Consider the following 72,089-nt stretch of genomic DNA (forward strand, 5'->3'; position numbering starts at 1 on the left):
CCAATAGTTAATTATTGTAATTAAGTTTTTTATCTTTATAGGGCTCTAGGAATCACGTTTAATAATTTTTTTTTTGAAATTTTGCTTCTCTATTTGTCCAGTATTCTTTCATTTTCTGGGACATACTTTGGTTCTTATTATGGATAATTTTCTTTGTTCTTGGAATTCCTTGAAATGTTCTATTAAACTTCTTACTTGATTTTTATATTAAAAGTTTAAAATATCAGTTTTATTTGTAGTATTTTAGATATCCCTAATCTACCGGTTTCCGGTTTTTCTTGTTTAGTTATCTATCGGAATTTATTCTAATAAATTATGTGTTTTTAAGAATATATGATTCTTTTATTTTTAATTTTACCTAAAATTTTCCAGAAGTTTTGATAAATATCTTCGGCTGAATTCATGTTAAATTCTCCGTTTAATATATTTCATAAAAAAATGTTTTTGAATTTTTACTTTCTTCTGTTGATTAATTTTCAATTTCAATTTTTCTTATGAGTTAAATACTTTGATACGTAAAAACATTCTCATAAAATTACCTTAAAACTTTCTTAATTTTTGAATTTTTTTTTTTTTTTTGAGTTATAGATCCTTTTATAATTTTCCAAGAGCTCCTTTTTCATTCATTTTTTATTCTATTTTCTAAAAATGATTTTTCCATTGTTATTATTATTCATTGCCTTTCATCCGGAAGGGTATGGGTTCAAATCTATACACATGGTACATTCATACGATACGAAATGCATTTAATCATAAAATAAATATGAATTGAGAATCCGTAAGCTTGTTGTTGTTTTGAGAATAAATGTTTTATATTCAATTTTTTCACCCAAATATTAAAACTTTCTAATTCGATTAATCTTTTCCTATCTTGTTTATATTTGAAAGATATTTTATTTAAATACTGTAATAAATTCTGTTTTAATAAAAGATATTCTTAATTCCGCTTTCTTGGGGATTTCTTTCAATTTTATTCATTGCCATTGCCCGATAATTTCAGAAAATTATCGTCAACAAATGCTAATTCAATTTCTATTTTATAATTTTTTGTTCCAAATTTAATTTATAGTTTTGTTATTTTTCTCCTATCCTAATTTTATTAATCAATTATTAATTAAATTTAATATATTAATTAATCTTTTTTTTATCAGTTAAAAGTTCAGAACACATGCTAACAATACTATTAAGACATGTTTGAACCATATAAATACACTACGAAAAGCCTATTTGTTATTCAAATCAATTCTAATAAAATACAGATTAGTAGATCTAACTAAAATATAATCATCTAGCTAAAATGATTAAAAGTAGCAAAGATGATAATAAATTATGTAGTCAATTTATATATTAAAAAAAGATCTAATAAAGGGCTATAATTGGAATCAAACTGTAACAATAAATTCCTCAAAATCTAACCAGACATCTATGCAAACTCCCTAGTTAAATTTATTTAAGAAAAAATGGAAACCTTAGCGTACGATATAATGAAAATCGTTGATGAAAAGATTGCATTTAAAAAGAACTTCTTTGGCAATAACTCAAAAATAATGTAATGTTAAAATTATAAGAGAATTTAATCAATAAAAACCTTACTCTGTTCTTAAATTAGAAAATCAAATTCGTTTAAAAAAGGCAAACAACAAAGTTGATACAATTTTCTGGCATTGGTTATTTTTTCTTATATAGCGGAAAAATAATAATATATAAGTAAAGTAGAAACAATTTTAAAAAATATATATTTTAACTTCGATCCGCACCCAACCTTAATACCTACCCTCGATTTTTTTTTGGACATTTGTACTACTACTATGCATAGCAAAATAAAAAATAAAATAACTGTTAAAAAATATGCAGTAAATAAAAAGAAAACTTATTTCAATTTTTGGGGAAAGGGAAGAAATTTAAATTTGGGAACAATTTTTTTTATGCTAAGCATCTAAACATATACTGAGCTTAATATAAAGTGGAGTTATGTTTGCAAAATTTAAAGAAAATTTACCCCAATAAATAAACTATCTAGCCCACCTCCTCAAAACAATGACCCTCAAAGTTTTACCAAAAAATTGCCCCATATACACGAGTCTGTGCCAAATTTTATCAAAATCGGTTTACCCAGTCAAACGTCATTAAGTTTCAAACGGCAATACACTCATACGTACATACGAACATTACCCCTCCACCATTTTTTTTTTGTTTTGCATAGCTCTAGAACTATGATGCCAGGAAAGTAAAACAAAAAAAAGCCCAATTATTTATATCATTAAGAAGAATTTCACATATCAAGAGGTGAATTATAGAAATAAGATGATTTTCATAAATTCTTTCATTGAAATAATAATTACAGTAAACTATGAAAAATAGCCTAACGCGTTTAGAATTTAAAATAATGATAAGAACAAAATGATGCATTAATAAATAATAAAATCTACGAACAGGACGTATAATAAATATATTTTAAAGGAAATTTATCGAAATTTATAATATTTTACTACAATAAATTTTTAAAATAAGTGTCAGAGCGTCTTTCGATCAGATGGTGTTATCGTTAAATTCTTTTCAGTTCTTTATTAATCCAAATATTTGAGGGAAGTCTTTTGTTAATTATAATACAATGTTTAATACATTTTTTTAATGACTTATGCTTACCATTTACGTTTATTTTTTTTAGATTTACGATAAAACTCTGTTAATATGTATTACTATGACAAAAGTTTAGTCGCATTTTTATATTAATTTCTATAAACTTGATTGGCAGTAAATATATTTTAAAAAGTTAGTAAACAATCGTAAAAAAATTATATACTCTTATATTAAACAAAAAAAAAAAAAATTGTATACTCTTTAGCGCAACCATAAACCAAACTTTTAATTATTACTAGGTAGTTTACACTCTTAATTTAAAAAGTTTGTTTATTAAAATGAATATGTTATTTAACTTTTTTCTTTTTCTTTTTTAATAAGATACGACATAAAGAAAAATAATATAAAAAAATAAAGATGAAGTTATAGAAGCGTGCGCAAAGGCCAAGATCGTGTCATAGAAATATGACCTTTCTATTTGCCAAGGGCAATAGTGAAGATATCTACAATGCGGCGTACAGTCAGAGATACGACTTAAAGAAAATTATATATATATCATCCAATCTTTATCAGTAAAATGTGATGGCTTATTATACATTTTATTAAACTTAAATTAAAAGAGAATAAAAATTAACATATTTTTAATATTAATAAATAATATTATTCTGAAATAACATGACTGTAAGTATAACTGGCTGCAGATTTAAGATGAATAAATAATATTGCGTAATATTCAAGTTATATTATTTATCATTCATTACAAATGAATGAATTTATATCGTGTATGACAACATTTATCCTTGAAAAATTATCAATTCAAGAAAAATAGTTTTCATAAATAAATAAATAATAAATTTTATTCATTATGCTATTAAAAAATTACCACTTTATCTTATATATTATATATTAAAAAAAAAAATAGTTATCTTAAGCTGAAATGACCATAAATTTATTTTAATATTATTGGTCATAACACTTTCTTTTCATTTATACATATACAAAAAATTAGTGATGAATAAAACTATAAGAAAAAATTTTAATATCCATAAAAACTTTATTGGAAATAAATTATGTCGTTTTGTAAAGAAAATACCTTGTTATATAATCGTCACATTTAATTTTTTTTTTGTTGGCCAGTACAAAAACTATTTTTACATTCTTTCTAATAGAATATATCTTCTTCAACTTTCAATAGAATAAATAAATATAGGTATATATAAATACATATGTATATGAAAGGTGATGCGGTGACATAGTTATACTGCATAAAACAGGAGTTGCCAATTTTTAATCTTCGCGGGCCACAATTAACATTAGAAGTACATTGGTGACTACATAACAATTAGTTATAATTTTCATGTTTTTCAAGGACTACAAAAGCATTCAGTTGAAAAAAAAAGAAATAATCACGGTTTTAAAAGTTTTAATTGGGTAAAAAAGCAAACTATTGAATAAAATTCTTCTGTAGTAATAACTCTTAAAGAAGTAAAATAAATACAAATTTAAATATACACAAAAAGAAAATATATTTAAAGTTTAATGCGAATAAGCTGATCGAACTGCTACATTCACCAAAATACTATGTCAACTTCCATCTCAGTTGCTAGTCGCAAGAGATGAAGTAGATAAGACTCTATGAGGCGACTTCTGTGACTGCTTCTGATGAATATCATTGTGGAAAATACACTTTCACAGGTGTATATGCTACCAAACATTGAAGTTATGAAAAACATCGACGTTCGAAATGTAGACATTACAATGGTTATCATCACATAATCTATGTCTTCCGACATATCGGTGGCACCGCGCATTCATTTATCATTTTGTCTAATTAACAATATTTTTTTTTTTCTGGTTAAATGAAATTCATAAGTTTTTGCAATTTATTAGTAAGTTATTATTACAATAATATAATTACAAACTTGTAATAAATGTATTTTAACGAAAATTAAAATACATACTACAGGTTCAATTTTCAAATATACAACTTACAACTCTTATGACTTATCTGGACCTGTAGGATTGAACTATGGGGCACCGCGAGCACAAGCAATGTCGACATCTTACTCAAGATAACGTTTGTCTGAGTCGACATTGCTTGTCGACTCAGACAATAAGGTAGCGTAGGTAGGTAGAATAAGGTAGCGAGGTGTATAACAGAGGCACATTGGTTTACAAAGGTGGATCAATAATGAGATCCAGGATTATTTAGGATTACGATCCATGAGGAGATACAACTTTCACTTCAATGTATGAATAATGCCTTAACTACCACACAAATCACTTGGCAGAAAACGTGCTAGACAATGGAGATGGCATTAGAAGGTTGAACCGACCGCACGTTGGAGACTTAAGTGTCCTTATAGTGTCTTAATATGTCTATAGTTAACTCGGATGTGAGTATTGTGCATTATCCATTCGACTTTTAATCTCAAACTGTTTCTTATACTTGTATTTTTTTTCATTCGTTCATAATTTTTTTTAACCTGTACTTATATCTTATTTTGCTTTCTGTTGTTCTAATGGTGTTAACTGTCATTTATAATTGCTAACTGTATGTACTTGACGTAAAACATTTTATTATACTAGTGTATAATTTTTAAAGTTTCGCTGAGAACTCCTTATCATGCGATTTGTAGTGATCCAATTAACTAAAGGTTTATGTAAATGTAACCAATTGCAAATAAGCTTTAAAACAATAAAGAAAAAAAATTATAAATTTTAAAACTTTCATTAGATTTTTGTTACTGCAGTTAGTTAAAAATCCTATAAAGAATATTTACAATATAAATACGTTTATGAAACTTATCCTTTAATATTTCTAATTGAAAATTAAAAAAAAAAATTAATACTCATGGTTTTATCCCAGTATATGTGAAATGACATGGGATGTCACTAGTGTCTTGAAAGGACAATTCACTAATGTAGTAGCTACCGCGCCAAGTTGCTTAAAGTTAGTTTTCTCTCTCTTTTAGGAGCAGGCCTGCTCTTAGAAAATATATTCAATATAAATAGAATATTATATTATAATCGAATAAAATATATATTCAATATATATTATATAGAGATCTTCTATCCCTAATAACAGATAATAGCATATAATAGAACAAAGATAAAAGGGGGATTGAAAACAATCGCTTGTATAGTCATGTGAGAGATGACAATTGCCTAGAGTACTTGATTAGCACAGCTGAAAAAAAATTAGGTTGTCGGTAATACATATTTTAATAATTTACAGTAAATTCATGAAAATTCATTTCAAAATTATTTTTTTATTTTATATGAATTAAAAAAAACTAAAAAAAAAAACAAATATTTAATTCTGCTTACTACTTCTCATACTGCTTTGCAGGCAGCATGTGGCCCGCGAACCGCGAATTGTCAAGCTTGGTTTAAAATAATTTACCCTTAAGAAAAGTAATAGCCTTTACGCTTTGCAAAGTTTAATTCCATTGATTTTTACCCGACTATCGGTATTATCCAGTTAAATATTATGCGCGATCGAATTTTGAGGTAAATTAACAGATTATCAAACTATTTTACACGAAATCTAGATTGTTTAATTTTTTTATCTTTGTTGATTGCCGTTTATAACCCCCGTTATTTCAGACGCTTTGTTGGTGAATCCCTGAAAAAAAGATTTTTTTCTGGAATTCCAAGTCTTACATTGCCTGAATATATAATTCGTGAAATCCATAATCAGATATCGTCATTTTTTTTCAAAGATACGTTTGAAAATATATGTGAAACATATTTATTTTTTGTTAATAATTCAATAAAATAAATTATATTAAAACTAAATGGAAGTTATGATAGTGAGTAATGGGAGGGTGGCGAGTGACTAGAGCTAATTTTCCAGTACTCCTTTCGGCGATGATGTGTGTTTCTTGTAATAAATTCGTTCCCTAGCTAGATGTGGTAACTTTTAAAAACAATATTTGAATCTAAAAGGCATTTAATATTTGTATGATATGTTGGAAGGCAGTTGAAAGGTTAAGGATTTGGATGACCACACAGAAAAACAGACGCAGACTAACTCTCTTTCACTCTTGCTCTCTCTCTCTCTCACTCTGTCTCTCTTTCTTTCTGTCGCACTGTCTCACCTCTCGTCATACTAACATTTATTTTTTTCAAGTAATAATAGCCGGAATTGAAAAAAAAACAAAAAAAAACACCAAAATTATTTAGTTGATAAATAAACTTCCTTTAGAAATCATAAACAGAAATTAAAAGATAAATATATAAAACCCACTGGGTCGGTCTAGTGATAAACTCCTCATCATAAATCAGCTGATTTCGAAGACAAAGTTCTCAGATTTAAATCCTAATAATGGTAGTTTTATTCGAATTTGAACAGTATCGTGGATACAGGTTTTTTTCTGTTTTTTTAAGCTCCGAGACCACCGTTTGGTATTGCTTCACAGGATGAGATGAATGACAAGACAAGTAGCGTGTAAAAATGTCATTTCTGACCGGGATTCGAACCCGGGACCTCCGGATGAAAGGCCGAGACATTACCACTCGCGCCACGGAGGCCGGCTGTTCTTTGGTGGTTGGGTTCCAATTAACCATACGTCTCAGGAGTAGTCGATCTGAAGTTATTCAAGACTACAAATTTACAGATACAGTTACATTACACTGATAAGTCGCTAATGAATTTAATTGTTAATGCGACTATTAAAAAAAAAAAAATCATTTTGATAATTTTTTAGCATTGATCTATCTCTACAACAAGGTAAAGAAATAAAAATGATTAACTTTAAAAAATATTCTTTAAACAAAGAAACTTTTAAATAAACATATTATTTATGTACAAATTAGTTTATTAACAATTAACTGACCTTCACAACAAAAAGTTAAAGTAAATTCTAACATAATAATTATAGTTAATTAAAACATATAGTAATAATTATTATCATTCCCTGTTATTTCTATTTCTTTTCTTTAAAAAAAAAATAAATAAAATAAAAGAGACTAATTGCAAAATTTTACATGATATATCAATTATGATAATATTTATTATTTTGTTTTTGCCATTGTTAAGAGCATGACTTAAATTTGAATGTGTCACAATATATCTACTACTAATAACTATATATCTTAATTTATTAGTAGATGTAGTTATTAATTTAAACGTCTGGTGGCTTGTTTGTCGTACACAATTAAAAAAAAAAAATCGGGAAGAAAATAAACTACTTTAATTATTCCTCAGTAATTAAAAATAATATATGAACATGAATACAAAAATTATTTAAGTAACAAATATTTTTCAATGATTGAAATAATGTAAAATGCGTAAAAAAAAGAGAAGAAAATGATGACGATGATGATGATAATAATAATATAATAGAAGTAGCGGGGAAAGAAAACTATTGAAGAGGTAATGACCTGGAGTACAGAGGAGTGTCATGGTCATAGCGTAATCAATATACTATATTGTAACTGCAAGTATTACAACACGGTTAACCTACAACAGGAGTCGTCCACTTTTTGTTTGGTATGGAATTATGGTTTTTTTTTCTTTTTTAAATAAGTTTTATTACATCAATAATATGCAATTAACGTACATACAAGTTTAGAAAAAATTACTGAACTGTATTTTTTTTTATGTAATAGAATTTATACGAAAGAAAAAAACAATAAATGTTGCTGGGAAGCAAGCAACAAAGAAAGCGTGAAGTGACTAGAGTTTTTTGTTAAGTAAAAAACATTGACTTGTTCACATTACAAGTTTCAAACAGACCTTCATTTTAAAATTTCAACAGAAATTTTATTTTCTTAAAAATCAAGTAGTAGCAACCCCAAAACACTATGAAGAATGAAATGTTTAGGATGTGCTTCAAGGATTAATGATAGTTGGTTAAAACAATATGGAAAGTATTTATCTCTCTAACTTATCAATCATTAATTAATGATTGCTAATGAAGAAAAAAATAATGATTATACGTAATTTTATCAACGAATTTTACTGCGAATTCCAGACAGTACACTATGAATTAATGTTGGTGAGAAAATAGTGACGAATGTACTGGCCATTGATGATAATATTTGCACTACAGAAAAAAATAAATCGGATATTTAAAAAAATAAAGGATAACGACTGAGACCCGGCTTTGGGGCAGGACCCGTGAACAGCATAGCTAGGTATCCATAGCCAGTATCCCTGGCTTTAGCGGTTAGGGCAGAGGCAAGATAAAAATAAGGAAAAGATCCGGAACCGGTGAGCCGACCGGCTATGCCGGTAGGCGGGGAGGCTTATTAGAGCCGCAAAGAAACTCCCCTAGGCTGAGTAATACTTGATTGTTGAGGCCGTCCCAGGGGAGCAGGAGAAAAAAAACCCGGATATTTAAGCAAATTCTGGATTAAAGACAGTTGATTCTAGCATTGTATAGTTCCTACAACTCTCGGTTTTTTTATCACTAAAAAGAACTCATAAAAATGTCTCATGGTAACTCAGAAGAACTAAACATTATTAATTTTTTTTTAAATATTTTTCAGGAAACTCTAAAAAATTCTATGATGAGTATATAATGCAGTGACTCATGACAAAAAAAGAATTAATTAATTTAAAAAAAATTGTATTTTTAAAGAACTCCCTTTATATAAAGCACGAAACATATAAGGAAACATAACAGTAGTTTTACTTGAAAGTGAAAGCACAAAACATATAAGGAAACATAACAGTAGTTTTACTTGAAAGTGATAATATCCAATTTACAGCTAATTTGTGAACGAATTAAAGTATCTTTAGGATTGAAAATGACATTCATTTCGTAGAATTTGACAAGTTGATACGTCCCAGCATATTTTCAACAAAGAACAGGAGAGAACCGCTCACTTGTTACTTGCTTTAAAATGGTCGTTTTTTATTTTTTTTTTTGTGAAAATCGCTCTGTATTTCAGGAGTAAATTATTTTGTCAATAGGTCAGGTTACTTACGGTGTTCACCTGATTATCATAGTATTAAGAATAATTAGGGTATCAAAATAAAATCTTTGAAATGCAATAGAGAATGCATGAAAAATGTTGTGTGAAAAATCCGATGCTGACCACAACAGTGGGATTAGGATAAAGTAAAAAATATAAACATAACCTCCTTTAACCAACTAACCACAAAAACTGTAATCCACCGCAACATATTTTTTTACTTAATGTTATGTAAATATATGTTTTTAAGATTTCCCCGTCTAATCTAAAATGTTTGTGATATTTCAATAATTTAGTTTTGATTCGTTCAACATTTGTTGATTATGCAACATAATATGATATATAAAAGATGTTTTAATATATTGCCTACAAATCGTACATTTCTAACCCGAAACTTTAATTATTTTTTTAATTAAATGTTCAAAATAGAACAATTATTTGGTAAGGAGATTTTTTCCCTGTTTAGCCTCCGGGAATCACCGTCAGGTATTACTTCAGAGGTTGAATGAGGATGATATGTATTAGTGTAAGTGAAGTGTAGTCTTGAACAGTCTCAGGTCGACCATTTCTGAGATTTGTGAATAATTGAAACCCAACCACCAAAGAACACGGGTATCCACAATCTAGTATTCAAATCCGTATAAAAGTAACTCCCTTTACTAGGATTTGAACGTTAGAACTCTCGACTTCGAAATCAGCTGATTTGCGAAGACGCGTTCACCACTATAAATGCAAATTTGCATTAATTACTGCAAATGTAAATGCAGTAATTAGATGATAATGTCAATATAAATATGATTTCTAATATTATTTTTGTAATAACGATATTTGTGGAACGCACACATAATAACTCTTCAACTCCCCATGCAGCCCACTCACATCACAGCGCCGTCAACTTAAAGGGCGATCCAATAGGGATATACTGCTATACCTAAACATGATCATACACGAACTGTGTATAACAATATCGTTCCTGCTGATATTCTTAACAATCCGTGCATTAGAGTAACAGTATAGTATAGTAGGTTTGTTAGCCAAACCCACCGGGTTGGTCTAGTGGTGAACGCGTCTTCCCAAATCAGCTGATTTGGAAGCCGAGAGTTCCAGCGTTCAAGTCCTAGTAAAGCCAGTTATTTTTACATGGATTTGAATGCTAGATCGTGGATACCGGTGTTCTTTGGTGGTTGGGTTTCAATTAACCACACATCTCAGGATTGGTCGAACTGAGAATGTACAAGACCACACTTCATTTACACTCATACATATCATCCTCATTCATCCTCTGAAGTATTATCTAAAAACGGTAGTTACCGGAGGCTAAACAGGAAAAACAAAGAGGTTTGTTAGCCAGTGCAATTATAACGTTACTTTTATTATTATATTTATTAAACCTAATTTAGTAAGAGTATAGAGTTCAAGTATTCAGACCGCGCGTACAAGTGTTCTGAAGGCCGATTCACAAGCATCTCCTCTAAACCCTGATGCATATTAAAAAAACTACGCAACGTTAATATTCGCTAACCGCGCGTTATTACATTTTACAAAAATTATACATATTTTAAATAAATTAAGACAAGTTAAATGATCAATAAATATTTCTTACCTTGTTCAGTAAATTTGATATCCCATGAGTATTTTACTGATTAAAATTGTTTATATTACGTAGTTTCCTTGAGGGATGGGTGTTCGTACATATGTTTGTTGTACGTTTGTTGGCGTGTTTGAACTTTATTAACTATTAACTGAATAAATCAATTTTGATAAAATTTTGTACAGAGATTCCGGTATATGAGGCAATTTGTCGGTACAATTTTAAGGTCAATATCTCCAGAGAGTAGATAGATTTTTGGGGGTCAATTTTCTGAAAATTTTGCAAATATAGCTCCACTTTATATTAAGCTCAGTACAAATGTGCATGGTTATCTCACCATTTTAAAAATATCTTGCCTCAAGATACCCCTTGCAAAAATTCATAAGCTATGTTTTATTCAATGCATATTTAATTTTTCTGCCTTCCTAAGCACAGTAGTAGTGCAAATGAAAGAAAAAAATACTTTTTTTGGTTTAAAACTCTTTTTGGTTTAACTAAACTTTTAATACTAATAAAAGTTAAAATAATAAACTTTTAAATAATTTAAATAATTTTATTTAATAAATAAATAATTTTTATTTAATTAAGTTTTTAAATAATTTAATAATTTTAGTTTAAATAATAGACTTTAGATTATCACTTATACAGTTTAATGAACTCTGGTTAAAATAATGAACTGTTACGCATCAAAATAATCCTATTTTTGTGAAAGATAAGTATTCAAGAATATTGCTTGGTCTAAATAATGCATAGAACCTAACTGAAAAATTAAAGAGCGATTCGTGTTGTTTAATACGAAAACAGCCGGCGACAAATAAACAACGCGTCAGAAAAAATTGGACGATAAGGATTCCCAGTATTTAGGAAAGCTATCTTTGCGGTTCTGTGTTATCTAGAAGACAATATTTTTTTTCCAGAATACGACCGCAACTCTGTGGTTTGTAAAACGCGACATGCATAAATGGATTCATTCACTTTCACAAAACGGATGGCAATTTCTGTCTGTGAAACGCCCGACACAAACGCTTGCATAAATGTAGCCTTAATAAAGTTTCATTTTAGAATTGAATGTCCCGTGCGTATAATTAATAACGTTAGCCTATCGATAACTAATACATTTGTTTATCTGTAATATCAACTAGATTTAGTGTAATTAAAATCAATTCCTAAATAAAAAAGTTCACTGGAGAATGATTACTGAAAAAGTTTTTAATAAAGGGAAAAATGCACTGGGAAAGCATAATTTTTATGTAACAAATGTTACCGGATGTTGGTGTATAATTTGTATATTTTATTTTTACGTCACAGAGATTTCTTGGAAGAGAAGAAGGATAGCAACAACATATAGAAGCAAAATTCTTTCTTTTTTTGTGTGAGAATATTACGTTTTATCATAATTTTTTTTTTATATAACATATTTAATTAAGTAAAATATTCATGGCAATATAAGCAGCTTTGCAAGTAAAACTATTCTCAAAAGTAAAATATTCTTTGTGTAAAATGTGAGAATATGAACGCAATCTTACACATTCTGCGCATGCGCGCGCACGAACTATTCTATTTTGTAACTATGAACGTATGTGTTATGAAGGCCTATATGTTTGTCACCTGCCACTTTAGAGAGGTGATTTATACACAATGTTGAATAACCTTGACCCACATGATACGGTTATATTAACACAGTATTTTTTATCTTTTAAAATGTTACCTAACATTATTGTTATTATTAATAACTTACAACGTAATGTTTTAACAATAAAAAACATTAATGATTATAAATTATTGTTTGTAATACCAATAGTTATAATAAAAAACATAAAATGGGAAACACAATACAAGTATACATTTTCTTTTGTCTCTGGTTGATTGCACATTTATCGATTTAGCACATTTATTGATTTTAGAATATGTATTCATACAATAAATCTTATATAAATTATATTGAATAAAAATAAAGATAGTTTTACTTCATCATGGTTTATATTAGATTTTGTAATCTAGTATAAAATTACAGAATTGTAGATAAATAATTGAGGTTACACTCACGTCTCCCTCCAGTACTGAAAATATTTTCCTCCTCTGAGTAGAATCAGTGTATATAACACATTGTTTCAATGGAGATGAGGTTTCATTAATCTGCCCCATTACGCTACCTTTGTCAATCTTTCTTATGGCTTTGACGCTATAAAATACTATAATGCACTAATCAGATTTGCTTTCTCTAATATTATTCATCACAAAGCCAGTCACTTTGAAGAACACCTGAAAGTGTTGTAGGATTGAATATCACCCGAATTTCAGTGGGTTTGCGTGCTGACGTACAATAGTACATTTGATTCAGTAAAAACGGCAACGAGAATTCACTTCACTCCTCACTTTTTCTAATAAGCCTGAATAGTTGTATTTGAGTATAGCTATGTTATTTTTACTTTTTCGTGTAGTGAAAAAACAGAGCTATAACTTTAGAACGAAAAGTACTGTAATCGGGCTGATACGGACATGCGCGGTTTTCACCGGATCTTTACGTTTTGACACCTAAGTAACCCAAAAAACCGGATGGAAATTTTCCGGATGTTAATGTTCGTATGTACGCATAAGTGTTCGGTATCGCACACTAAAGCACCTTTTATCTCTAGAACTACTCGACCGATTTCGACCAAACATCTATATATGGGGCATTGATGACATTAAATTTTCAACTAAACAGGTCAAGGAGGTGAGGCTGCTGTAAAGCAAGGTTGCACTCAGTATTTCGAAAATTCACCTTATTATATTTCTTAGGCAGATTTGTTAACAATTGAAAAATAATATTTCCAAAAAAAATTGTAAAATCGCACCTCCATCCTAAAAAAAAAGCTAAATAAACTAGTGTCAAAGTAGGTATATATGTCATTAGTACCCCATCTCACCACAACGAGCGCTAGAGTTTCACTGACGTATATCTGCTGTCGTCTTCCCCTATGTTGTGACGTCACAGGTGAGCGGTAGAATTAAATAAATGAATAACATTTAAAATCTAAAAAAAGTATATACAGTACCAGTTAGTACCGCCACACCCATGCGAATGAAATACGGTTTGCGCGCACGCTTTTGTTAAAATCATTTAATCAAATAAAAAAAATATTAAATAAAATAATAAATAAATATAATAATAATAAATATAATATTTAAATAAAATTATAAATATTTTAAATTAAGTTGTGAGTTTATGTGTGCATAAGCTGTGCGTCAGAAAAAAGCGGCGTGACGGGAAAGTCCTACAACTGTGTTGTCAGCTTTTTTAAAATGACATTGACTTATTATAATATTGCCTACAACCATCACGTAGCTTTACTTATCTAAACGTTGCCAACTAGCCAGCTTAGGTGTCTGAGCAGCTCTTGAATAAAAGAGATAATGTGACAAAAGGTTTTATTTTTATTTTCTGAAAATAAGAACCTGATAATGATATTGAATATAAAAGTGATGTTTAATTTTAGCAATGCGAATAAACATACTAGTATGAGAGAGTCTATACAAACCATCAGGTTGTTATCCTACCTTATTTTAGTACTATTTTCCCTAGTTTTTTATTTTATTGCGTAACGAAAAAAGCCAAATTTTAAAGATTTCTTCAGAAGAAATCCAGACTATCAGACACTATCTCTCTTTTTCCTGTTTAGCCTCCGGTAACTACCGTTTCGATAATTCTTCAGAGGATGAATGAGGATGATATGTATGAGTGTAAATGAAGTGTAGTCTTGTACATTCTCAGTTCGACCATTCCTGAGATGTGTGGTTAATTGAAACCCAACCACCAAAGAACACCGGTATCCACGATCTAGTATTCAAATCCGTGTAAAAATAACTGGCTTTACTAGGACATGAACGCTGTAACTCTCGACTTTCCAAATCAGCTAATTTGGGAAGACGCGTTAATCACTACACCAACCCGATAGGTGTAGACTATCAGACACTGTTATTCGACTATCTAACGTAAAAAAAAATTAAGTACTGAAAAAAAAAGACTTTCCAGTCCTTTAAAAAGCTACTGAAATTTCATACTCTTTATTAAGTAAAATAAACTATTCTTGTTATTTTTATATACTGACATTATACAAGGAGGGAACTAATGTGGAGGAGTTTTCGTAAAAAAAAAAAAAAAAAAAAATCATGTAACCTATAACAATGATATTCTTCGATTGGTTGTGATATCGTGAAAAAATTACTACTCCCTTTAAATCTCAAATAAGAGTTCTAATTGTTCTGATTCTACAAACATTCACTTATAAAAAAAAAATAATAATTTAAAAACCTTTTGTGAATAAATATCTAAATAATAATAAATTATATTTTAAAAGTTTAATGGTGTTTTTCAAAATGTAGAATTTTGTGAGATGATTTAGATGACGTTTTATTAAAAAAAAAAGTTCAGTAATAGCCCCTGTTATTTTTCTGTAGTATTTCTGATAATATTTTCTTTTTATAAGCTAAAAAAAAAAGAACATTTGTTAGATTTTTTATAATTTCAAAATCCGGTTAAGCTAATAACTACATCGGTATTTTTCCGTTTTCATACGAACTTATTTTTTTAATTTAAGGAAATAATTCTCCTTATCCCTCAAGCTACCATATTAGATTTCATGTGTCTAAGTTACTGCAACATTCACTCATGCGTGCATAAAGAACCAAAATTTTAGGATTTTTAAACTGCGGAGAATAAAAGACGTCTAGAAATATAAAAATGCAACATCCATATTTTTTTTTAATAATAGCATTCCTTTTTTTCCATTGTACGCTTCAATAACTAGGAAAGCAAAACTAGTAAAAAAGAAAGTCAATCACATACCATTCAAAAATTTTTATTTCCGGTGACTTCCGATGTATTGTACACATTTCTTCAAAAATTAGCTTTGACTCAACGTCTGATCATTCGCCAGTCCTATTCACTGTAAGAAAGGTGATAAAGAAAGGTGATATTTAAGAAGAAACCTTCGATTCTACAAAATAACAAGACAGATTGGGAGTTTTACTGGAGCTGGATGGAGCGACGATGAAGTAACTGGTCGTAGCCACTGAGTTGAAATGTTCGGCTAATATAGACTATGCGACCAAACACATGACCTCGGTATTGCAGGAGGTAACCTAGCGGTCAAAACCTGAATAAAAGTATGAGAGGAAAGGTGAAGCGGACTATCCATGGGAGGTACTAGACCTCATTTTAACAAAGAAGCGTCTCAGGAGAAGAAGACAGTATTACAGGAGACCTCTTTAAACAGGGCTGCTCGGAGGTTAAGACGGGTGCTAAAGTCTTTCAAGGAGACATTTTAAATGATAATCTAACTCATGCTTCAGCTAGTATGCAGTCGAGATTAGATCTTCTAACAGAATGATTGAGGAAATGGAAAATACAGGTGAATCAAGCGGAGTCAACTCATAACTTTCTCGATGAAAACGGGTGACTGCCCAGGAACACATTTAGATGAGGGATTACATCCCGTGAGCTGAGAGTGTACGGTATTTAGGTAATCACCTAGATCGTCGTCTAATTTTGAAGGTTCATATTAAAGAAAAAAGGAAACATGTTGTTAACAAATTAAGAATTTTTCACCTTTAAAAAGGGACGACTACACTTTGTGGAAGGCCACGAAGCAATCTCAATTATGGTTGCTTCATTTCCCTCCAATTAAGAAATCAGATTGATTACAAACCAATTAACATTCACGGTCGGTGAATAGGCCGTGAATGTCTTAGAACTAAGATTAACTTAAAAGAGCTAAGCTTACGAAAGTTAAGATGAACACTTTAGAGACTACTCCCAATGTGTCTTCCAATTAAGCCCTTCTCATCTAGGGAGATGTTGAAGGTGATTGAGAAGAAGCGAAACTCACACATAAGCACTTGGCTTTAACTTCATTACCAACAAAATGTTCACTATGCTTCAATCTAAGGTCATAATCTAAGGGCATAACTCAGCTGTTTAATGGTGTCTTCAAACAACTTGCTACCCGCCAGAATGGAAGGTATCCCTAATAGTGACAGTCTCTAAGCCGCTCATGAGGTGTCCTCGTATAGGCCAATAAGCATATTGCCTATTATATGAAAGGTATTTGGATCAATATTTCTTCGGAGATTATGGTCAGTTTTAGAGCAGGGACAAGTTATGCCAGACCACCATTTCGGTTTCCAAACTGGTCATTTCACCATTGGACAGACACACAGGGTCATTGATGATGTCACCAAATGTTTATAGGAGAAAAAATGTTGTTCTGCTGCCTTTCTAAATGTCCAACAAGCGTTCGATAAGGTCTGGCTACCATTTCTGCTAAACAAAGTGAAATCGAGTCTACACAACCATTCTAACTGATATAGCGTAATTACTTAGATGGTCTCTTTTTCCAGATTAAAGATAAGGAGGTGATATCTTATTTCTGTAACACTTCCTAGAGTGTGTTCCTCAGGGCTCTTTGTTGGAATCTATCCTCTACTCCGTCATTCCATTATTGCGTAGTTTGCCGAAGACACGGAAATTCTGGCCGTCGATGATAATCTCATGCTTCAGCTAGTTTGCAGTCGAGATTAGATCTTCTAACCGAGTGATTGAGGAAATGGAAAATACAGGTGAATCAAGCGGAGTCAACTCATAACTTTCTCGATGAAAACGGGTGACTGCCCAGGAATCACATTTAGATGAGGGATTACATCCCGTGAGCTGAGAGTGTACGGTATTTAGGTAATCACCTAGATCGTCGTCTAATTTTGAAGGTTCATATTAAAGAAAAAAGGAAACATGTTGTTAACAAATTAAGGAGCTATACAGTTTAACACGTAAATTATTGGAACTGTCCAAATTTTACTACTATTGTAGCTACTACTACTTGTATAATAGCTACTATTGTACAAAGTGAACATAAAGCCTATTTGGAGGAATGGAATCCAACTTGGGGTAATGCAAGTACCAGCAAAATATTTTAGCGCTTCCAGAATAAATTTACGAGGTGCGTAATGCAGCCGTCATGGTTCGTTCAGAACGCCGAAATCCATGGATACTTAGGGTTACAGTATGTTCGGAAAGAAGTCAATCATTTGACAGCCAAGTACAAAATAAGCTTGATGACCACGTGAACCATCTTGCTGTTGACCTCTTGGACAATGGCGAAGCTGTTACACGGTTAAAGCAGTTGGGTGTATCAGAAATAGGAACCTAATAGTGACAATCATGAAGAGGCTTCTATTCATGAACTCTTCCTTTAATTGAGGGAAGAGCAATTTCCCAGCATGTTCTGGTACGTTATCTCAGTATCCTTGTGTTCCGCAAAAATTAATGGTTCGTAAATTTTTCTTTGCGATAGGGCGCAAAACACATTAACCTTGGAGCACTCTCTCTCATGTTTCAGTGCGTCATGGGGCTTTTATAGACTCCATATGCGAATATTGTCCGTTGAGACTTTTCCACTTTTCCATTGAGATGGGAAAAAGATGGGAAACATTGCTTCATCGCTTGTTCTTGCCTTTACAGAGACACTCTGTTCAAACTGGTGTAAAGAACGACATATGCTTTTCCTTGGTGGAGGGTCAATGTTAAGTCGGACAGAAAACGCACGCTGCTCTGCAGTTGCTGACTGAGATTTGCCGTACTCAAGAACACAGAAAACTTTACGTTGCACTGTAACCATCTTATTCATAACTGATACTTAATGGCAGCGCAAGCACTCTAGCGGTCGTTTACGCATCTACATGCGCTTTAGCAGTGTTATTCAAAACTTTCGGTCCTACTCTTTCAACAACTATGTAGAACCGTCAGAGACAACTTACTAAATTGAATCCATAATTTAGAATTTCCCTGTATTTTTTCACTTCTGATAAAATGTTAACTGGAATGTACTGGAATCCTGATGGTTTACCTAACACACTATCAACATCTTTATGTTTATTCCAGTTCGGCGTATAGTTCCCGTGTTCTTACATCTACTAAGTTAAGTGTTATTTTAGATGAAGTGATCTAAAAATATTTAGTGTTTTACGTAACGACACATAGTACATAATATGTAATGTAGGAAGGCCATGGTATAATCTTAGAACAATCCATCAGCAGTTTTATAATTTTACATTTATTGGTGACATTTAAAACCCAATCAAATCTTTACCTTTATCGTTCCTCAGTACGTAATTTTATTTCTTGTGTATCTATTCCAGGGTTTATCAGAACCTACTCTTTGTGCGATAACAGATGAAAGCCTCCTCATTATGTTTTAATTCGCATATTAATCATCAGTTTTAATCCTGGCAATAAATACAATAAGTATTGTTGAAATGCCAAGGTTATATTTTTCTCAAAAGTTTTAATTACTATATGTGCTTCAAATAAATTACTTCTTAAATTATTCGTTTCTGAAATTAAAAATCAAGAACCATATAAAGGAGCAAGTAATCGAAAGAAGTATTTCATATTTTATATAAAATATGCTTATACAAGTTTTATTTTCCCATTTTACGGGAAGTTCTCGTTTTTCGATTGAGAATATACACGATACTAGAGGAAATAGAAAATAGAAAAAAGGGGATGTGATATAACTGGATGTTACGAGTACCGAATGAAATCCGTGACTGCGCAATAATAAAATCTCTTACAGTGTGAAAAATTCAATTTCCGTTTACAAATCTGAATAAGTTTTGTATATAAAAATACGATGATTAAATTTTACTACAAAGTACAATTACATTAACCTCAATTATATCTGAAATTATTTTTAAGAAAAGAATTACAAGATGAAAAGTATATAAAATATAATTATTACTGTCATGTCGGGTTATAAGTAAAAACTATAAATCGAAAAATCATACAAACAAAAAAATACCAGAAAAAAAAGAATAAAAAATTGTATGTGAGATAATTGTAAATGTCATACGTGTTGGTTACCGGATGTATTTTGATAATTAGTAATTAAATAAATTAAGAATCTTTGCAATATTATTCACAAGTTATTTTTTAACTTATTATCCTACCCTGAATAAAAAAATAATTATAGAAAGGACGGATATTATTATCAATTAATGTATGAAATTAAAATCTAAAATTAATTCATGATTTCATTAAATACATTGATTACTCTAAAACATGTTAATGTTTGAACTTAGATTTGAAGCTAAAAATTTTAGATAAGAGTAAATAACCGGATGTCATTATCGCCCAAAAGTCAAAAGAACAAAAAAAAAATAGCACAGGGAAGAAGTATTCTCAAAATTTAACTATAATTTAATTATTTAAATTATCAATTTTCTTATCTTTGACCAAATTCAATTTAGAACGCTTTTTCCACGAGTTTTGGTCAGTGTTTTACCAAAATATTTAGTACATAAAGTTTTACGAAGAAGATTATTAAAAACATAACTTTGAGTTAACTTAATTATCCAGAATTCTTGTATAAAAAAACAAAACAAATATTTCCTCTTTTAAAATAAGTTTCCTTTAAATTTTAAGTAATGAATCTGTTTACTTCAGTTTTGTTTTAAATTCTTTAACATAAGAAACCCCTTATGTAATGTAAAATGCAGATCAAAATTCTACCTAATTTAATGAAAATATTGAAAATAATCTCAATTTTTTTTGTAATATGTTTATTCTGAGACTTTTAGAAATAATTAAATTAAAGAAAGCTAATTAATACACGAGTTCTAACCACAATGATATTTTATTTGCTCCAAAGGCGCATCACTTTTTATAAAAAAAAAAAAAAAAAAATGGTGTAAATACTGGAAATTTGCCGGCCTCTGTGGCGCGAATGGTAGCGTCTCTACCTTCCACCCGGAGGTCCCAGGTTCGAATCCCGGTCAGGCATGGCATTTTCATACACGCTACAAATCATTCATCGCATCCTCTGAAGCAATACATAACGTTAGTCCTGGAGGTTAAACAAAAAAAAAATAATGGAAATTAAAATTTTTATAAATTGAATTTGTGAGAGAGTGCGACAAGGGGGTTCAAGTCATAATAACGCTGTTGAAGGGGACTGTGTAATTAATTCAATAAAAATAAGAGACTGTGTCCTTAATAATTTCTGAACCACTCGTCCTACATCCCTCATCCCAAGTTATAAATCCATCCCAAAAAGTTTCCTACCCCGTGACCCCCCCTCCCCCCCAAAATTTTGGACCCTATTTTTGGGTTGATACATTTTACCAACCCCCCTCCCCAAACCAACCCCCCCCCGCAATTTCTTTTGGGGCTCCCATCCTCGATTGGGTTCTCGTTGGACTCGTGATCGTCCCCATAGTCCAACAGCGCTACTATGAGACGAAGAGGATCACTCCCCTTAGAGGAATCATCGCAGGGAGATTCTAGCTCACAAAAGTTTACCATTACTAAGAAAACGGAGGGTAAATGTAAAAAGAGACCCCGACAGGGGTCCTCAGAAGAAGAAGAAAGACCGCCGGAGAGCCTTAGCAATCTGGTTTACCAATTGGGATTAACTATGGTGGCGTTGAGGAGCTCAAAGGCATGTATGATGGGCTTAATGCCTTGACGCAAGTCTCGTCCCCTTTATCAGTTGTTACGCAGGCTACTCAGACGGACCCTATAGTTGTGGAAGATGAGATGGAGCAAATTCTTACTAAGGAGCTGACAGATGAGGAAATAATAGATCTACTGCCCAAAAGGTGGCCTAATAGTTGCGGAACAAAATTAGTTTGATTAATGAGTTGCCTTCTGAGGTGATGGAATCTTGTACTGTTAGTGATTTAAGTAAATCAAGTCAAGGGGATGAAAAAGAAGGTATTAGTACCAAATACAAAGTAGGCGACATTCGTAAAGATGTACAATCAATTCTTGGAGACTGTGACGACATTAAGAAAAGTAAATACAAAATTTACTATGATGGTAATGCTACTGAGAAGAGCACAATGGGAGCTATATTGAGGGCTTTAAGGAAGATTATTCCTCAGGCTGGTAATTTAGTTTTTGTTGGCCCCTATAATAATATTGGAAACTATATGAAGAAATTAATATCTTATTTCCGGAGAGACGAGGAAGTAGCGGTTAAAGGGCTTACAATCCCAATTGATGGTAAAGCTATACAAGGCAAGCCTGGACAAGCCCATATTAAAAGTCTACACCACCGGCAGTTGACAGTCGTACTGTGGTTATCAAAGCAGCTGGAAAATCCTATTCTGATTTACTTAAAACGATGAAGTCTGCAGTAAGTAGCGAAGATGCAAAAGAGGTCATCTCCTTACGTAAGGGCAGGAATGAAGAACTCCACGTGAGAATTCAGGGAGCGCAGAAAGCTGCAGAGTTCACAAGTAACCTACGAGATAAGGCGGCAGATCTGCATGTTGACCTGCGTACAAGACCGGGAAGGCGCACAATAGTTCACATCAGGGATGTAGAATATGACACCAATGAGACAGAAATTTTTGCCGCAATTACTGCAAGAGTAGGTACTGATGAGGACATCAAGATGTCGTCAATTAGAAAAGGGTACGCAGAGACCCAAAATGTTACAGTTATCACCTCGTATAGGGCTGCCTGTAAGCTGGTGGAACAAAGGTTGAGGATTGGCTGGGTAAATTGTCGGGCATATATTAGGGAATCAGAGGAAAAGTGCTTCAGATGCTGGAATACTGGACATCGTAAACATGAGTGCAACGGCCCTGACAGAATGGATCTCTGCTTCAATTGTGGAGGGAGAGACCACAAGATTGCTGAATGCCAGGAGAATAGTAGCTGCCTGGATTGTGGGAGCCAAGAATACCGCACCGGAGGCTGGGGGTGCTCAAAACACTTAAATGCTTAGAGTGATAATGGTTAACGCAAATAGAAGCACCATGTCTCATGATTTGGTCAGTGAACTGGTCATAGAGCAAAGGGCTGATTTACTGATAATCACGGAGCCGAACAAGTACGTTGTTACTAGATCAGGCTGGATGGTGGATACAAATGGTGACGTGGCAATTATGAATGTAAGTGGCAGGATAGCATGGAGATTGACATCCAGATCTGGAGACATGTTGGCGGTGGAGTCGGATTCAACACTAGCGATTGGTGCCTATGTGTCTCCAAACTGTGACATACATGAATTTATTAGAAGAATAGACATAATACAAGGAGTAGTAAATAACGCTACGAAGAAAGTCATTATTCTAGGTGATTTCAATAGTAAAGCGATTGCAGCAGGGAGCGCATACACCAATCGCAGAGGTGAGATCCTTACGGATATGATGGGGGCAGTTAGCTGCCATTGTGTAAATGATGGCACCCCTACATATGAGGCGAGAGGACACTCGTCAGTCTTGGACTTAACAATCATAGACGATAGATGGAGTAGGGAACACTGGGACTGGCAAGTGTTACCACATGATAAGACAAGAAATGGGCTGAGTAGCTCACAGAAGAGCTAATAGACACTCAGTGTATTGGTGGAATATGGAGATTGAAACACTGAGAGGGCTCCTACAATCAGGCAGAAGAAGGAAGCAGAGACTCAGAATGCGAGGCGGACAAGAGTACGAGGAGGCATCTCTGGCTTATAAAGAGACCAGACGGGCTTTAAACAAAGCTATTCGTATGTCTAAGAAAAAACAATGGCACAGACTCTGCGAGGAGTTAGACGGAGACCCCTGGGGACAGGCATACAAAATAATCACTAAGCGATTTGGAAGGCGTCTGCCCGTATTAAATAATGAGCAGGTAGAACAACAAATTAATGAGCTATTCCCCGGTAGAGTAGAAACTGCAGGAAATGTTATGGATTGCGAACCCAGACGCTTCACGTTCTCTGAACTGCACTTGGCTGTAGCACAACTGCGTAATAGGAAGAGCCCGGGTCCAGACGGAATTCCCTGATAAAGAGAATTCCTTCTTATGAAATGCTTGATGTTGCCAGCCAAGGATTAGAAAACAAGACATTTCCAGGAATCTGGAAGGAATCTAGGGTGGTGTTCCTCCCAAAAGGCACAAATGACAATGGAGAACCTTTATACAGACCATCGAGTCTTTTAAATACCATGGCGAAGGTAGTGGAGAAGATGCTCGCTGGCCGAATCTTTAAGGAACTTGAGGAAGGAATAGGCATTAGTGGAAATCAGTTTGGATTCATGAAGGGTCGTTCGACGATACAGGCGGCGACAAAGGTGATCGACTGGGCTAAGGATACTAGGAGCGCCCCGTGGAGAACGTGGCGTATTCCCCTATTCATAGCTTTAGATGTAAAAATGCATTCGGTTCTATCAAGTGGGAATCAATAAATAGGGCATTAGTGGAAAAAGGTGTCAGTCCATATTTAAGAAGGCAGATAGGGGAATACCTCTCAAATAGAGAATGCTTGGTGGAGACGCAGAGTGAGTGCCTACGTTTCAATATTTATGGCGGTGTGCAACAGGGGTCTGTACTGGGACCCTTACTCTGGATACTGGCCTTCGATGGGATATTAAGACTAGACTATCAGGATCGGGTACAAATAATTGCCTATGCCGATGACCTGGCGATACTCATCAAGGGTAAAACAACTGTCGATGTACAAGAGAGTGCTAACAACACGTTACGGACGATAGATAATTGGTTGAAAGAGAGGGGACTCCAGCTGGCAATAGAGAAATGTAAATATATTATGTTCACAGGGAAGAGGATTTTAGACCGTCCAGCCATCCAAATTGGAAACCAACAAATACCAGAGGTCGAAAAGATTAAATACCTGGGTGTGACTTATGAGAGGAATTGCCGGTTCACCCAGCATATAATAGACATATGTGCCACAGGTGAACAGACTAAGAATTTGAATATAATAATGTCTTCGCAGAGAGCTCCAAGACCCTCTAAGCGAACGGCGATAGCGTCCACAGTGACATCTATGATGTTATACACAGTACCAGTGTGGTGGCACTCAGTCAGGGTTAAAAGAAATTTGAACAGACTGGTTAGTACTCATAGGAGGTTGTTGCTGGGAGTTGTTTCAGCTTACAGGACGGTCTCCTATGAGGCGTTGTGCGTGTTGTCTGGGGTGCCAGCAACAGACTTAATGGCCCTAAATAGAGTCGAGAGGGCGCAAGGCCTCGAAGCAAATGAAGCAAAAGATAGACTTAGACATAGATGGCAGGAGGATGGACCAGCCAGACGCACGAAGGAGCTGATTCCAGATCTGGCACTATGGTTAGACAGGAAACATGGTGAGTTAAATTATCATATCACGCAGGTTTTTACAGGTCGTGGCAATTTCAATGAGTCCCTCCATCGTGTTGGAAGAAGGCCAGGTCCAGAATGTATGTACTGTGAGAGAATTGACAATGCAGAACACACATTTTTTTGCTGCGAGAGGTGGGCAATTAAAAGGAGGAACTGTGGCATAATAGGTATGAGCCCAGCAGAGGTCCTAGAGCAAATGTTGAGGAGCGAAATAAACTGGAAAAAGGTTACGGAATTTATAGTAGCAGTATTAAAAGAGAAGGATATAGATGAAAGGCGACTAGGTTACTAGTGTAGAATAGGGTAGGGTGGACAGCCTCAGTGGTGAGAGACGGCACGCTGAGGTGTGTCGATCTCAATGATCCACTGAGGACTCCAAGGGTTTAGATAGGTCCTGATGAAGAAGAAGAGTAAGAAAAGACCCGGTGCCACGTTACGGCTATTCGAGGTTTCCAAATGGGCAAACAGAAAATCACTCAAAAGAGCTTACACGGGACGTTCAGCCGGTAAGACGGAGAGACTCGTTAGAGTTTACCAGACACTCCCCTGGGTGGCGCAATACCGTCGGACCGGCCCAGGGGAGTAGAGTGAAAAAAAAAAAAAGAAAAAAAAAAGGTTAACAAACAATTAAAAGGGAGTTGAAAATCTAAGCACCTGTGTGTAAGTAGGGTCGAAACGCATACATATATTTTGGTTTTTATTTATACCTCAGAAATAAAATCCTTTTAAAAAATAACTATTAAAATATAGAAATATTTAAATTTTTAATTAATGTGAATATGTAGAATTTCTTGAAGGGACAAATGTTTCTAAACATCAAGAAAAGAGTTGTATTTTTAGATCACTGAGTAATTTTTCCATAAAACTACTCACTTTTAATGTATTTAAGAGTTGTCATGTGTAGAAGTTAAGGGAAGTTAGATTTTCTAAATTTCTTTTAATCTATTGAGATCTGTTTTTTATTTCTTTATATGTAGAAATTGTATTTAAGAACAAAATTACAAACATACAATACATTTTTATTCTAATTAAATAAAAAGGTTAAAAGTATAGATGCATGGAAAAACAGGGAGCTTTCTATTACAAATTTAAGTTTTCTTTTTCTTGTTTTTTCTCCATGATAAAAGTATTTATACTCCTCGAAATATCAGAATAAGTTATTAAAATAAAAATAGTGGAACTTAGATCTTGTTTGGCAATCAAAAAACTAATCTCGTTGATCTATAAATAATACATTTAAAATCTTAGTTTATCCGTTCGTTTAAATTTATTAATGTGATACCAATGCTAAGAAATTATTTATTTCTAAGCAAAATTAAAATACACATCTCCGTCAAACCAGACAACAGAACTGTTTTTGCGTAACCCAAGACAATATTTCTACGTATAAAAAATAACCTTATTTTGCTTTGGTTATCATTATTTTTTTTATAAATGACTAGTACATTAAATGAATGTATTTGAATTAGTAACCATTTTATTTTACAACACAATATTAAACAGTCAATGAGTTTTTAAATAATATTAAATAAATAAATATTAATAAAAAAAATCCCTTTCGACACGCCGGAAGGCGGAGATAGATTTCACCGGTACTAAGTTGTGGTTAAAAAAAATTTCCACCTTAAATTTAAGAAAAAATTTCAAATTTACTCAATCTGATAAAGGTTGCGCGTGAAAAAAGTTTCACATGTTTAGCATACGACAAGCCCCATCTTCTTACAATTCCAGCAACATTTTAGTCATCCCTTAGTCAGTCATTTCAAAAATTGTTTCAGAGAAAGGTTTTACGTAATGGTTAGAGAACTAACGACCACTTTAAACCGATCCGATAGTGTGCCTGTTAAGGTAGGTATGGAAAAAATTTTTTCCATCCTTTGGGTCAATGGTTGGTAATATCAAAAACCTTTACTGAAATAAGTTTTAGGTCCTTATCCAAAGAATAGTAAGAACTGTAAACGAATTCTCTATTTTACTTAATAAGAAAGTTATAGCAATATTTTGTTTTTTCGAAAAAGCCCCCCCCCCCACCATTTCTATCTTCATGATCCAATTTTGTCTGTTAATAAACGCAACCGAGATTTTTGGACGAGTTATTTTTAAGGCACAATTTTAAAGTGATTGGCGCGAAATTACGGCAGTTATTGTGTCCACAAGAAAGTGAAATATATAAACTTTTGAGCAGATGGTAGTTTTAGGGTCTCGGGAATGTGAAATGCGAAGATATGTCGAAATTTTCCGGAAGTCGAATCATGGTACCCATTATAATAGGTAGCTTTCATATGAAATCTATCTAAAATACCTGAAAAATAAATAAATAAATAATGTTTCTTTATTCCATAAAATTAAAAAAAATAAATGAATTCAAATAATTTTATTCTAAATTCTAAGTCTTCCAAATTATTTATTTTTTACTTATAATATTTATTTAATATTTTCTCATATTTACTTTTGTATTTCATACACTGGTATTCTTTTAATAGTAATATGATTTCAACTTTTATATATATATATAATTTTTTTTATATTTTTTCGCATTAGTTGTACACTTTATGATGCTAATCTGATAAAGGTGTTAACACGATTTACCTTGATCCAGCCAGGCAGTTTCTCTTTTTGCCCATAGAGTAGTATATAGTAGCACACTTAACTATTCCTGATGTGATATAAATGTTGCATTATTATATTACCAATCAGAATAAATAAAAACTGTATTCTTTTTTTTAATAAGTTTAAGTAGATTAGGGAAGAAGTAAGCATAAGTAAGTTTGTTACAGGTTAATAAAGAATAACTATATCAAAAAATGTTTTTTTGTATTGTTTCGTTTGTCATAAAAAATTAATGTATAAGAAATACGAACACACAGATATTAAACGTTATACATTATGATTTATGAGCTCATATTGAATATTACTACTTTTCCCGCTTTTTAATTATTTTATAAATACTTCTAAGAAAATTTAAAATCTTGTTTCAGTTTTCGTACATTTAGTGACAGTTTGGACGTTGTTTTTAATTGTTTAATTACAATACATCGTAAAAAAAGTTATTACATTTTGAAAGTCATGGAAAAATGAATTACAGATTTATCCTACATTGTTTGAAAGGGTTATAAATCATTTAAAAAATATTACCCTCATAAAAGAAGTTCAACCTGATGGTATTTTAAAATTAAAATATACTCATAACTGTTAGGCACATTTACAATTTTTATGAAGTTTTACAGTTTTTTATTTATTTTTTTTAAATCACACAAATATTTTGGATAATAGGTTGGGGTATAAGAACAGAAGAGAACATCACAATGAAAAAAAAAAACTCTAACAGCTGATAATCAATGTACAAGATCTTCAGATGTTAATAATTAACTGATTATATGAATTTAAGGAATAAAAACTTCGGCAAACTAACAATGAGGAATTAGTGAGATGAACTTATCGTTTTTTTATCAAGACTCGTGCAACCTTTTTTATTTTAAAATGTTATATCTATTTGTATTACCAGGCATGGTGTTAACATTAATTGCTTATATTTTTCATGTATTAATTAATATAGAAATTCCTTTATGAGTTTTATATATGGTAATTATATGTACTTATTACAAAAAGAATAAATTGAATAAAAAATAAAAGCAATGAGCAGTTCATAAAGTTATCTTTGCATAAATATACATCTGTGCAATTACTCAAAAGTGGAAGTGTAGACTATATGAAAACATATATATATATATATACACACAGCAAGACTCATGCGCAAAAATCCCCCACTACTTCCTTTTGCGACGCGTTGCCTGATATTCTTGGAACAGGTTTTACAGTTTAATAATTTAAAAAAATACAAAAGACAAATAAAAGGAAGTTTTAAAAAAAGACTTAAATAAATTTAGGCCAACGATAACATATTACGAAGAAGTTTTATTTCTTGGAAACAGGATGTGCTAGGTATTATTTTTATTATTAAAATATTTTTACAAAGTAACAAATAAAGTTAAGTCTGAAAATGTTTATTTGAAAGAATTCAAAATCCAGTTTTTAAATTTAATATAGAAATTGTCTTTATGTATTATAAAAAAGTCCTAGTAAGGCCAATTTTCAAAGCAGCTAAAAAACATTTAAATATTTTATAAGCAATAAAAATATTGTATTCAAGATTAGATATTGATTTTTCTGATAATCCAGGAATGGATCATCACTTACATTTCTATGAACAATTTTAAAATAGTGAAACATCGACCCTAAAATAAAGAATAAAAGAAATACGCTGGAGACAGGTGAAGTGTGGACTGGAGATGGAGGAACAAAAAGATGAGATGGACAACAAAGTGAAAAGTGAAGAAGAAATAGATGAATCAAAACATGAAAACTAACTGGGACATAACACATGAGAATAGAAAGATATTAAAATAATCTTAAAAGCATCAGCAGAAAGTGCAAAGAATAGAGATTGGAAAAAATTAATAATTATAGAAGGTTGATCTAAAAGGAAATGGGAAGTCATAAGATTAGCTGGAAATTGAAGATAATGAAGTTGGGCGTGGCCTACAAGGGACTTGCCTGAGTGCAGTTAACCATATGCGATGATTTAATAAATATTATACCAATGAAGATTATAATTTTATTACAAACCGAACAATGATCATTTGGTAATGAATTCCAGATGACTATTTCATATAATTATAAAGTAAAGAAATTGCAGTCTTCATATAGCTGGTAGACGTCGGTGACATCACATCAGAAATTACCTACATGCATCTCCCTGGTGAACCACATTATGTATCTAATTAGAGAAAAGCGGGTTTCTACGCGGTAGCAAAATTCTATTCAATTCCTTTCCTAGTCACCAGATCTCTTTTCTTATCGTTTGGAAACCATTTCATAGAATCTATTTTAATATCAAAGAACTTAAAGTAAGACGGGGAATATTAAACAATAAACTGTCCGCGCGCGCGCGCGTGTGTGTTCCTTCGTTACTTCTTTTATATTTTATCGTAAGTTTGACTTGATACATCTTTTTCCTTCCTTTATAAAAATCTTGTTTAACTTCTTTCAAAATCATATTATCTCAGGTTATTCGTAATAAATTTTAAGGAGTTTATTTTTTCATATCACCTTTTTTGGTTTATTAGTTATCTTTTTTTTTAATATAATTTTTTATAGTGAAGTGGAATATATGCGCAGGTATTTTCTTATAGCAGTAATTTTAATGATAATATCGAGTGAATGAACGAGTGAGGTGTGACAGATTTCTCTACACTCTGCCTAATGTTGGTCGTTTTGCTGAAACGTGTGGCAACATTGTTGTAACGGAAGTTTCTGCCGTTTGTAACGGTCACGACCGGCTACTGCCTTTTTTCTTTTTTTTCCTGTTTAGCGCCCGGGAATCACCGTCATTTCAGAGGATGAATGAAGATCATGTGTATAAATGAAAGTGAAGTGTAGTTTTGTACAGTCTCAGGTCGACCATTTTTGAAATGTGTGGTTAATTGAAACCCAGCCACCAAAGAACACCGGCATCCACGATCAACATTCATATCAGTATAAAAGTTACCTTTTACTAGGACTTGAAGACTGGGACCGGTTACTGTCTATATTATTCAACAGTACTCTATACTTTTAATTCTTTAAATAGAAAACTTAAGTGGTTATTAATTATGATTATAAATTTTCCATTCATATTTATTTGACATTTGTATAATTAATACTAACGAATTGTGTACATTTCATTTTACTTTACCACTACCGTTCTGTCAACAAGAATTGTGGCGCCAGTCACCAAGACGTTTCTAACAAAAACAATTAATATTAGAGGCAAATTTACAGAATTTCGTGCTATACATATAAACAACCTTTACCAAACTATACAAAATGTAAATGGTTTACTGCTTTCTTATTGAGACATAATATCTGAAGGCCGATCCGTAGTAAGCTACAACATCCCCTCCACTTCCCTTACCATCCTTCACTGTTGCCAAGTATGGCAGGAACTAAACAGAGATTTCAAAAACGTTACCATGGGAAGTATTTTAAAAGTTTTACCAGGATGGATAAAGAATTTTTTAGAAATTTAAATTTAGAATTTAAAATTGAAATTTTTGGAAAAAAAAATATGTTGACTTGTAAAACCTCAGAAACTAATACTTTCGTCAAAGAGGATCAGAGTGGAAATGTTAAAAATGTTTGGTGAACCTATATTTTTAGACCGGAACGCTCAAATAACTATTATTTGGGCATTAGTTGGTTTCGTTGTGATATACCGATAAATATTCGATTTTAAAATATGGTTAAAATTTTCACAGGAAAATTCATTCTAAAAAAAAAAATCACCAGATTAGGTTCAGGTATTCTTTCTTTATACACAAATAGCAAACAGACAAAAATTAATGGGGGATAAAACCCCCATTCATTGATTAATTTCATGAAATAAAAATATAAAGAAAAAGCTGTATACTAAACTGAAGTATCTATAGTACAAATTAAACGTAATTCTTTTTAGGATATGACAGTTAAATTCCAAGGGTCCGACAAGCTCTGATTAAGGTTATCTGGACATTTCCAGATATATGTTTTGGAATAGAAGGAGATGTTCTTTTAAAATATATGATCCTGTTCTCTTATGTTCATACGTTTTGGAAGATATGAAAATTTGTTAGATAAATTTAAGCAGTTTAGAGTAAAATCGTTGATCATTATTACAATGCTCTCATTCTGGGTAAAATACCCTGATCTGCCACGAAGTTTTACGTGGAAAGGAAACAATTTGTCTGGAGGGATCTAGATTTTTAACATCGTGATGGAATAATTTTTATCTTGCGTCATAAGCAATTTTGTCGTTTTCTTTGAATAGATCTGTTTTTACTACTACTTCCTTTTTTTATTTTTGATTCCTTCACCGTTCAGGTACTGCAAGAATACAGACAATTCTGCATTGAGTCCATCTTGATGAAATATAATGGATGCGTTTTTGAACTTGATCTTCGATTAAAGGTTACTGGTTCAGATTTTTGTGCCCTATCCGTTGATTTTACAATAAGTCCAGTGGCTGAAATACCTATCGGATCTGCTAATCACGCTCAGCAACAAAATTAATAACGGAATTAGGATATTTCATTATTTTAGAATATTTCTTTTTACGCGCAGCCTTTTCTTAAATTATTACATGAGCAGTCTAGATGCGATTAACTATTAAAAAAAATGCTAGAAGTCGGAACTATAAATGAATTTATAACATTCATTTAACCGGTAATAATTACAAACAAAGATTAACAATAGGATCTGATGAAAAAAATTGCTTCGTAATTATCATGGTGTCATCTACAAACCTGTTTTAATTTAAACGTAATTACAGTTCATTTGACATTACGTACTTACAGTATTACATCATTTACGGGTAAATAACGCAACTAATTTTTAATGTCACAGACACCGCACTATAATCAACTAAAGCACGAATGCAGATTCGTAATAAGCATTCATAAAATAACTTTGTTTCACCTTGATTTATTACTACTACTACTACTACTACTACTACTATTACTACTACTACTACTACTACTACTACTACTACTACTACTATTATAATTTTTTTTTTTTAATCGTTAATTTTTCCATTTATTAGATAGCATTTAATGATTTTGTTTTATTACAAATTAAAGAAATAACTTGCAACGACAATTAAATAATTGTTAACATAATTATAAAAAATGGTATACTAAATCATATTCTTGTTAAACATAGAGATCAAACCTATTTATTAAAAAAAATATATATATTTATATATCTGTAATAGTGAGTTTTATTTACTACGTTACAGAAATTTATACCTTACTAAATATAATTCAAAGTTTACAATTTTTTTTTTCTTTATCTTGAGATCATATATTTTCGAATTGGCTTACAATTCCGCATAAATGCTCTTAAATAAATCTCAAAGAAAAACGACCAATGGCTACCAATAACGCAAAAGTTTTAAATGCAGATTAAATTGTTTAGTAATTACGATTTCAATGGAGCTAAAAAATTACTAATGAAACTGCCTAACTTGTGAGAAATACAGTTTGGTTGAAGTTTTATCTAAGATTTTTATCTGGCATCGTACTTCCATTAATAAAAACAATTACTACTTTTCGTCTAGTAAAAAATAAATAGGACACCCATAATATTTGTGATGAAATAGGTAGGCAGTTTCATCAGACCATTTATGAAGACTCGGTATTTTTTTATTGTTATCATCATCATATAAACTATACATCGATCACATAAATCATAATAACATAAAAAAATTAGATATCTCTTTCGTTAAAAAAAACGCTTTCCACCAAAAGTTGTTCTTAGCGGTGTTTCTCAGAGATTTGTCCTAGCATCATTATTATTTTAATTATCTATCACTGATTGACCAAATATCGCGCAATCTATTACTAACTTTCAGAAATTAGTGAAATTTTGAGAAATTAATTTAAGGGTATTAAATTTCTCTTAATGTAAAAATTTTGAAAAATTAATTTCCCTTTAATTAAGAAAGAGGTGTTTCCCGATCAGCCTACCACAATTAAACGTATAAACAGAGAAGTTATGAAATTATATTTTAGCTACTCCATTTTTTTAGAAAAACAACACTCCATTCTGTGGCCAGTAAGTGAATTTAAAGTAGTGGGAAAGTTCCCGTGTCTATCTATTAGCACTATACGGCTTATACGTACTACTATTGAGAGGCGCTATTGTCCGCTGGATTTTGCGATTTTTTGCTGAATATCGGCAAAATCATAATCGTTGACTTTTGTAAGCGTGTGTGAGTGCGCTCGATAAACAGCCCAATTAAAAGATTAGAAGTCAGTGTTTACATAGAGAGACCAAAGAAATTTTATTTTCAGGCTGGAAATATACCAAGGGCTGACTACTTCCGCAGTAACATATATTTTTAGCTACAAATGAAATGAAATCAAAAGGTTGCAATTGAAATCCCAGAACACTTAGTATGCATACTTTTAGACGGCATCGATTATTATGACGGACTGCTAAAAAGATCAGAAAGATGAACAGTTAGATATGACAGGTTTCATGTGCCTTACCATAAACCAGAACCAATATAATTAAAAAAAACCCATTTGTTAATTAAAAATACCCAGTGCATAGAACGCATAAGTTTTCTAAAAAAATAGAACAAAAACATAGGGGAAAAAACACGATATCATTTGGAAAGTTATCTCGCCTTGTTACGATAAATATGTTCACCAAAAGTGATGTACTGGAAAAAAAATTGATGATTGTCGCCTCTAAAAATACTGTAAATCATATCATTAGCAAATAGTCAGTACTTGAATATAATATTGAACGTGTATTGGAATTATTCAGTTAAATAAATGGAAAAACCTACTCGACCGACCAATACGAGGACCCGTTATAACTCAACCTTTTTTTTTTTCTTTTGTTTGACCTCCGGGACCACCATTAGGTATTGCTTCAGAGAATGAGATGAATGATTTGTAGCGTGTGCGAAAATACCATGCCTGACCGGGATACGAACCCAGTTATAACTCGACCTAGTAGATTTAGAACTTTGTGCAACTGAGATGCAGTTACGGTCCAAAGAGTATTTCGATTTTTATGAAATGTCATTATTATTAGACAAAATGACATATATGAAACGATTTTACGTAGACTTTTTTCGTTTTAAAATAGTGGTTGCTATTTTTTAATGAAAGATATCACTTCTTTAAATGATGTGTGATGAAAGACACTGCTGTTGCCTAAACATATCCTGAAAGTGTTGAAAGCCCGATCAGTGGCCTATTAATAAGCTCACAGGCTTCGGGGAAACAGAAATTGAGAAGTTGTGCAGGTTTAAATTAAATATACACAAAATCAAAAACGACTGTACGGGTTTTTGTAGAAAACCATACAAGGATACCAAAAAAATGTATAAGAGGACACTCTAATGAACCTAATTATTACAACCACTCATAGAGACTGACAGTATCACATATGTCAAGTTTGATGTCTGTTACACTGCACTGCCCAAACTTGAAAGAGTAGAACCCAGATTACACGTAAAAACATAGTTCAGAAAACACTGAACAACACCCGATACCCGAATGAGACAAGCAAAATCAACCGCTTTGGAGGATATTGATCCATTTTATAAATTTTTGTAACTCTGTGAATATGTGGGCGTTTGAAAATTGGACTGCTTCAATGAATAAAACATTTTGTTCTTTTATGTTTCAACTTTTAAATGTAAGTTGTTCAAATGTTCATGTATTAAATGTTTTTGTGGATTAAAATCATTTGGTTTGATTTTTAACCAATTTCACTTTTTTATTGATATGTTAAATTATGAATCGATAAAAGATATAATCTAAATTATAAAAATCCTTTCCTTTGCTCTTGGATATCACCAGGCAAACGTCAAAAAAGTGATTTTTGTCTTTAAAAATCTAACTCACGAAAAAATTTATACGTTTGACATGAAAAAATATTTTTTGTTTCTTATCACTGTAAAATCAAAATGAATGAGCATTTTTCATAACGTTGTCAAGATTTCATCCGCCTTTGGCTGCGGACCGTACTCTAGCAGTCTGCTATAATACAAAATCAAACTTTCAGGTACTGAAAAACTTCTCAGTCCACCCGATTACCAAACAGTAAGATTGGTTTTAGTATCTCTAAAACCTCCCTTAATCAATTACGATCGATAAGTAATATTGTGTTCATTATTTTAATTCTCATATTATTAATTTTCTTCTCAAAATTAATTTATTATATTCATTAAAATATGAGTGAGGTCTACGTTTTTGTTGAAGAACTTTTGATATGTGCTACAAAATTTAAATAAATTCTCTTACACTCAACGCTGATTGAAAATCTTTTCTTTTCTTTTATAAAATAAAATACGTTTGTATACTTAGCCAAATAAGTGTAAGAAATAAGGAACTTCTATGTTATTTACTAAATTGGGCTTCACGATATCAGTTTCAAACTAAATCCTTCAATTGTTTAAATTGCAAAGCTTTCACCAAGGATAAAGTTTCAGTAAGACTTCATTTGTACACAAATATATTCAGTAATACTACGTGGATCAATTGTAGTCCAAATTGTCTCACATCTCACATGATGCTAAAGCCTTTCAATTTACTTAGTTGAATCTACCTCTTCCAGAATTAAATAAGTAAAACCTACAATAATATACTACACATATATATCTTTAAAACACCTTCTGGTTAAAATATTACACCGTAACTAGTGAAACAGTGTTCTAATCTAATACCATTAAATAATCCACACCATGTAAATAATTTAATTATAAATTATATTTTACTGATATCCTTTAAAAAAAAAACCTAATAATGAAAATAAAAAAATAATACTTTTTATTTTACTATCATACAACCTAATAAAATAATCTCACAAAAAAATTGTCTGATGTAACTTTTGATATCGATAACGTTAATCTGTCATTACTTGAGATTAATTTGACATGATTATGAATACTTTTATTTAGTATCTTTTTAACTTAGCTAATCTTAAGGTTGTGAAAAACTGAAATTATGAGCTATTTACTCCTAAAAATGGTGTAGATATTCTCCAGAATTAACCAGCATCGCATACCAAACTCACCAAATATACTGGGGAATAAAAAGAATTCAAATTGTATTCTCTGTTCTGGAGAACAAATTTCTTCATTGATATGCAATTGAATTTCCGCTCTATGCGTGATATCTTCGATTTGAACATTATTAATCTCAAAGAAATCAATTCGTATAATTTCCACTTGAAAATAAGCGTCACAGCCATAAGAAAAGTACTGGGAATGATAATGTGAAGCAACAATCCTTTAGTTTGTTCAGCACTTTACAGTCAAGAAATATATTATTTTAAAATGACCTTTCTAATCAGTAATAGGTGGTAATGACGAACTCGTATCTAGCTCAGAAAAACTGTAAAAAGAATATAAAAGATTGTGGTCAAATTCAATTTTATTACTTTCCCGTCTAGATAGCGCGACAGAAGAACTATGGCTCCTGGAGGGAAAGTATTGTAATCGGTACAATTTAGCCATATTGTAATCGCTCCAATTTGGGCATGTGCGGTTTTCACCGGATTTTGCCATTTTCATACCCAAAAAACCGGTTGAAAATTTTCCGAATGTCCGTATAAACGTGTTTGTATGTGTGTGTTCGTTATTACACTCTAAATCACCTTATATCTCCAGAACTACTGGACCAATTTTGACCAAACATGGTCAGATTGCTTCTATAAATGAGGTATTGATGCCATTAAATTTTCAACTTAAAAAGTCAAGGGGATGAGGTTATACAACAAAGTCACCTTCAGTAACTCGAAATTTCGTGTAATTAAAGTCATAGTTTTCTTAAGGACACTTGTTAACAATAAAAAAATAACAATATTTACGACAAAAAAATTATTTGCAAATCGCTCACACATCCGGAGATTGCTCTAAAATATATTAATTAAAACTTAATTCTCTAACTATGTTGTGACATCATAGCGGAGCGGTAGAATCAAATAAATTAATAATTTTTAAAGAGTAAGAAAGTAACTCGGTCTGGCTGGGTCTCGAACGCCATCGCCCGGTTGACTCAGTAACTGGTGCGTTTAGCCTCGCGGCTACATCAGTCTGCCGTCCGTACAAGCGAAATTTGTTCTATATAAGTTGTGAAATCACATTAGGTTAGTTAGTGCCGACAGTCGCGGCTAGTACCACCACACCCGCGCGAATTTGATACGGTATGCCTGCGCCATTTAGAATCATTGAATTAAATAAACAAAAAAAATTACATTTAAATAAAAATAAAAATATTTTAAATTAAGTTGTAGATGTATGTAATCCGTGCATCAGAAACAATCCACAGCCCTACTACTGTGTTGTCAGCTTTTTACTTCCTTGTACGAAGAAAAGGAAGTATTGTAATCGCGAAAAATTTCGTTTTTCAAATTTCAACGGACCATCCCTGAATACATTTTGATTAGTTTCGGCGTAACATCTGTACGTACGTATGTATCTCGCATAACTCAAAAACGATTAGCCGTAGAATGTTGAAATTTTAGATTTAAGACTGTTCAAACATATAGTTGTATACCTTCCCTTTTGATTGAAATCGACTGGACCAAAAGCGTCTAAAAAAGTTTAAAATCTAAATTTTTTGTATTTTGGACTTATTTTTACTGCAGTAATAAGCCCTCATTGAGAGCTTTTCAACGATATATCATAAATGTCACTTATTTTTATTGGTTCCAGTGTTATACCCAAACACACTTTTAATTAATGAAATACTCGTATTTGGATCTTACAAGGAGCAGGCACATCGGTTCGAATCCGACTTAATTTCCTTTTTTTAACTTTTTTTTAAATTTAAATATATTGATTTATTAATAATTATTAACCTCGGATTAAAAAAAAATGAAAAAAATGACAAGTTATTAGTGAAATAAAATTTTATGTACCTTTCATTTTAATTCAGACATTTTTATAATTAATTAACAAATCAATATATTTAAATTAAAAAAATATATATATGTATATGAAATCAGATTCGAACCCATGTGTGCATGGATACGGATCCGACAGGTTCTCACACCAGATAACTACTTAAGCGACATGAAAAAAAAATTAATATATAAACTAATATAAAATGCTGATACAGACACCACAAGAAGTTCTGATGCAATGTGGTGTCCAGTGCAATGCAATTGCGTAACTGTCCACTTTATTAAAAAATTGGAGGATCGTATCTCACTTTCAAATGAAATAACTTTAAATGAAGTGCAGCAAAAAATGTGTATATGTAATTTAATAGACGTACAAGGAAATGATGTGGTGTCCAAATCAATTTGTTTTTCTTGCACTGTATTTATAACTTACTGTGTTAATTTTAAGTTTATATGTTACTTTATAGATTTTTACCTGTTGGCACATAGTTAATTTCGATATCTTACAGTGTTGATTTTACTTTTTTTTTGTCTTCAGTCATTTGACTGGTTTGATGCAGCTCTCCAAGATTCCCTATCTAGTGCTAGTCGTTTCATTTCAGTATACCCTCTACATCCTACATCCCCAACAATTTGTTTTACATATTCCAAACGTGGCCTGCCTACACAATTTTTCCCTTCTACCTGTCCTTCCAATATTAAAGCTACTATTCCAGGATGCCTTAGTATGTGGCCTATAAGTCTGTCTCTTCTTTTAACTATATTTTTCCAAATGCTTCTTTTTTCATCTATTTGCCGCAATACCTCTTCGTTTGTCACTTTATCCACCCATCTGATTTTTAACATTCTCCTATAGCACCACATTTCAAAAGCTTCTAATCTTTTCTTCTCAGATACTCCGATTGTCCAAGTTTCACTTCCATATAAAGCGACACTCCAAACATACACTTTCAAAAATCTTTTCCTGACATTTAAATTAATTTTTGATGTAAACAAATTATATTTCTTACTGAAAGCTCGTTTAGCTTGTGCTATTCGGCATTTTATATCGCTCCTGCTTCGTCCATCTTTAGTAATTTTACTTCCCAAATAACAAAATTCTTCTACCTCCATAATCTTTTCTCCTCCTATTTTCACATTCAGCGGTCCATCTTTGTTATTTCTACTACATTTCATTACTTTTGTTTTGTTCTTGTTTATTTTCATGCGATAGTTCTTGCGGTGGACTTCATCTATACCGTTCATTGTTTCTTCTAAATCCTTTTTACTCTCGGCTAGAATTACTATATCATCAGCAAATCGTAGCATCTTTATCTTTTCACCTTGTACTGTTACTCCGAATCTAAATTGTTCTTTAACATCATTAACTGCTAGTTCCATGTAAAGATTAAAAAGTAACGGAGACAGGGAACATCCTTGTCGGACTCCCTTTCTTATTACGGCTTCTTTCTTATGTTCTTCAATTATAACTGTTGCTGTTTGGTTCCTGTACATGTTAGCAATTGTTCTTCTATCTCTGTATTTGAACCCTAATTTTTTTAAAATGCTGAACATTTTATTCCAGTCTACGTTATCGAATGCCTTTTCTAGGTCTATAAACGCCAAGTATGTTGGTTTGCTTTTCTTTACTAATTATATTGATTTTACTAATTATATTATTATATGAATGTCAGATGACATTGTATTTTATACTTAATTAATTTGTTTATTTTTGTAATATCGTGATTTTGCACAACTACTATTCCTCAGTATTAATATAAATGTTTACTTTTGTTCAGATTTTCCTTTAAACATCAAATTTATGTCTGCAATTAAGTATGACTACTAGAAATAAAATAAAAAAATTAATAAGTATAATGTAATATAGAACATTCAGTGTAATAGTGATGCTATGATCTTAGCCACTACTATAAACGTTTACAATCCGCAATATTATGAGTTAAACAAGCGATAAATTTGCGGGAAAAGTATACGTACGGAAACTAAATTTCTCTGTAATAATATCCCATTTTTACTACATTAACAATAAATAATAAAATATAATAAAAAAAGATTTTCACCCGTCAACATTAATTATATTGACAAAAAATATTACAGGTAGATAACGGTTATTATTTAAATTGAAATAATTATTCTCATTTCTGCGATTAATATTTTATAGTTTGTTAAAGAAACGTTACATGGCACTTAATATAAGAGTGTAGATACTCAAGTAACTATACAATATATGTATATAATACATACACTATAAATAATATAGTATACTTAGAGAAAGAAATGAAGAGAGAATGATGGAACGAAAGAGAGTGGGAGATAGAAAGAGAGAGAAGAGAGTTAGTGAGAGAGATGTATAGAACCTGATACTATATGAAGGGGATTAAATCGGCCAATCAGATCCCTCCTGTCCACCTGTTGTTATTGTTACCAACTGTTATTATTACTATTATTGTTATTATATTCCTCTTTTCCCTTCTTTTTCATATCTCTTACTCTTTCTCCCTTTCTACTTTACCATCACATCTTTCTTCTTCTTCGTCTACTATCATCATTGTCGACTAATTTTTTTATAACCTTCTTTCTATACCTCCGTTGATCAAATTCAAGGTTTTTTTTTTGTACGTATAAGACTAATATGAGTTCATTTCGATTATCACTGCAATTTCTTTTTTTTTTTTAATATCATACGTACTGTATGGGTATTCAACTTGACCAATTTGTTTGTAGTTGTTGTCAGTCAAGACTCGATCAAAAGAACTAATTTTATTTTATTTTTTCCATTTAATTTTATCATAATTATTATTATTGTTTGTATATACATTTTTCCCTTTCTGGCGGGAGGCATTATGTGTGACGGATTATTGTTTTATAACTGAGAGGGTACAATAATTACAAAATATTCAATATTTGTTCCAAATTTTCGTAAGATTACAAAAAATGAGAACATTTTAAGTACAATTATATTTGGTTGCTTTTTTAAGAACAATGGTACTCATTAAATAAGCATTTCCTGTGGTTGTCAATAATAAGAAGCGTCGCTTGTAAATCAGACTACCGCGGTATTTCAGTAGCTGATAAGCAACAGAACATTTAATAAAAAAAGTGCAATGAGAAAAATTCATTCCTTCCGTGATAAATCTGATATAATTTTTTTGTTGTCTTCAGTCATTTGACTGGTTTGATGCAGCTCTCCAAGATTCCCTCTCTAGTGCTAGTCGTTTCATTTCGGTATACTCCCTACATCCCTGATATCATATGTTGTTAATTTTAGAAAGGCTACAGCTCTGGTACATCTGAGAGCGATTGATGATATTTCTGGAAGGTATTTAATGATTTTTGTTTATCACGAAATAATTTACATCAAACTTAACACTATTTTGTAAAATTTGATGTTATACCCAAAATAACATTTTAATATTTTTTGTTGTTCACAATACTCATAAGATTAATTGACTTCTTAAAGATAAAAGATACAACATAAAGTAATGATTAGGTATTCCTGCGGGATACCTTGTAGAAAATACCAGCAGATATTTGTTACATCAAAAACGTTATTCTGTGTACACAATAATGAAGTAACAAAATTTAATGGATTGCATTGCATATCTTGTACATTATTATTCTGTAACATCAATCAAACAGCATAGAGGTTTATAATTATACATCATACTTCACTTTAAAATTAAAGTTTGCACTTATTAAGATCCAGAATATGAAAAAATGCAATTTAAAAGTGGTAAATTAGAATAAGACTTTCGCTAAATGATAGGTAAATAAATATTTGTCAATTTTAAATTGGGTTTGGATGAGACGAGACTATATGTTAGAAAAATAAATCAATATCATCACTATGCAGTAGCTATTTCTTTAATGCGTTCCTAAAAACACTTACTCGAACAAAATTAAGAGTGCACTCACCCAAATATACGGGGAGCCACATATACATAGAATCTGCGGAATATACCTTTATGGAGGCTTGGAGAAGGAAGTAAACCCATTGGCCACTTTTGGTGTAAAATATTTTAAGAACGTGACTAAAATCTAGACATCTCAACGGAAGTAATTGAAGTACATCTTAATATAAATGTAACTTAAATAAAACTTAAAATACTTCAAATATTATTTATTCTTTTAAAAAATAAACTACGATACCTTATCGGGAGTAGTAAATAAGACGTTTTACTAATTTGTATTGCAGAGCGTTAATAACAGCAAACTATAGGAAAAAAATCACCTGATTAATAAGGTCATTTAAACAGGGTAATCATATCGGATTAATAATATTAATACCAAAGTTAGATATCCTCCCTCAATAATTTGTAAAGTTACGTAGAATTGGAAATCTCTAAAAAAAATGCGAGGGATGAGTACGAGAGTTTTTAGCTTTTGTCCACATTATAAATTTCTGACCTAATATGAATCGTTTAATTTCTGTGAGAAAAACGCTTCCTCATAATACAATTCCATTTAAATTAACGCATACTATTACATATTCATTACATAAGTTGTACATAAGCTGCAGATAAAGTATAATTTACCACACATGATGAGAAGCTCTTTTCTTAAACGTATAATATGGTAACTCCAGCTCAGTCGGAAATCTGTCGTTATACCAAGATATTTGACATAGTCAGCTTCCTCAGTCACTCCACATCCACAGGCTACTGCTACTCATCCATTAGTGCACTGTTTGAAGATCAGTGCTGGTCTGCATTTGTCCTTAATTTGTGGGAGAATAGTTTGGTTTTTGCTACATTTATACAGAGTGATTCAAAGAAACGGAAAATTTTGAAAGTTGTGTTGGTAGCCGTGGGCGATTGGTACCACTTGAAAAGTGGCACCAGCCTCTCTAAACTAACCTGCCAATTAGTTGTCATGGATCCTTGGAGTGGTGCGCAACGTGCATTTGCTATCAAAGCGTTTTACAAAAGCAATGACAGTGTGGAGGGAGCGCGTAGAGAATTTCGCCGTCATCTTAATCTGGGACGGCACGACCGTGTTCCATCAGCACATGCAATTAAAACATGGATATCTCATTTTGAGGAAACTGGTTCGGCAATGAAAAAGAAACCTCCAGGCCGTGAGCTAACCGTCCGTACACCACAAGCTTTACAAGATGCTGTCACACGACGTCCACATCGGTCAATCTGTCGTCTCTCAGCATCTTTACAATTGCATAGTTCAAGTGTTCGAAGAATGTTAGTGACGGACTTGCAATACCATCCATACAAATTGCAGATCGTCCAGGAACTGAAACTGAACGATGCAGTTTTGCGAACACAATTCTGTAATGTAATGTTTCAGAAGATAAATGATAACGAAGAGTTTGTTCACGAACTGTGGATGTCAGACGAAGCGCATTTCCACCTCAGTGGATTTGTTAACAAGCAAAATTTCAGATACTGGGCACAAGAAAATCCTACGCAGCTACACCAGTGTCCGTTGCAAGCTAGAAAGTGACCGTGTGGTGTGCTATGTCATCTTACGGTGTTATAGGCCCTTATTTTTTTGAGGATGACAACGGTCTTGCGATTACAGTGACGTTGGCTCGTTACGTAGCCGTGCTTGAAACCTTTGTTGTGGAACAACAAAAGAGATTTCCACCGATTCTCAACACAGACTGGTTTCAACAAGACGGAGCAACGTCACATACTGCACGAATATCGATGGCAGCTGTATGCCGATTGTTTGGACAACGTGTCATTTCACGAAATGGTGGCATTAGATGGCCTCCCAGATCGCCTGATCTCTCAGCTTGCGATGACTTTTTGTGGGGTCACCTTAAAAGCAAAGTGTTCCACAGTAGACCTGCTACAACGGATGAACTGGAGGCAAAGATCCGAGAAGCAATTGCGGAAATTCCAGTTGAGATGTTACGTCAAACCATGAACAATTTAAGGAAGAGACTTCGTGAGTGTTTACGTAGAAGTGGAGGTCACCTGCAAGATGTCATCTTTAAAAAATAAACTAAAATGTATGTATCCTAAAATGGCAACATTTGTACAATTACATGAAATAAAATTCATTTTCTAAAAAAAATTTTTCATTAACGTTATTTAATTTTTTTAATTTCCCGTTTCTTTGAATCACCCTGTACTAATTTATGTGAAACTCTAGAATTTATGTGAATTTATGTGAAACTCTAGATTAAGATTTTGAAGGGTAACACCAAGTGCGATGACCTGATTTAGGACCGTAATTGCTGAGGAAGTATGGGGAGGTGGGATACTATATCTCCCAGCTCCTCTCTAACCAAGGGGAGTTATACCACTCCCCATGCTATACAGATTCAAAAGACGAGAGTTTCCAAACTGCGTATATTATGGAGCAGTGGATTCATCAGTACATACTTTTTATGAGTGCCCGAAATGGGTTGACATTAAGGAAAGAGCACACCTGAGTTGGATTACCCTGGAGAAAACGATTGGGCATATGCTACGCGGCGCAGAAGAATGGAGGACCATTGAGAACTTGGTGACGGATATCTTGAAACAGAAAGCGGAAGACTTCCAGGATTGGAAAAGGAATTGAGGAAAAGTGAAGACGGAGTCCCGGCCGTTGGAGCGGGAGCCGGGAACGGCTCAGCCGAGCCCGATTCTCTTGTCTTTCGGTTTGAGGCAGGCAATAAACTAAAGTGAAAAGATCGAGTCCCCACTGCCTGGGTGTGATCCCGGGAACGGTATAGCCAAGCCCGGATTTATTCCCGTCTGGCCCGTTTGAGGCAAGCAATAGGAGAAAAAAAGATCCAGAACCGGCGGGCCGATGTGCCGTGCTGGACGTACTGCCGGCGGATGGGAAGGTCTGTTAGAGTCGCAAGGACACTTCCCTCGGATGAGAAAATACTTGATTGTTGATCCAATCGAGGGGAGTAGGAAAAATACCAATTGCGAAAGAAGATTCCTATTATCTCCATTATTATTTAGCGTTATATCATCAATAAAGGGTGTGAGCTTGCCATTCAGTTTTCCTTCATACAGGGCATTAATGTCAATTAGGCACAGTCGGTCGAAAGTCCTGAGCTCTACGATACCCTTCATTTAATTATACCATCAGCGCTGAAAGTGTTCGAAATACACACTTGTTGAGCCCTATTTGACACAAACCTCGCGAACCAGTCACTGTAGACCTCTCATACACCAGGATTATTCAGTTTACTTAAAAGAATATCGTATCTTATAGTATCAAATGCTTTCTTGATCTCAAGGAAGAGGGTCGCAGCCTTCTTGTCATTATTAACCTCCTCGTAAATAAATACCAAAAGACACTGCATTTGCCGCCTTGAAAAAAAGTTTTGTAAATCCTTACAAAAAGAGATCGATATTGATAAAACAGACAGATATTGATAAGCGTTACAGTTATGACATCCAGCATAAACACAAGTATTTTTTTAACCTCCGAGACCACGCAGAGGTATTGCTTCAGAGGATGAGATAAATGATTTGTAGCGTGTGAAAATGCAATGCCTGATCGGGATTTGAACCCGGTACGTCCGGATGAAAGGCCGAGACGCTACTACTCGCGCCACGGAGGCCGGCGAAAAATATAATATTTATATGTTGTAATATAATTGACTGATACGATTGCTAAGATATACATATATATATTTAAACATCCAACATAATTTATTTTTTATTTAATTTTACGTATCCCGATCACTTTTTCTGTTGCGAGAAATTTATGCAGGTTGTCTATTCGATCCATATCATTAGGTTAAGTCAGTACGAATTACACAGTGTGATAAAACGACCCATATCTCTCTAACATGTGTAAATTGTATCATGCTTGCAATACAAAGATGACTCAGTTGCAAGTGTAGACACATCTAAATAATTATAAAATAATAACAAAAGGAAAAATAGAATATAACAATACATAACTGATAATTGAGGATTTGGGATGAGACAAGTTTAAGGTTAAATATAAGTAAAAGACAGAGTAAAATGAACAGTTATATAACAAGAACCAAATTACTATTTCTTAAAAAGGCAATAATAATAATAACACTAATAAAAACAGTTTTTACCAAATGAGAGTTTTATTTTGTTTTTAATGTAACTTTTTAAATTGAATTAAAAAATTCAATCGGAATTTTTTCATCACCCAATATACTTTAAGTATTGCGTTTACAGAATTCGACGTAATTTTTAGAATTGTAATTTAATCAATTGTACATAATAGAATATTTTAAATGATTTCTAACAAAGGGTGGATACAAATATAAGATTACAAAGGCAGTAGCTATATATGTATGATAAACGTGATGATTCATCTACCGCAGGTTCAAACATGTCTTCTGAGTCATATAAGTAACATACCGGTATTGTTTAAACGTTCGCTATGTGTGCGCTTGCGGTAGTTTCATTTTTTTGTGATTTACAAATCACTGTGTCAAGTACGTTGCTTTAGTGAATTAATATGCCAAGGAATCGCTTAAATTATCCGGATAAATTTTGTTACTAGTGTGAGGACATGTAAAGGACAACGATGAAATTTGATTCCACTAGTAAAAAATATTATGAACTAACTATATTTTGATTGTAAAATTGTGAATGAAGATGAGAACTGGACTCCTCACAACTTCTGTTCAACTGTGTGGAACATCTGACTGGGTCTAGGACTAAACGGCCCATGAGTTTTGTCATACCGATGGTGTGCGTAAATCACAAGACCACTTATCGGACTGTTATTTCTGTATTACAAAGATGAAAGGAGTAAGTAGTAAATCCAGACACTCGGTGGAGTACCTGAATTTACTATCTGTTGTAAGCCCAGTACTTCATGGTGAGGATTTACTTGTTTCGTACCCTCCAACAGTTATAAATTAAAGATGAATTGGAATATGAGACAGGCAACATGTCGAGTAAGATGATTCTACTTTTGAAACAAAATCCCATGAACCTCATGTGATAATTCATGGTTAATTACAAAACTTTGTTTAGGATTAGTACTTGTCGAAGAAACAAGCGGAGCTTTAGGGACCTAGGGTAAAAGGCTAGAATTGAAAGTACATTCTGACATTAAATTGTGTATCTTTTGTAATCGTTAGAAAGAGTTTCAAGATTTGTATTCTGAAGAAAATAGTTTGGTGTATTGTAAAAACATTTATGTTGTCATGGACGTAATTCATCATGAAAATAACTCTACAGAATGGAATCTGTTTATTAATTGATCAAAAACTAGTTTAAAGACTATACTTTTTCCATAACGGCAACACATTTCCTTCTGTGCCGTTAACTTAAGCAACTAACATGAATGAAAAATATGAAAATCCTGTTAGAAAATATACAGTACAAGTACATTTGGTTGCAAGGGGGTTATTGAGTTATTGATGAGTTTGGAGCTCGGCTATACTAAGTTTTGTTTTGCTTTTAATGCGAATAGAACCTCAGGAACAAGACAAATCATTAAATCAACAAGGAATGGTCAAAGCGTGAAGCACTTACGCCTGGACAGATAAATGTTGAACATCCCCCCACTAGTTAATTCAAAAAAGATTCTTCTACCTCCACTCGATATTAGGGCTTTCCAAAAAGGATTAAGGCGATGGATAAAAATGTAGCTGGATTTCATTATATGAAAGAAACGTTTCCTCGATATATTTTTCTGGTAAAAATGTTGCTGGATTTCATTTAAATGAAAACTTTTCTTGTGTATGTGACGCTAAGATCAAGCAAAGAATTTTTGTGGGTCCCCAGATAACAACTTTAATTAGAGATAAACAATTCGAAGAATTGTTAAATCTAGTCGAAAAGTCAGCGTGGAGGTTATTTATTAGTATTGTGCAAAACGTTTTGGAAATCATAAATTCCCCGACTACCGTAACTTTGTGGGTGAATTATTATAGTCATACAAACATATGGGGATAATACGTCCCAAAAATTCATTTCTTGGGCTCACACTTGTATTTCTTTCCGAACAATCTCGGCGCCGTCATGACAAACACGGGAACGCTTCTACCAGCAAATCTCAGACATGGAAAACAGGCACCAGTGACAGAGGAGTGTAAGAATGCTCGCAGATTGTTATTGGATGATAAAGAGAGCTGTTCCAAAATCCAAATGTAAAAGGAAAAGAACAAATACCACACTTTAGATTAGTCGAATAATGTCCCGCTTGCACTGAAATTCTTACATTTTTTCAAATTTTACCTACGTAACACAAAAAAGAGTGGGTGATGAAGAAAATCTATTTAATATTTGAATTCAGGGTGAAAAATTCTATTAGGTGTTGAAAAACAAGGGAAAAAGGAATGAAAGAAGTAGATTATGAAGAGGATGAAGGAAGAGAAGAAACAGAGTATTAAAAGTAAAAGAATGACAAAAAAAGTTAATAGGGCATAAAATAGTAAAGACAAGAGAAAATGATAATTCCTCATTATATACCTTTGATGAGCTGCCGTTAAAAAAGACTGAAACGCTAGATTATCGAATAATAGAAAACGATTTGGAATAATTCGGCATTCTACGTAACATTACAAATTATTGAGGGAGTATAATCTAATTTTGGTATTGATATTATTAAACAGCCCTTTCTAAATGACCTTATTAATCAGGTGATTTTTTCCTAACCTTTATTAACGCTCTGCTCTGCAAATTAGTAAAACGTCTTATTTACTACTCTCGATGAGGAATCGTAGTTTATTTTTTAAAAGAATAAATATAATTTATATTAAAGTTATATTTATATTAAGATGTATTTCAATTAATATACTGAAATTTGAGGAAGAAATCAGTCTAATTATCTGTTTTATTCTTTTTATTACACTAATTGTACGCAACTAATTAAGCAAGCTCATCAATTTTTGCAAATTTCTATAGTTCTGTTTTAATACAAAAGAAACTTTCTTATCAAGATACTGGCTACGAGCTTGTATGGTATTATGACACTTATTTAACGTTAATGATTTTTTACGTTGTTACAATAAATATATTTTAATATACAAACATGATTTATTCACGATATACACGCATTCATAAAATTGTAGTTTTGTACGCCACAGAATATCCATGACAATAACACTGGTATTTATGCATTAAAATCTGGTTGGCGAAACAATCGCTAGTTGGCCGATCTACTGCCAGTGAAACCATCGCCTATTTCAGTAAGGAGGTTATATATGGAGATGCGTAAACCATTAGTTTTAGCACGAGAGCCTAGGGCCAATAGATAGATAGTAGTCCACCTCAATAACCATTGTCGTTGAATCAATGGCTGTAGTGTAATTGGAACACTATAGCCTCACTAATTGGTATTCCATGTTAACTCTATCTCAACCGTAACGTGTAACACGTCTATCGTCTATTCTACCGCTCTATGTGTTATGAGGCTATGTGGTCAATATATCTGCTATCCCGTCATGTCAAGTCAAGTAAACTAATTGATTGAACGTTTTATCCTGTTTAGAATTCGATTAACAGAGTCATTGTTTTTAATTTAATAAAAGAAATATAAGCTTCTAATTGCTTGATTACGTTGTAATATGAATAAACATTCCTTTATCTACCAATAAATTAAAAACTACTTTTAATTTCTTCACACGAATGTACATTTGATAAGTGTATTAAGAAAATGCGTTTTATCTGATAATCATCTAGTCCTATGTTGAGCATTTTGTTTGAAAAAAAAAAGAAGTAAATTACAGCTGAATTAATATAATTTGGCCAGTCATGATCGTTAAAAAGCAGACAACAAAGTTGTAATATTTTCCGTTGGTTATTTATTATTATGCAGTGGAAAAATTATACTGTGGATAAACCAAAATATTTTTTTAAAAATTGATATTTGTAAACTTTGATCAACTCTTACCATCAATATTCCCGCAAAAATATTTTTTTTGGGATCAGTTATACTACTATTACGCTTAGGAAGATATTAAAATAAAATCGGTTAAAAAATATGCAATAAATAGGAAGACAGTTTTTTCAATTTTTGGGAAAGGTAGAATTATAGGGCAAAAGTTTTTTTTTTAAAATGGGAAGAAAGTATCCAAGCAATTACAGAATTTCATATAAAGTAGGTATGTTTGCAAAATTTTGAGAAAACTGACCCCAAAGAAACTACTACACACTGGAAATACTGGCCCCTTAAATTTTACCAAAAAAAATCCCATTCACAGGAATTTCTGTACAAAATTTCATAAAAATCGGTTTATCCAGTCAAAAGTTAAGATTCAAATTTGCCAACATACCTATATACGTACATATGAATATTATTCTCCCACTTTTTTTTCTTTTTTGTGCTTCCTGAGTCATGAAACATTTAGAAATTCGAAAAAACCATACCTCATTTTTTGACTGATTACAATTCTTTCCTTCTGGCAACATAGCTCTAGGTCTATGATGCCAGAAAAGTAAAATTGTCAAAAAGTCCCACCAAAACTTTGTTTCCAAAAATGTTAAAACATAACGAAAACATCAGGCCTAATGGAATCACCTAAAAAAATGAATGAAATTACTGGATCCTACTAGTGCATTCAGTAAATATTACTATTTATATCATGCCTTTTCAGCAAGGCGATATTATCAGTATGAAATTTCCTTCAATGTAAAAATATCTATGGATTATATATATATATATATATATATATATATATATAGTTTTTTCGTTGTATATCTAGCGATTAATATAAATTATTCCTAGTGTAAATGTTTTAAAATACAGATTATCTACATTTTGAAGTTTATTAAGTATAAACCTAATATTTATCCAAGGCGATTTAAAAAACATGGTCTAGTTTCGTCATTTTATATACCCCTCAAAAAAGTTAATGTTCAATTTTATGTTCCCCGTAATTGATTATTCCTTGTCAGACTTGACAAGCAAAAAAAATCTTCATACCATATCTTCTACCCTAAAACTCCAAGGAAATTAATAAAGAAAATAAAACAATTATTACACGCCAAAAAAAAAATCACTATTCATAACTAAGGATCTCAAATTAAGCAATATGCAATTTAAATTGTTTTTTTAAATAAAAAAAGATTATTATACTTTTTTATTCTAAATGTGGGTAATCTCCGGTTTCAAATAAGTTTGAAAGAATTATTTCCTAACCTCATTGGAATGGACTGAGAAGAAAGAAATAAAACGTTTTTAATTCAAACCAGGCTTCAAATTTGGGATTATAATACACTTCGACGTGTATAAGAAATGCCCATTAATTTAAAACTTTAACCGTTGTAGGCGATATTACAAGAATGGAAATTCACTTCCAAAAAATGAAATCGGCCTTCTTAGAAAAACAAGCGTCCCATCCCAGTTTTACGAGAGAGTTCGAGATTTCCTCGAAGTTTTTTTCAGTGCCTTATGTGCTGTTGCAAATTATCATGTCAATCTCATCGAAATGAACGTGAAATTCAGTCAGAAACTGATTGTGTATTTAATACTACACTCTCAGAGAAAGCAACTCTGATTGTTGCATGTAGAACTTCAGATAATAATTTACATGCATCAGCGATAAAAGAAACCTTGTACTAGGTATTATAAAGTAACAAGTTAGATTCAGAAATGCAAATAAGCTATGAAAATAGTAAAAGTTAAACTAATAAAATTACTTTTATGTCTAAAAGGCGATCCATCTAGATAGATATAAATGGTATAAAAATGTTACTTTTATACTTTTTTGATATAAAAGTAGCCTCTGATTTTAAAAAAAACAGTAGCCTCTGTTTCTCATTTAGAAACTATTAATAATAAAACTTGATCTAAGTAATAATTGTTGTGAGTACGGTAATAAGTATCGTGAATTAGTATTTTGAACTTTTCAGCAAAAAATACATTTACCTACTTATTCTCACCGTTATTTTTTGTACATATTCTTTTATCCTCTCTTTCATTAAGAAAGAAGAAACAAAAAAATATTTTATAAAAATAAATCAATAATTTTAAAAATGTATTTGATTAAATCGAATATGTTATCAAAACCAACGTCTCTTCCGGCGTAAATATGTTTTAAGAAAGATCCATGCAAATAGTTCCTGGTATATCATGCTTCTATCATTGTATTTAAATTTATGAATATGAATACGTGCTTATATTTTTGAATCATTTTATTCTTAAAAATGCATAAAATTCCCACCTCTACCACACTAGACAACAAAACCTTTTCGTATAATTCAAACAAACTTGCAAGAAATGGTTTTTTATACTTCCACTGCCATTTGTAATAAATTTAAAAATCTTTCCACCACTTTATTTAAAATAAAATAAATTATTTTTTAAAACAAATATTATTTTGTCGATGAATTTTAAAATAATACTAATCAAATATTTTTAAAAACCTTAATTTTATGTATACAGTTCAATGTGTAGAAAAATATGTACATAAATGCAGAGGGGTGTATTGTATATTAGGTGTGTAATTTTCATTAACGCCAAATGCTAAATTTTTGATACTGGTGTTCTTTGATGGTTGGGTTTCAATTAACTATACACCTCATAAATGGTCGGTCTGAGTCTGTACAAGACTACAACTCATTTACATGTCATATATATCATCCTCATCTTTTTACCGTCGGGGGTTGCTTATTGTTCACAGATGAACATATTGCAACGTACACATTAGAAAAAAAAAATCTTTATGTTTTCAGTCTTGTAAATTACTTTGCAGTTATTTTTTATACCTATTTAGCAATTTAATTTAAAATGTTAAATATAAATTAATACTACAAGTATAATAACATTAATATAATAAATATTACATAAATTTTAAGATAAACATAATATTTATCTTGACAATACCTTATGTGTTTACTTTTCAAATAATTAATATTCTGTTTAATCACATTTATTTCTATTTCTGCTTCCCGATCAAGGTTTTTTCAAGGTTTCCCTTGATCCATCAAAATAAATGCCGGCACAGTTCCATTTTTCTTCCTGGAATAGCATATCTATTTATTTCTGACTACTACAATTATATAATCTATTATTATATATATAGGATACAAAAAATATTTATCTATTTATTTATACGTTACCGGCATGGATGCATTCATCACTTCAATTTTAAATAACTATTTATAAGAGAATAGAAACTAATCACCTCATGTTACAACAAAGATATTAAAAACTTATTTGCCATGTATCCAGATCTGGTGATTTACTAAGCACGGTCATTCCGTTTTTTGTTACAGAATTTACATAATTGATGTCTAACCAATACATTATATTTACTACAGAACTGCTTGCCATACTTTAATCTAGTCATCATATCATATATAGTTTCTGTTATATTCTGGTTTGCTTTGATTCAGAAATCTAGTGCTATCTGATATATTGATCACTCATCAATAAACTGCGGATATTTCCGCATCCGTCTCTATTCTTAGCGATTGTAACATACTTGTAAGTTTCTGCTGTATTTCTAGGCACGTAGAAATTCAAGTTTATGTACGATCCAATATAGACGCTAAGAGCTTGCACGCAGCTGGAAATTATCAAGGAAGTAATTTATTCTAATTATGAATACCTTTAAAAACGTAGCCTGTATTCTTGGTAGAATGAGTGGTTTAATATTGTAGGTAACAAGATAGTGAATAGTGGAGTGATATTAATCACTGGTATCGGGAGGCACATACACAGTATCCAGTACGGCAAGTATTGTTTGTTGGTCGGAGATTGATAGGGCCTATTGATGGAAATTTAATTGCAGCAACATATGAAGATTTTCTCTCGACTATGTCATTCCAAATATTGAAAACGCTGTTGGCCCCAACTTCCAAATAATTTGGTTTCAACAAGACGCGTTCCCCGCCTAATTTCCGTCTTCAGGTAAGTGAAATTTTAAATGCATTTTTTCCTGGAAGATAGATTGGTCGAAGGGGTCAAATAGAAAGGGAAGCGAGATCACCCGGCTTGTCACCACTGGATTACTTTCTATTGGGCCATTTAAGAAGTATTGTTTATCATAATAAGCCCAAAAATATCGATGATTACAAACTATAATTGGAGAATCAGTAGAAAATATCACCAGGCAATCAATGTATCATCCTTCTACAACCAACTGGCACACTGTCAAACAACAGGAGGATATTTCGAACATTTACTAAAATTAAATGCAATTACATAAGTAAAGTTATGCTTAATAATTTTTTTTTTTTTTTAAATAAATTCATTCGATAATATCAATTTAATAATATTTTTTTATAAATTTATGTGCGATAACAGTTCCTTAAATGATTATAAATTAATTTTTTCAAAATCCAAAATTTATCCCGCCGTTGTTTTGGGTACAGACATCATACTAAATTTTTGTTTATACCATTTTTCTTGTCTTAAAGAGACCTTTAAGATAATGTATCACAAAAACCGTGTTACCTTTTAAAATATTTAAGTGAAAACCCCTGGGCCACACACAAGAACGGGTTGAGATTCTATTTCTAATCAAAAGGTGAAGTAGTTGACCGATACCTTATCCTGAAAGTTAAAGTACTGTAACTGAAACGGGTTTAAAATTGTTGAGGGGTTTCCATACTTTTGACTAACTCTGTATAATGAATTTTCAATTTCACTTGAAAATTGAAAATTCATTTACAATTTTTTAGCTGTTCTCATATTACTTTTTTTTCTTTCCCGGCTGTATAGTTATATTGTACAGCTACATAGTATATTACAAAAGAAAAGTACGCAAATTGGGATAAACATTTTATGTCGACATTTCTGAAGATGTTTCATGACCTCCTCTAACCAAAGAACACAATCATAGTTTTGAAAAATTCCGGAAGATTGTATGTACGTGAGTTCCGAATTGTACGTGAGTTGATCTGTTCCTTTTTGGAACAGATTTTTAGATTGAGTGGAATTTGAAAGGATCGATTCGTATTAAATCTGGTGCGATAATCTTTGTACATGGGCCATTGATCATATTTAATTTTGTTTACAGTCGGTCGTTTGGGATGGGGAAAAACAATCATTATGGGTCCTGTATCCCAAACATTACTCAAAGAATAGAGTAATTTGTTTTACATAGTTCTTCACTTGCATTCTTACACACTTTAATAATTCATTTAATTTTCTTCCTAAGTAGTAATCCATCCAGGACGGTGTCCTTGGTAGCCAGAATTACATAACTGTGGAAAGTTATGCAATTAAGTTACTCCCTCTGGCCGCTTTTTTCCTGATTAATGAAATACACTCACTCCTCTTGGTTTAATGTTTTCTTTTTTGTAGAGGGTCCCTTTACAATCCCGAATTTTATGATTCTGTTTGCCGTGTACTTATACTTAAGAATTTAGTTTAAATTTCATAAGAGTTATTCAATTTCTCTTTTTCTGATAATTTACATCGAGTTCATGCGCTAGTTCTGCATTTGGTTGGTCGTGACTTTTGGATGATAATGACATATCGGGTTGGTCCTATAAACAAAATTACGCAGACAGATAAAATCCCGTCAAAAACTTTCAGAAGAAAGTTGATAATTAATAAACTGTTGAACGCATTCCCATTACGGTTCCAACTTTTCCGAAATCGAATATATGTATGTATATATTTCTGGCAACAACAATACAATGTAATAATATCAGTTTATAATGTTAAACGCAATCGTTCAATTTATCAATTAATTTATTTGCGTGAACTGAAATTTTAAGGTAATTATCGCTTAAAAAAGGTATTCCAATATTGATCCCGTTACAAGAATTAAAAAAAAAGAGTGGTATGTATGAATTTACAAAAAAACCACAGTACTAACATGTAAACGGCATATCTCTGGGTGAAAATAACTTACTCTCATATAAGAGAGCAAGCGTATATGCAATAGACTAACTTATCTTTCGAATAAAAATCTTAATTACAAGAAAAAAAACTATTTCTAATACTTATTATATATATATTGAGCTCCTAGAGTAGAAAGAATTTTTTAATGAAAATTTTAATATTTTAAGTCAACCAGTAAAATATTTTAATAATAATTAAAAAAAAAAAATAAAAAATATGAATAATCCTACATTTAAATACAGGTTATATTAAAGAACTTCAAAAACTGGAAAAAAATTTTTCCGACAACGTTAGCTTATAAATGGCTGTTTTTCCAGAATAAAGGTTTCGTATAGCATCAGTGGAATTTTACTAGATATAGCATACATACTACGATACGCAGTAACTGACAAAAACACGGCTAGTAATATTACAAAAGCGGAAGTAGAGTTTGAATGAGAGATCCCCTTCTAACTTGTTGCCCAGTCCACGAGCCGAACCTCAGTCGGTATGCAAATAAGCCAATTCTAGAAAAAAGATCCGACCATCACCGTAGTCTCGTCTCACTTGATTGTTAATAAAAGAGAAACAGGAAAAAAGCTTTTTATAGTTTTCATTCCCTTCTCAAATGTAAAGGTAATTTGTTTTGTTTTTTTTATGGAACTGAGGGGTTGAAACTTTAGTGAAGGGTTGTTTTTATATCTGAAATGCTAACAAGAAAAAGAATATACCGTTCTGCCATCACATACAATTGTGTTAGATACGTTATAAAAAAAAAGCATTAATATATTAGATTCGGATAAAATAATAAAAGAAGACAATTTATCGAAAATAATTTTTTCAATCTCTCAAAACATTTTCTATAAAATTTGTTTGTAAAATTAATTTCTTCAAAATTAAGTGGGGAACAAAATTATAATTAAATAATAATAATAATTTATCTATCTATTTAATCATGATACATCTGTGAAAAATAGAACTCTGATAGACCTTCTTAGGCCTACATTATTACGGTTCTTGTATCGAATCTCTCTTTGTTTAAGAATTCTTTCCTGTATATGGTTCATTTATATGTATGTTATTATTTCTTGTATAAATATTAATCATCTTCTGAAAGTGTAATTTTTATAAAGAGTATAAGACACAGGTTATGAATGATCTATTCAACATAACTGTAAGTCTTCTTTTTCCTGTTTAGCCTCCGGTAACTACCGTTTAGATAATTCTTCAGAGGATGAATGAGGATGATATGTATGAGTGTAAATGAAGTGTTAGTCTTGTACATTCTCAGTTCGACCATTCCTGAAATGTGTGGTTAATTGAAACCCAACCACCAAAGAACACCGGTATCCACGATCTAGTATTCAAATCCATGTAAAAATATCTGGCTTTACTAGGACTTGAACGCTGTAACTTTCGACTTCCAAATCAACTGATTTGGGAAGACGCGTTAACCACTAGACCAACCCGGTGGGTTATAACTGTAAGTCTAGTACACCTTCACAGTGATGCCTAGTCTTTTTATAGCAGTTGATAACATTGAATACCAGATAAAATTTAGACTAATAAATTAAATACATTCTTTACTAGATAATTACTTATTGAAATAAATAAAAATCAGAAATAATTTTGTCTTTTTTAACGTATTTCTTAATGACGGTTGTTAAAAAATATCATTACATGTTAAAAAAAAAAAAAAAAAATTAAATTTTTACCTTCCCAATAAAATAATATATATTTAAGGAATAACGTAACATTAAGTTGTATTTTAGGTGTTGCCACCGAACGCCAATCGAATTAAAAAAAAAATTCAAAAGATTTAAAAATGTTTATTTCGCAATTAATTTTTTTTTCCTTTTTAAGTATTTCTTACAAAACTAGTTATAAATTTAATCTTATTAATTAATAAGTTTCTAATATCTCAAGACTGTAAATATTTGGGTTTTCATCTTGACTGACGACTTACTTGGGCAAAACATATCAAATCTAAGCAAAAACAATTGGATCTCGAGTTTAAAAACATGTACTGGCTGATAGGACATCTCGGCTTTCAATAGAAAGTAAATTATTGATTTATAAATCAGTTTTGAAGCCTGTTTGGACTTATGGGCTTGAATCGTGGGGTACAGCTTGCAATTCCAGTACTGACACACTTGAACACTACCAGACAAAAAAAATTGCGAAAAATGCTAAACATAAGCAATAGCCTCAGATACAATGATCTTAAGTTGCGAACCGTTCGGTAAGAAATCTTTCTGGTCAGCCTACGGTATCAGAATCATTTGTATCGGCACCCGAATTATTTGGCGGTCAATTTATTGAATAACACGATTAGGTATTTTTCAAGATTGCTATGGAACAACATTCTTGGTTTGTTTTATCGCTTCAATTAGGTGACTTTATGGTCTTCTTTTTCATTTCGTTGTTATCATTAAGTCACCAGCCGCTGAGTCTGTGACTATTTAATGTTAGTTCAACTATAGATCTTATTTAAATATTGTTCAATTATCTTGTTGAACAGATTGTAAAGTTGCTGTGTCGTTATAATAAAAAAAAAAAAATGTATATATTTATATATATATATTAATAAAATAAAAAATTGTTATGTTATTACATTTTATATACGAAAACAGGTTGTGTATTATTTACATAATACAATATTACAGGTAGCTTGGTTTCCGCTTAATTTGTTTAAATATAAGTTGATGTTTGAATATATTACAAAGCTTTGCGCGATTAATATCAGGGTTTTTTCATTTATTATTTTTTTTTTGTCAACGTATTTAATCCGAAACTGTTTCAAAGGATCGTTTTTCAATATAATGATATTTACGGACATAATCAGAACTTAATCCTCTTCGAAGAATACACAACATATCATGGTGGAAATTATCAGCTATATACAATAATTAATATTAATTACTTTTTATTTCATTATAAGAAGAAAAAAGATACTACATAAAAGTAATCATGAAGTTACAAGTTTCCATTTATAGAAACCTAAAACGATTAACTACACACTTTTATGGACTTCATAATGAATATTAACACAATTTGTGTAACAACTTTTAATCAGCGTTAGGTTTTTTTTTTACTATATCCTACTCAGACAAAATGCTAAGTACGTATGTACGTTAATGCATACGTACGTATGCATTATATAGATACTTACGTTATGACATTTCGAGGTGTAATGAATATTAGTTATTATAAAGTCATGAGATTAAAAAAAAAAAAAAACCAAGGCGTATTTGTGGCCGTTATTAACAATCGATGAAATTTAAGTACTGTTAGATCGACATAGAGGGATAAAGATTAATAAAACCAAAAGAAAGACAGACCAATTTTTATCTATAACGTCCTTTAATATTTTGCGGTGTGATGGAATAAGGAATTGTTTTGATTGCGCAATTATATATATAATCACAACTAAAAGCATTAATCACTCTTGTATTACAATTCAATTTCTTTGACAGTCAAAATCGAACTGCAACAAATATTATTGCAAGAGAGTAGCCGTAATTCTTAGCTGCTTCACTGCCACTCTTTCCCCGTAGGAATACTTGTTTCAGGTCGATGAAAATAAATAAATAGATTTATATATTGATGAAAAAAACCGTGAAAATATAAATATTCTTAAATGGGTTTGCGCGTGATTACACATATTTTTTTTAAACCCCATTCTACAAAACTATGAAAAAATTAGAATGCTTGTTTCATTATTTCAAACAGTTTATTTTTAAAGCAACATAATAATAATATTCCACTATTTCGTAGTAGCATCTATGCCTTTCATACAAAATGTTCTGGGTTCGACTCCCGGTCAGGCTTGGCATTTTTCATACATTAGAAATTTCATTTCACATTAAAAAAATGTGCAGCGCATAGGTAGATACAAAATGGACGTAAGTTTGTTGTTACCGGAGTGGCTACAATTAAAGCCCGTAGGGCTAGAACGCGGGGGGGGGGTATGGCGACCAAAAGCGTCACAAGGGGGTTGTCTTCCCATACGGGGTTGGGATGTTACCGGAATGGGAAATAAGAAACTATTATTTTTAAAAGATTAATTTTAAACAGTTTAACTGGCTTTTTCATGATCCGGAATATAAACAATATATATATACGCGCGCGCGCGCACACACACACACACACAAACACGTACAAAGTGTATATATACATATGTGAAGACAAACAGTATATACTTCAAAAACTGATAAAAATCGTCTTTAATTTATGAAATATGGTAAAAATAAAACAAAGCATCGTAAGAAAAAACATTTCAAACGAAATACAAATTTATTATTTAAATATGAAATATTGATAGATTTATTTATTGAGCGTCCCAAATTTAACTATGCACCTAAAAAAAGCATCTTGATCCCAATAAATAAAATACGATTTAACCTTTTTATTTATATTGTCAACGGTGAAACTAATTTCACAACTGATTTCCATCTTTCATTATTGATAATACTTTTTTCTTCTACAACCTAAAACCTTTCTTTTACCCTTTTATTTCCAATAAATTTGGTTTGCTGTGATAGTGATTATGCAGAATACGTGAATAAAATGTTTCATCAAAGGTTTCCAGACAATGAAGTTCCACATCGCAACGCTCTGCAAAACTTGATCAATAAGTTTAGAGAAACTGGATCCACCAAAAAAAACCGTGACCATACAATCCACACATCTACCAAGATCATACATCCTGACTGAGGGAAAATTGAATGATATTTGTGATCGAATAGCTCAAAATCCAAAACAACTTTCAGAAAATTGACAAAAGTAGAAATCTCAAGAGCAGGGACTAGAACAGAGCAGCTACTAGACATTTAAAATTACACCCTACCAAAATAACTGCAGTGCATCAGTTAAAAAATACTGATTTTCCTGAAGGGTGTTGAATATTGCCAGTGGTTTCTGGATTTTGTAAATGGAAATCCAGAAGAAATTCTCAATGTAACATTTTTCTGAGATGAATTGCAGCCCATGTCTGCAACTTACAGAAATGCGAGAATTCGAAAGTGGAACGCACCAAGAGTCAGCAGTAGGTGAAGGAAGCTGTCCATGAATATTTTTATAAAAGAAAAGCATATCAAAATGTCCCTTCTAACTGTTAACGTAGAAAGAGCGAACAGATGACGAAGGTCGATGATACTGAAATCCATAAGGTTGAATTTAAACAGCACCTAGGTGAGAAAATTATTCTGAACACCTTTTTTTAGAGATGTGTTACCTTCTTTCTGTTCCAAATACGCTTTTTGTGTTCTTGGACAGTCTTGGACGCAAGAACCTTGTGTCCAAGGTTTCGAACAAAGCCTTATATTAAAACATGCTGGAGAATAACGAAAATGTCTCGTCAGCCATTTAATAAGGACAATATAGGTTTATTGGCAATTTGATCAACATGATCAGATAAATAAAGCTTGGAGATCCGTTGCAGCCTGTTCTCCCGCATAACGTGCTCAACCAAAGAGTTTCCAAAAAACATGATGATAATAATAATAATGATATAAATTTTAACTATTATATTATCTAAATTAAAAATTGATTTTTAATATCATTTAAATAAACTGGTCGCTACCCAGAGTTATTTTAAAGAATTAAATTTTAAATTATATAACGAGTTGGTTATGTAACTTTTATTTAATTATTTTTGTTTTTAAATAAAATAATTTTCAAATGGTGACATTATCGTTAAAACCGTTTCATTTTTTTTTTTTTTCTGTTAACTCTTCAATAATAAGGATTTTTTAAAGTAAAGGATGTATACTAGACGTAAAATAAAGATAAAACTTATAAGAAAAAAGTTCATAATAAAAGCTTGTAAATTTGATAAAGTTTATATCCTAATTGTATATTTAAAATTAAATTTTATACAATTTATATCATTTTGAAAGATTACTAATGATGAAGGTACTTATCATTAACAGTAAAACAGGTTTTTATTTAGAAGAAATAAATTTTTTTATCATTTTTTTTATTGTCCTAATGTGTACGTTACAAACTAATGAACAATAAACAACCCTCCCGCGGCTCAGTGTGATGAGAATGATATTTATGACATGTAAATGAGGTGTAATCTTGTATTAACTCAGGCCGACCATTCCTTGCAGATGACCTTGCAGTCCTCGTAGAGGGAAGGACGGTCTTGGAGGTACGGGAGAGGGTGTATGCGGCCATCGACACTATACAGGAGTGGTTGAGGTCCAGGGGTCTGCAACTGTCTACGGTCTATTGCCTTTACGGGTAGAAGAGTGCTAGAACCGTTCAATATTTCCATCAACGGTCATGCTATAGATGAAGCGAATAACATCAAGTATTTAGGAGTTATCTACCGTTTTTCTGGAGGAAAAACGGTAGATACACCGAGCACATAGTCAATGTATGCAACAAGGCACGTCTTTCGACCCGGTGCGCACTCCTGACCCCCGGGCACCTGAGTACGAAACTCATCTCCCGCGTTGGGCCAAGAGCATTACACCCCATCCAGCGGACGCCACTACCAATTCGCCGGCCATGCCTCATCAAAGTTTAGCCGTCGTCTCAAGCAAAATGCAAGCCAAACTTGCCACAACAAAACTAAATGAATTTACATTTACTCGGCCGGCTAGGAAAGGTAGCCGGCCTTCTCATACAAACCAAAGACAGTCCCTATCCTTACGTTAAGAAGAGAGACGCCGTTGCCCAGCGGAGACCACGTGGAGGTACCTCTCAGCATGACCAGAGACTTGGAAAAACTTCCCCAGGGGCTCCTAACTAGCCGGGCCCGCTCGAGAGCGAGCACGTATAGCTTCGGAGTCCCAGACAGGAAGAAAGAGAAACGAAAGAGAGGATAGAAAAGATGTGTGTTATGTTACCAGGCCAGTTAGTGTTATAATGTTCAGAGTATTTTTGGGATTTTATATTTATTTTTATAATTTTTATTGGATTTTTCTTTTTGAATTTTTGTGTGTATGCAACAAGGCAGAAAGGATGATAAAAAGTCTAAACATCATTATGTCATCGCAGAATGCCCCTCGGGCCTCAAAGCGCCGTTTACTGGCGACCACCGCCGTGTCTTCGCTTATGTATGCCGTTCCGGCCTGGTGGCGCTCTATCGCCCTCAGGCGCAACAAAGAGAGACTGGCGAGGACGCACAGGTGTGTGCTCCTAGGTGTTGTGTCCGCATACAGGACAGTGTCCTATGCCGCCCTGTGCGTGTTATCGGGTACACCTCCTATTGACCTTTTTTGAGTGCAATAGGTGGGACACACTTAGACATAGTAAGGCACTCACTAGGTATAACTCCAGAGACAACAATAGACTACATGCCAAGAAGCGAGTCAAACTGGAATAATTTTGCTAGTTTTGTTAGACAAGTTGTTCTACAGAAATACTCCGATGAGAGAAGACAAGGTGTTGGCTAGAATAGGACTGGGTGGACAGCCTTGCTGGTGAGGTCCAGCATGGTGCGGTGTGTTGGCACTGATGAGCCACCAAGGACTCCACGGGTAACAGTCTGGTAACAGCACACTGGATACTGAAGGGACCCGGCGCCGCGTCGCGGCGAACTGGGTCTGGCGTGGTGTCCAAAAGGGCAATATTAATAAAGAACTCTCAAAAAGAGCTAACCGGTAGGCCGACCTGCCATGCCGGTATATAGCCGGTAGGTGGGGAGGCCTATTTGAGTTTAAAGACACTCCCCTAGACGGCGTAATACCAACAAGTCGGTCCGGCCCAGGGGAGCTGAGAAAAAAAAAAAGGCCGACCATTCCTGAGACATGTGGCTAATTGAAGCCCAACCTCCAAAGTGTACCGGTATTCACTGTCTCATATTCAAATCCGTATAAACGCAACAAACCTTTATTGGGATTTGAACCTCAGAACTTTTGACCTTGAAGATCAGCTGTTGAACATCTGATTTACGACAACGAATTAACCACTAGACTAACCCAGCGGGCAGAAAAAATAGATAAGTATGATAAAATTGTATTTTGATATACATTAATATTTTTAGTGAATTCATTGGTTTACGTTTTAGTATTCAATAAATATTATTCACACACAACAAAATGTTTTAAAGATTCATGTAAGATTTTTATAATCAACGGATGATTACGGTAAGTATTTATTTTCATGATTATAACATAAAAATAACACTACAAAGTAGTCATTATCATCAAGTGAAGTTATCAGGTTGTTCCTGTGTTACGTAACACAGGAATTATTTGAGACTAGAACTGAATTATTTAGTTGAGATATATTTTTAGTTGGCTTAGAAGTTGAAGTGGATGATGATGCCTTTCCCACTTTTAAATTGATTAAATATCATATTCTTAGATTGGAAACTAACACGAAAAGTAACTGAGAAATTCTAGCCAAATATTTCAATACACTCTTCAATTGAGAAGCGCCCTCGGAACAACTAAGGTTTGTAACTCTTACACCAAATCCTGACTCACTTCCACCTACACACAAAGAAATTGTGAACATAATCAAACCACTGAAAAACAACAAAGCTCCTGGTGAAGATGAAATTATCTCGGAATTATGGAAACTTTTTTCTGTTTCCTGTTTAGCCTCCCGTAATTACCATTTAGATAATATTTAAGAGGATGAATGAGGATGATATGTATGAGTGTAAATGAAATGTAGTCTTATACAGTCTCATTTCGACCTGAGATGTGTAGTTAATTGAAAACCCAACCACCAAAGAACACCGGAATCCGCGATCTAACATTCAAATCCGTGTAAACATAACTGACTTTACTAGGACTTCAACGCTGGAACTCTCGACTTCCAAATCAACTAATTTGGGAAGACGTGTTCACCTCTAGACCAACCCGGTAAGTGGAATTATGGAAACTGGATTACAAAAACATAACGCCTAAAATTCACAGAATAATATTGGAAGTCTGGAGAACAGAAGTGCCTTGATACACCCACTCTAGAAGAATGGAGCCAGTACAGATCCGAACAATTACAGAGGGATCTCACTTCTCCCCAGTCACCTATAAAATCCTCTTTAGAGCCTTGCTGAACCGGCTCGAACCCCAAGCGGCCGCCAGATTGGCGAGTATCAGGCAGGATTCAGAAAAGGAAGGTCCTACATCGAACAAATCTGGAATCTCAAGACCATACTACTCGGACCACAGTCACATATGTCGACCTTAAAAATGCCTACGACTCTGTCAATAGAAAACCTTGTTTAATACCCTGCAAGAATAAAGTCGATAGAAAGACCAGAGCCATCATTCAGGAAACATTATCAGGAATCACCTCAAAAGTCAACTACTTGGGGGAAATCTGAAACTCATTCGAAGTTCACACAGGAGACCGACAAGGGACGGACGGGTTATCAACACTTTTTTTCAGCATCGTCTACGAGAAGGTGATCAGAAAATGGGAGAAGCAAGTCAAACGCATACAAATTTGAAAACAGAAAGGAAATAAAATTACTGTGAAATGCTGGGCCTTTGCAAATGATCTGGCTTTATTATACAACAACAAAGATAAAGTCATTTTCGCGTTGGATAAACTTCATGAAATATCCTGTAAAACCGGAGTCCAAATTTATTATAAAAAGACACAATATATGGACACCAAATCAGCTGGACAATTCCCACTGCAAACACAGTACGGCAAAATCTCACAAGCACCCCACTTCAAGTGCTTTCCCCCTTTTCCTTTTTCCTGTTTAGCCTCCTGTAACTACCATTTTTAATAATTTTTCAGAGGATGAATGAGGATGATATGTATGAGTGTAAATGAAGTGTAGTCTTGTACATTCTCAGTTCGACCATTCCTGAGATGTGTGGTTAATTGAAAACCCAACCACCAAAGAACACTGGTATCCACGATCTAGTATTCAAATCCGTGTAAAAATAACTGGCTTTACTAGGACTTGAACGCTGGAACTCTCGACTTCCAAATCAACTAATTTGGGAAGACGTGTTCACGTGTGACCAACCCGGTGAGTTACTTCAAGTGCTTGGGAGAAACCATCCAACCCACGGGACTGAATACAATATCCAACACAGAAAGAATATTCAAACTGCAAAAAGCGTACAAGCTTACATGGATTCATTATAACAAAAAGGCAGTGTCTCGCAATGCGAAACTACGACATTACAACACAGTTGTCTTGCCGGAGGCCTTGTGTGCAGCAGAAAACACAGTAATCAGAAGAATTACCGAAATTCATGAAATCGAGAACGGAAAATGCTCAGGAAAATCCATGATGCAGTCCTTAGAAACGAAACCTGGATCAGCTGACCGACAAAGGAATTATATGAAAACAGACTCCATCACCGAAAAGTTTAGGAAAAGACGTCTACAATTGTACGTACACTTATGCAGGATGGTTGAAGATAGATTCTCTAAAATAATTTTCAACATCGTCAAGGCGAGTAAGTTAAATTTGAGTGAGTAGGTTGAAACAAATACAAGACGACCTGGAACGGTTGAACATCTCAGAGGAAGAAATCAAGGACAAAAGGAAATTTAGGGGTGAAATTAAAAATAAGAAAATTGAACAAGAGCAAAAAGATAGGAAGAAAAGAAAAGATGGACGGTGGAGAAGAAGAAGTAACATAGTGAACGGATGAAGAAGTTCTGGGATGAAAAGAAAAGAAAAGAGAAGAGAGGAAAGAGGTAAGGCCTTGATTGGTTCTAGTTCACGCGCTCTTCTAAATGAGAATAATCGGAAATAACAATAATATATAAGTATAAAATTATAAACAATATCTATTTTTAATAGGGTACTATATATTTTTTTCCTATCAAGGTTTACACTGATTAAAAAACAGTTATCAAGCGATTAATTTATAAAAAAAAAGATTATACATTGTAATTAATAAATCACAACATACTAAGTTGATTTTAAACAATAAAAATAATTCATTTTCGTATCATTAAAAGAGATTAATATAAATAAACCTTTATTTCTGTTTTTGATGGGGATAATAATAATATAAAACAGTATTTAATTATAAAAAAATAATATTATAATTAATCAGATAAAATTGTTTATTTAATGATATAATTATCCATTATTTAAAATTAAGATAACATCAAACTATAGAATACATCGATTTATAGTCCATGAAATAAATATAACAAATAAACGTGACTATTAATAAATGACATACATCATAAATACTTCAAATATAATACAGATCATTTTTTATAATTACGATATACGGTATAAAAAAAAATCTCAAAATATCACCATATAAATCAATCAGTTTAAAGGGATATCAGAATATTAATATTATTATATTTAATTAAAATCATACACTGCCCTTCATGGATTCTCATTTTGAGAATAAAAGTAATTAAAATTGGATATATGAGTACTAAAAAAAAACTAATTATCATTATGTCCATAAAAAAATTATTCCCCAGGTACTTTTACAAAAAATTATTTACCAAGGACATAAATTATACTGGGTGTTGGTTTTAAAACGCAACATAAAGAAAATACATTTAAAAAAAATGAATACGATAATTTCGGATGACTGGTTGGCAGCAGTACCTATTATTGTTATTTTATAATCAGCTGATATAATTTTCTATTTCTTTTTTTTTTTGAACAGTTAGTTATTTTTGGGTTATCTATGGTTTTTTGTTAAGAAAAAATGCTTTTGAATACGGAAGAAAGGATTTTTGTTGCAGAAAATTATTTAATAATAATTTTTTTAGTTTTGTGACAAAAAGCATTTCAATTACAATTCCTGCATAAGAATATACCAAATAAATTTTCAATTCATAAAGAAATATAGAAGGACTGGTTCTGTTTCAATCAGAGACAAAGCCGAAAATGTTCCGTACTTAATGACGAAATTTTAGAGGATGTTAAGGTAAGTTTTATAAACTCACCTAAAAAATCATTACGAAAACTTGCGTAACAAAAAGGAAAAAATATCTCTGTACAATGCCTTTAAATTTACCCGGCTACTAAAATTAAAGTCATACCGAATTAATGTATATCATGAATTACAACCAGTAGATTATGTTGCTAGGCTCCACTAATGTCAATGGTTTAATCAATTTCTAACGAAGAGCATTAAAGTTTTGGATTTTTTATTGTCTTCAGTCATTTGCGCGGTATGATGCAGCTCTCCAAGATTCCCTATCTAGTGCCAGTCGTTTCATGTCGGTATATTCCCTATATCCCAATCCCTAACAATTTGTTGTACATATTTCAAACGTTGCCTGCCTGCACAATTTTTCCCATCTATCTGTCCCTCCAATATCAAAGCGACTATTCCAGGATGCCTAATGATGTGGCTATAAGTCTGTCTCTTTTTTTAGATATATTTTTCCAAATGCTACTTTCTTCATCAATTTGCCGCAATTCCTCTTCATTTGACACTTTGTCCAACTATCTGATTTTTAACATTCCCTATAGCACCACATTTCAAAAGCTTCTAATCTTTTCTTCTCGGGTACTCTGATCGTCCAAGTTTCACTTCCATATAAAGCTACGCTCCAAACATGTACTATAAAAAATGCTCTCCTGATGGTTAAATTAATTTTTGATGTAAGCAAATTATATTTCTGACTGAAAGTTCATTTCGCCTATGCTATTCGGCATTATATATCGCTCCTGCTTCGTCCATATTTCGTAATTCTACTTCCCAAACAAGAAAATTTTTCTACCTCCATAGTATTTTCTCGTCCTATTTCTACAATCAGTGGTCTATCTAAGGTCTAAGAGGGAGAATTTCGAGAAGCTTTGGATTATGCATTTTTTATAAATAAGGTTTGGTTTCATTTGAGTGGTTAGGTAAATAGTCGGAGTGATTGCTACTGGAGCTCTAATAATCCTCACATCATCCACTCACGATCGCTACACCCACAGAAAATTGGTGTGTGGTGTACAATTTCCAGGTGAAGAATAATTAACCCACCGGGTTGATCTAGTGGTTAACGCGTCCTCCCAAATTAGCTGATTTGGAAAGTCTAGAGTTACAGCGTTCAAGTCCTAGTAAAGCCAGTTATTTTTACACGGATTTGAATACTAGATCGTGGATACTGGTGTTCTTTGGTGGTTGGGTTTCAATTAACCACACATCTCAGGAATGGTCGAACTGAGAATGTACATGACTACACTTCTTTACACTCATACATATCATCCTCATTCATCCTCTGAAGAATTATCTAAACTTAGTTACCGGAGGCTAAACAGGAAAAAGAAAGAAAGGTGAAGAATAATTGGCCGCATATTCTTTGAAAACACTTTTAAGCCAGACCTCTACCAAGAAATTGTAACACAGTTTATTGTAAATTTAGAATTGAATGAGAGAGGTTCACAGTTTTAACAAGATGGGGCTACATGTCTCACCGCAAGAGCAATGATGAACTTTTAAAGAATTTTTTTGGTGTAAGAGTAATTCTGACTGGCTTACGACCAGTCGGTATGCCAGTCTAATTCACCTGATCTTTCTCCTACAGATTTTTTTCTCTGGGGATATATAAAAGCTTTTGAATTCAAATATAATCCACACAACATTGAAAAACTGAAAGGCAACATAACTCAAGAATTACGAGACAATGGAAGATGTACATTTCGAAAGGTTGCAAGAATATGAAAAAGAAGGTAAAGACTTGCATTGATGAAAATGCTGGACACTTTCAACATTTTTGACAAAAATATTAGTTTTTTTATGACAGAGAGGTTGACCTCAGTCTGTTCAAGACTACAACTTTACCGGTATATTTACACTTACATTGCAGCTACATCAGGCCTGGCAAGCCGCTTGCGGTAATTGCATTTGCCTGAATACACACACCCAGACCCGGCAGTAGCTGGAAAACTGGTTGGAGAAAACAAAAGAAAGTATAATGTATATTTTGTGGAGCATATTTTTATGGAGTTCATTTTATTCAATCTAAGCTGAAAATGACGGAAATAAAGTTGTATTTTATTCTATATTCTACATTCATGAAAAACAAAAAAAATTACCTTTTTTTTAATAAGGAATAGATAGATCACTTCTGTCCATAAAGTGGAAAAATGTCTAATTAAAAATATTAGATTTTGTTTTTGAGATTCAAAATCAAAGCAGTCCAACAGCGAATACGTAGAATGAAAAGAGAAAAACTCTGACACAATTTGCAATACTTCTCTGGCACTGAATATTTATTCTTATATAGTGGGAAAAAATGATACATGAAAAATATTATCTATGATTTCATTTATGGAGTAGGACAGGCGTGGCCAACAGTTTTTGCCGCCGGGCCGAATTTGAAGGAAAACTTTTTCACGGGTCGAACTAAATATTAAGATTAAAAAAAATGTTAAATACAAAAACGATTGATTTAATTAAACAAAATTTTATTATGGATTTGTTGTACTTTTATTTAGATTCATTAAAGAAAAAGTTTGTTCACAAATATAAGTTGAGCTGATTATTACTAAATACTTCTTGGCAAATTTTTTTAAAATTTCCGTTTTTTAATTTTCCATTATTCAATTGCTTATAAAAAAAGCTAATACTGAAAAATTTTTCGCGGGCCGCATAAATTCATAACGCAGGACGGATCCAGCCCGCGGGCACTATGTTGGCCATGCCTGGGGTACGGTAATCTATGATGAGATTTTATTGTAAAATTATCGTAAGGTGTTTAAATAAACCAAAAAAACTATTCAAAATTCAAATAATTGGTATTTTTAAACTTTGATCGGTTCCCCCAACCACAGTATTAGCCCGAAGTATTTTTTTTTAATTGTTTGAACTACTACTATGCCTAGGAAGACAACAAAATTCGGTTAAAAAGTATGCAATAAATAAAAAGATACCTTTTTTCAACTTTTGGGTAATGGGAAGAATTTGGGGCTAAAAGTCTTTTTAGATAAGGTAAATAAGCATATACGCATGTACTAAGCTTAATATAAATTAGGGTAATGTTTGAAAAATTTTGTGAAAATTAAACCCTAAAAACTATCTACCCCATCCCCTGGAGATATTATCCCCAAACCTTTACCGACAAATTAAACACGAGTCTCAATATAAAATCTCATCAAATTCAGTACATTAAATCAAAAGTTCTTATGTTTCAATTATGCCAACACACGTACATACGTAGTACCGTACGAACATTTCCCTTCCCCAATTTTTTCCTTGTTTTGGGATTTTTTGGAAATGAAACGCCAAGAAATTAAAAAACCCATACCTTCTTTTTTAACTAATTATTATCATACTTTCCTTCTTGTAGCATAGTTTTAGAGCTTTTGATGTAAGGAAAGTAAAAGGAAATGGAAGAAAAAAAATATTTTTATAAAAATTCAAAAATATGTCAATTTTTCGACATTTTCCTTCAAGTAATTTTATTTTCTAGTTCCGCATTTTAAAAATGTAGACCCAAATTTTGTGTGTTTAGCCTATCTCAGTCTTGGTCTGCGTCTCAATCTATAGACGTATTTGCATTCCTGGCATCACAACCAATATAATCAATCAAAAAATGGGGTATGTTTTTTTTTTTCATTTCTTGACGTTTCATGAGCAAGGGACCCAAAAAAAAGTAGGGGGATAATGTTGTACGTACGTGCGTATGTTCGTGTGTAGGCATCACACATGGACCCACCGGGTTGGTCTAGTGGTGAACGCGTCTTCCCAAATCAGCTGATTTGGAAGTCGAGAGTTCCAGCGTTCAAGTACTAGTAAAGCCAGCTATTTTTACACGGACTTGAATACTAGATCGTGGATACCGATGTTC

At 32.4% G+C, this 72,089-nt stretch overlaps 1 protein-coding gene across 1 annotated transcript; it reads left to right on the forward strand.

Moving 5' to 3' along the window:
* Positions 1–22,900: 22,900 nt before the first annotated feature.
* On the forward strand, positions 22,901–23,473 carry LOC142328310 (uncharacterized). The gene has a single exon (XM_075372015.1). It carries the CDS (start codon positions 22,901–22,903, stop codon positions 23,471–23,473), a length of 573 nt encoding a protein of 190 aa, XP_075228130.1.
* The last annotated feature ends 48,616 nt before the right edge of the window (positions 23,474–72,089 follow it).

This window comes from Lycorma delicatula, chromosome 7 (assembly GCF_047948215.1).
Source record: "Lycorma delicatula isolate Av1 chromosome 7, ASM4794821v1, whole genome shotgun sequence".
NCBI lineage: Eukaryota > Metazoa > Arthropoda > Insecta > Hemiptera > Fulgoridae > Lycorma > Lycorma delicatula.

Bases quoted from the DNA above. Each gene is read 5' to 3' on its own strand.
- LOC142328310 (XM_075372015.1), top strand. From the start codon at position 22,901: ATGTCTCATGATTTGGTCAGTGAACTGGTCATAGAGCAAAGGGCTGAT.